This window comes from Phaseolus vulgaris, chromosome 1 (genome assembly GCF_051622355.1).
Source record: "Phaseolus vulgaris cultivar YP4 chromosome 1, ASM5162235v1, whole genome shotgun sequence".
NCBI lineage: Eukaryota > Viridiplantae > Streptophyta > Magnoliopsida > Fabales > Fabaceae > Phaseolus > Phaseolus vulgaris.
In genome coordinates this window covers 9,115,271-9,187,359 of record NC_143498.1, presented here as the reverse complement: position 1 = coordinate 9,187,359, position 72,089 = coordinate 9,115,271, and the positions used below count along the sequence as shown (strand labels likewise).

The 72,089-nt window shown below is 31.0% G+C and overlaps 2 protein-coding genes across 8 annotated transcripts; one reads left to right on the top strand and one right to left on the bottom strand.

Annotated features, from left to right (window-relative positions):
* Positions 1 to 48,295: 48,295 nt before the first annotated feature.
* Positions 48,296 to 52,319, top strand: SCL1 (SCARECROW-like 1). 4 transcript variants are annotated; one of them, XM_068615716.1, is made up of 4 exons: positions 48,404 to 48,617; positions 48,998 to 49,142; positions 50,157 to 50,219; positions 50,318 to 52,319. In XM_068615716.1, exon 4 carries the CDS (start codon positions 50,357 to 50,359, stop codon positions 52,130 to 52,132), a length of 1,776 nt encoding a protein of 591 aa, XP_068471817.1. In that variant the 5' UTR covers positions 48,404 to 48,617; positions 48,998 to 49,142; positions 50,157 to 50,219; positions 50,318 to 50,356; the 3' UTR covers positions 52,133 to 52,319. The 4 variants fall into 4 exon arrangements, with proteins under 4 accessions (XP_068471818.1, XP_068471817.1, XP_068471816.1 ...); XM_068615717.1 differs by lacking the exon at positions 48,998 to 49,142 and having other exon boundaries at positions 48,296 to 48,617; XM_068615715.1 differs by lacking the exon at positions 48,404 to 48,617 and having other exon boundaries at positions 48,676 to 49,142.
* A 5,791-nt stretch (positions 52,320 to 58,110) lies between these two features.
* LOC137813454 (Polynucleotidyl transferase, ribonuclease H-like superfamily protein) lies at positions 58,111 to 68,344 on the bottom strand. Of its 4 annotated transcripts, none has more exons than XM_068615711.1 (14): positions 68,253 to 68,344; positions 67,805 to 67,861; positions 67,669 to 67,734; positions 65,562 to 65,695; positions 65,367 to 65,479; positions 64,420 to 64,548; positions 64,261 to 64,331; positions 63,894 to 63,953; positions 62,249 to 62,304; positions 60,862 to 60,922; positions 60,454 to 60,721; positions 59,941 to 60,122; positions 59,559 to 59,854; positions 58,111 to 58,445 (listed from the first exon to the last, which is right to left on the bottom strand). In XM_068615711.1, exons 3-14 carry the CDS (start codon positions 67,690 to 67,692, stop codon positions 58,322 to 58,324), a joined length of 1,518 nt encoding a protein of 505 aa, XP_068471812.1. In that variant the 5' UTR covers positions 67,693 to 67,734; positions 67,805 to 67,861; positions 68,253 to 68,344; the 3' UTR covers positions 58,111 to 58,321. The 4 variants fall into 4 exon arrangements, with proteins under 4 accessions (XP_068471812.1, XP_068471811.1, XP_068471815.1 ...); XM_068615710.2 differs by having other exon boundaries at positions 68,219 to 68,339; XM_068615714.2 differs by having other exon boundaries at positions 67,669 to 67,724; positions 68,253 to 68,337.
* Positions 68,345 to 72,089: the final 3,745 nt, after the last annotated feature.

The following is a 72,089-nucleotide window of genomic DNA, read 5'->3' as shown; positions in this document are numbered from 1 at the left end:
TCTATTTGGAAATGAGAGTATATATGATGTCCTCTCTTCCTATTTGACCCCTCTCCATGTTTACTCTTAGATTTTCTTTGACTTTGGATGCATTGAGAAAATGTGATTCTTAACTCTTCCATGGATGTTTCTTTAGTACTCATTTTATTTTTTATTTGATTTTGAAAATCAATAGTTTACAAGAAGGTTGAAAGGTCAAAGGGTTTCCAAGTTCACTCTCAAGAAAGAGAGGTGAGTCACTAGAACTACTTAAGTACCAAGTCTTTACTATATAGAGTTACCTCAGTTAGCTTTCACCAGTCTTCCTTAATGGAAACTCCAATTAGTTTTTCTTAAAAGAAAGTTAAACTTTGAAAAGATACTAAAACTATATAAAGAAAGACATTAATCCTAAGTGCATTGGCACTAGTGGACCTTTGAGACATACTCATTGTCTACACGCATTATTAATTTAATTATTTATTAGTATCAATTAATTACATGAGAATTAATACAAAATAAAATTGAAAATTCTCAACGTGTTTGGACTGTTTACTTCACTCTAGTGTTTAACTCTTGCTTTTGAACTTCTACTTGTTGATTCTTTCAAGAGTGATCATCCTTAACTTGATTTTTTCTTCTCCAATATGCTACCTAGCAATATTTGTCAACTTTTTTCCAAAGATCACACTAAGAGATAATTTTTATCTCTGGAGGTCAATAAAATCCAAAATCAAGAAAAACCCAAAATGAATAAAGCTAAACTCAAAAGATTATTAAAGATGAGACAAGACACAAAGATTATCCAAAAATTCAAAATAATCAAAAAAATATGTTTCTTCCTGCACCTCCATATTTTCTTCTGCCACGGTTTGGCCCAAAAGGCTCCAATGCAACAAAAATAAAAAATTGAATGGCACATATGGACCCACAGAATACAAGTTCTCTTTTTCTCCTGTATCAATTCTGCTGTCACGTGCAGAACTTGTTGCAATTTGTCTCAATCCAAGTCTTACGGACTCCACAAAAATTTCGAATTTCTAAAATTTTCACCTTAATTCACGCTAGCCACACCAATTTGTCATCAAATTTACGCTGCCAATTTATTTCGCAAGTCCTAAATGCATTCATATCCAGTTGATGACCGTTCACCCAAAAAAAATGATATTTGTGTTTGTATTTCATAATTTACGAGGATGAGTAGCAAAAACAAAAGGCGCAAAATACAAAATTTGGTTCTTTGGTGGGTGAAGTAATCGCAAAGAAAGATCACAACTAAAAGGTGAGTTTGGACTTGGTTAAGAGGTCCTTGGAGGTTGGAGAGGTTGGTGGTGTGTGGTGCAAAGTTGGTCGTGGTGGTGGTGTGTGGCTCCATTTCTGGTAGTCGGTGGGTGTGGTTGGACATGGTGCGTGGTTGTTAGTCGTCGTTGGTCGGTAGTGCATGGTGGTCGTCGATGCAGTGGACTGAGCTCACCCAAGTACACAAACAAAAACACAAAATTGATGTTGCCATGTGAGAATCGATTCTCACATTCAGGATTTTTGGAGAATCGATGTTTGAATAAACGATAGTTTTACACATTTGTTCGGAGAGATCATCAATTATCACAATGCAAAAGTGATTATCCCTCCATTTTTAATACTTATTTATTTTTTTTATTTTATGTATATATTGTTGTGATTTGATTTATGTATATATGCAATTCTTTTTTGGTTTGACTGAGTAAATAATTATTTAATTTGTTTTTTATTTTCATGTATGTATATAAAATATATATAAGGGTAATTAGTTGTTTTTTTTTTTGAATAAGTGTATTATTTTTTCACAATCTGATAGCATAGTGATTCTGATAGCATAGTGATTGATAATGCTAATTAGGTTCAAAAACATAAATATTTTGAAAATAATAATATTAAGTATAGTTAATTAAGAAATTAAAGTGTGTTTATATTTAACTTGTAAAACTGATTTTGATAGACATAATAAATACCACTTAATATTTAAGAAATAATTATAAGTATAAAGAATATTTAAAGATTTAAAAATACTACTTGTATGTTTAAATATTTGGAAAAGCCTACTTTACAAATAATATTGATTTTTTTTAAAATAAAGTAAAAAAAAATTATAAATATTGTTTTGAATTTATAAAATAATTATAAGTATAAATAATATTTAAATATTTGAAAATACTACTCTACAATATTTAGTTTCTAGAAAGAGGTTGGGCTAACACTAATAAGAGGAGTCTAAAAATTTGTTTAACAAGAAGACAACTCTAGAGAGAACTTTGACAAGTGAAGTGTCTTAAAAATTGGACAACATTTCATTACTTTCATCAATAAGTGAAATTCAAAATCTTAAAACTTAAAAAAGAAATAAAAAATCTTGTAAGAATAGGAAGAAAAATTATAAAAGGAGAAAAAGAGTTTAAAGAAAAAGTGCAAACTCTTATCAGAAGAAAAGAAGAGAAAGAAAAGATAAAGAAGAGGGTAGACTTAGGATGAATGAACATTATCAACCTCCCTCTAGAACAGATACCAAGGAAGAAAAGCCTAGTCCAAATGTTTCGCATGTTAAGGCTTTTTCTCCTTATTTTAATGAAACTTTCCTTGGGGAAAAGAATTCTTGATCAAACTACTACATCCCAAAGAGAGAATAGTTTTCAAACACATTGTTCTAACCTAACTTGTTCTTTCATTGTGGATAGTGGATCATACTACAATATTTGTAGTACTAGGTTTATTTAAATGATGAACTTAACTACCATTTCTCTTCCTAAACTTTATAAATTTCATTGGATTTTTAAAGTTGAGAATATGGTAGTCAAGCAACAAGTGAAAGTAAAGGTTTCCATACGGTACTATGAGCAAAACGTTTTATGTGGTCAAGTACCAATGGAAGCTTGTGATATTTTGTTAGAACGACCTCAACAAATTAATCCTAAAACCATTCGAGAAGGCCATACTAATAAAATAATTTGCAGTCATAAAAATAAGATTGTACTTAGTTCTTTTTCATTTTCACAAGTGGTAAAGAACCAAGAAAATAAAACCAGAAAACAAAAAAAAGAAAGAGAAAATTGTCTCTTGAAGAACCTTGTTCTTGATTTTTCTGTATGTATGTCACTTGAACTATTTAGTGTTTATTTCAGATGGGGGTTTGATCATGGAAGAAAAACATGAACCTCAAAAAATAATAAGGATGATGTCCTGAAATAATAATGCAAATTTGAGGACAAATCCTTATCACGAGGGAAGGGATGATGGAATATGTCCAGTCACAACATCCACAAAATAAGGAGGACGGATAACTAGAGCTTTCTTCAGAGACTTATTACACATATGGGCCTAATTAAGCTTTTGTCTATCTTTTGTAGACCCAATAAAGAGGATAACTCTAGGGTGAGGAAATGTATAGAGTATTTCAAAGAAGACCTCTAAATCGTGAAAAAATACTAGAGTCTTGGTTGGAGGATTACAAGAAGATTGGAACTCAATTAGCTTCAGCAAGACCAAGTCAAATATCTTTTTAAGTCAGGATTTAGTTTAAATAATTGTATAAAGTGGTTTAAGATTTCATTTGGTCCATGTATTGGGTGTGGGTTTAATTTTGGGCCTTCTTTTTGGACTAATAGAAGAATGGGTGTGCATTGTAAAGTGACTCACCATTTGACATGGAAAGCATAGGTGTGGCATTGGAAGCATGAATATCCACATGGATCTTCCTCAATGGAAAGCATTCGCACCAATTAAGAGGTGACATTTGTCAACCTCTCATTTGAGAGGAATTTCTCAAATAAGAGGGAAGACACATGTCAACCTCTCATTTGAGAGGATCATGAGCATGGAACATGTGACACCACTTGTCACCTTGCCAATGGAGAGTTTTTAGGTTAAAATTCTTATTTTAGACATCCAAGCCTCTTATAAATAAAAGTGTACCTCTCTTGTATTTTTATACTTGGAATTAGTAATGAAATGCTTCCCATTTTTTGTCATTCTACTTGTTTCTGAGTTCTCTCTAGTTTAGTCTTGTTCAAGACTTAACCCAAACTCTTTCCTAGTGAGTTGGTCTCACCTCTCACTCTCACAAATTCCTAACTTCACTTCAATCCCTTGAAACTCCTTTTGTGTTTCTTGAATGCTTTATCTTATCAAATCTCCTTCCTCATCCATTCAAAGAAGAAACAAAAAAATGACTACTGGAAGAAAAGCGTTTTTCCATAATTTGGTATCAAAGCCATGGTTATATTGAGATAAGTAGTTTTTTTTTTCTAAAATAATTTCCATCACTTTCGTCTTGTCTTCACTATATTTTGACTGTCTTCAACATGTTTTGGTTTCATTCCACCTATTGATTTTTTGTTTTGTTCAATTTTTTTGGTTCAAAACACTTGTTCCTACTTGAAACATCAATATGTTGTTTTAGGTGCTCTATTTTGTGAAACCATGTGTGCTTTTGTTTTCTCTTAAGTCTTGTTTCATTTTATTTGGGTAATTCACTTTAATTTTGTGTCATTTTGATTTTCTAAATTTTTTCATGTTGTCAAAGTCATGTGAATCCATGAACGTCATAAAATTATAGTAGTACTTTTGTTCAATTTTATTTTCTTGCTTTTGTTTCCAACAACAAAAATTCAAAAAGTTGTTTGATGAAACTATAGTGATTTGGTCCTTTTGTGTGCTTTTAATTTTTTGTATGGAAGTTCTTTTACTTGTTATTACACGATTGAAAAGTTCATTAGAGTTAGTTTTTCTTTGTGTCTTGAGTTCATCATAATCTTCTTTTAATTCCGTAGGTTTCTTTCTCTTTATTGTTTGCTGATTTTTTATTTATTTATATACTTTAGTCATCTTTTTTATTTTCCTTTTCAGTCACTATAACTTCATCTTCACTAGTATCAATTCATTATGGCTTTCAATGTCCCGGTCTTTTGAAACCATAATTCTCTTGATCATAATTCTCTTGATAGAACATTCAGAAACATATTGTCCTTTTTCAAGACAATGAAAGCATTGGATGTCTCAAGTTCTAGTTTCCTTGGGGGAACTTTCTTTATTTTTTATTTTTTATTTTTTTTCTATTCCTCTTTCCTTATATTCCCCTCGTGACCCATCGTACTTGGATTTGGAGGGGGTAACCTTCCCTCTTAGACTCTCTCCTAGAATATGATGTGTTAGGATAGTCTTTCCTAAAGATAAACCTTCTTGTAATTTGTTGTTTTACCTTAACACACAATTTAACTAATTCATCCAAATCATTAAATGGAAATAGATCAGTCCTATCCTAGTTCTCAAGGTTTAGGCGACTCTGGATTCTGACTATGGTTATTCTAGGTTCTTCCCTTATTCTTGCCCTCAACATAAGTAACTCCATGTCTTCTTCAATCCATCTCCTTGGATTGCAACACAATATTTTCTAAAATATCCCACCACGAAGGAACGATTGAAACATCAAACATCGTTCGTTCCTGAACATCATTTCAAGAATTTGATTGCATGGAAAATGTTGTTATTAGGTGTGACATTGATGGTCTTTGAAATTTTTGGTTATGTTTTATGTTGTTTCTATTTTTTTAGTTTGATTTTATATTTCTGTTTCTAGTTCTGTTTTCTTTTTGCTATTTATATTTTTGTTTCTGTTTCCTATTACCGGACAAAATCAATATAGACTCTGATACCCGAAAAACACAAAGCAAAGGCAACGGTGCACAACCATGGCAGATGCACCAGAAAAGAATAATGCCAACAAAGCAGAGCACGAAGGAGGAGGTGCTAAGAAGACCTACTCGCCATATGATCTCAACGCGAGTGACAATCCCGGAAACATAATCACGCAAGTCCAATTGCGCGGAGAAAATTACGACGAATGGGTAAGAGCAGTAAAGATCTCGCTTCGTGCCCGGAGAAAATGGGGCTTCATTGATGGAACACATATCCAACCAGAGGATGAGGCACCCGACCTTGAAGATTGGTGGACCGTGCAGTCCATGATTGTCTCTTGGATTCTAAACACCATTGAACCAAGCTTACGATCCACAGTAGCATATGCTGAGACTGCACATAACTTGTGGGAAGACATTAAAGAAATATTCTCGGTCGTGAATGGACCTAGAATTCAACAACTAAGGTCGGACTTGTCAAGATGCAAGCAGGAGGGAATGGTGGTGGCAACTTACTTTGGAAAATTGAAGGTCCTTTGGGATGAGCTTGCTAACAGTGACAAAATTCCATCTTGTACGTGTGGTGGATGCAAGTGTGGGATTGGTGCTCAGTTGGAAAAACGAAGGGAGGAGGAGAAGGTTCATCAACTCCTTATGGGGTTGGATGACGCAAGCTACGGGACAGTAAGATCAAACATTCTGGCCTCAGACCCATTGCCGTCTCTGAACCGCGTATATGCTATGTTGGTACAAGAAGAAAGAGTGAGAATGATGGCCAAATCAACGGAAGAAAGGGGGTTGGTCGTGGGTCTCGCGATGCAGGCCAACTACAAAGAAAAAGGGCGTGGAGATATGGTAGAATAATTAATGACGTGCAGTCATTGCGGTAAAAATGGTCACGACATGAAGGGATGCTTCCAATTGATCGGATATACCAAATGGTGGGACAGACCAAAAAGTGAAGGCAAATGGAACAGCAGGGGACGCCAAGGGATGCGAAACAAAGGTAACCCGACACGTGCAAATGTGGCACACGCTAGTGGAAGCAACAGTCAAGCCAACAATGACGACAAGAAACTTGAGATGGCAGGTCTGACCAATGAACAATGGAAGGTACTGGTTGATATGATCAGCAAACAAAAATCAAATGAATCAGAGAAAATGACTGGTAAGAGCATTTGGGATTTGTGGATTATTGACAGTGGGGCATCAAACCATATGACCGGGTCACTGGAAAATTTGAGTGAAAAGGAAACTATACAAGGGTGCCCCGTAGGGTTACCCGATGGTGAACGTGTTCTAGCTTGCGAACAGGGAACAGTGACTCTTGAAGAAGGACTTGAATTGAAAAATGTCCTTTATGTTCCCAAATTAAAATGCAATTTACTTTCAGTACCTCAATTGACGGATGAAGAAAATTGTGTTGTAACATTCACTGATAAATTGTGTATTATACAGGACCGCACTTCGAGGACGCTGATTGGAGCAAGTGAACGGAAAGATGGGCTTTATTGGTATCGTGGGGTACGGAAGACTCAAGCATGTCATGTCAAGATGGAAAATCAACTAGCACTTTGGCACCAAAGATTAGGACATCCGTCATTTAAGATTGTGCAAATGCTTCCTGATATAAGTGGGAAATGTACTCGTGATGAGTTGAATAAAGTTTGTGAAAAATCGAAACAAACGAGAGATAAGTTTTTCTTAAGTGCGCATCAAGCTTTGAATATTTTTTATTTAATTCATTGTGATTTATGGGGTCCTTATAAAACTCCTTCATCCTGTGGTGCTTCATATTTTTTGACAATTGTGGATGATTGTTCACAGGCAGTTTGGATCTATTTGTTAAAAGAAAAAACAGAGGTATCAGTGACTTTGAAAAAAAATTTCACACTCGTTGAGAGGCAATACAACAAATGTGTTAAAATGGTTCGCTCTGACAATGGAACCGAATTCATGTGTCTAAAACAATATTTCATTCAACAAGGTATCCTTCACCAAACTTCCTGTGTCGGGACCCCGCAACAAAATGGACGCGTCGAACGCAAGCATCGGCATATTCTGAATGTTGCTCGGTCATTACGGTTTCAAGGCAATCTTCCCATTAAATTTTGGGGGGAATGCGTTTTGACTGCAGGCTACTTAATCAATCTCACACCATCCTCCATTCTAAAAGGAAAAACCCCTTATGAAGTGATCCATGGATGTGTACCCAGTTACGCGCACTTACGAGTATTTGGTTCATTATGTTATGCTCATAATCAAAATAGACAGCGGGATAAATTTGATAGTCGTAGCCGAAAATGTGTGTTTGTCGGGTATCCATATGGCCAAAAAGGATGGAAATTATTTGATTTGGAAACAGAAACTTTCTTTGTCTCTCGTGATGTACATTTTTTCGAAAATAAATTTCCATATTTTGAAGCCAAAAAGATGGACATTTTCTTCATGAAGTTGCCTCCTCAAACCTAAATGAATGCATCGTCAACCAACCCATTGCATCTCCCATCTTAGCCAAGGAGGATGCTACCCTCACAGATGACTTCGACCACACTATCAACGACTCCGATCCGTGTATAGAAGCCTCGACGCTACCCGCGGATCCACCGCCGCGTCCGACGGAGACGGCGCCGTCAGTTTCTTCACCACCGCTGACGGCCGCGGTTCCCCTTGGGCGAGGGCATCGCGCGAATCTGCCTTCCGTACAGTTACGCGATTTTGTCGCAGCCACCACGATACCGTCAAGCCCCTCTGTTCCGTCACCTCCTTCAACAGAATCCTCAGGTGTTTCGTATCCTATACATGATTTTGTGAATTGTGATTCCTTTTCTAAACATCATCAAAGTTTTCTTGCCTCTTTACACACCGAGCAGGAACCCCTGTTCTTTTCTCAAGCGGTCCGAGAACCCTGGTGGCGTGATGCTATGGCACAGGAGATTCATGCTCTCTAACTCAATGACACCTGGAAACTCACCGCTCTCCCTCCTGGAAAGAAGGCACTTGGGTGTAAATGGATCTACAAAATCAAATACAACTCGGATGGAACAATTGAAAGATTCAAGGCTCGATTGGTAATTCTTGGCAATCATCAAGTGGAGGGTTTGGATTACAACGAGACGTTTTCTCCTGTCATAAAGACGATAACCATTCGCACAACTCTAGCAGTAGCAGCCGCAAAAGATTGGGAGCTTCATCAGATGGACGTTCACAATGCGTTTCTCCATGGTGATCTTGATGATGAGGTTTATATGAAACTCCCTCCTGGCTTCCAAGAATCTCAACCAGGGGCAGTGTGCAAGCTTCAAAAGTCTCTATATGGCCTCCGACAGGCCCCCAGGTGTTGGTTTGCTAAACTATCTTCTTCTCTCACTCGTTACGGCTTCCAACAATCCCCGAAGGATCATTCCCTGTTTACTCTCAATAATAATGACATACAGTTGGTTGTGCTAGTCTACGTTGATGATCTTGTGATTGCATTGAATAATGGTACTGTCATCCAATGTTTTAAAGGCTACTTAAATCAATGCTTTCATATGAAAGATTTAGGCCGCCTCAAGTACTTCCTGGGGGTTGAAGTTGCTCGCTCCCCCAACGGAATCTTCCTTTGTCAGAGGAAATATGCCTTAGATATCATTACTGAAGTCGGATTGTTGGATGCGAAGCCCGCCACTACACCATGTGAAGAAAATCACAAATTGAGCTCCGCTACTGGTTCTTTTCTTTCTGACCCGGCTACTTATCGTAGACTTGTTGGGAGGTTAATTTATCTGTGTTTCACTCGACCTGACCTTGCCTACAGTGTCCAAGCTTTATCTCAATTTATGCAAAATCCACGCTCCTAGCATTGGCAAGCTGCTCTTCGTGTTGTTCGATATTTAAAGGGGCATCCTGGACAAGGAATACTCCTACCTCGAGAGAACAACTTACAACTCTTTGGGTGGTGTGATTCTGATTGGGCAAGTTGTCCACTGACACGGAAATCTCTCACCGGATGGTTTATTCAATTCGGCACTTCCCCAATCTCTTGGAAAACCCAGAAACAACAAACGGTTTCTGCCTCCTCTGCTGAGGCTGAATATCGATCAATGGCTAAGACCACCCGAGAATTAAAGTGGATTAAAGACATTCTCGCTTCTCTACATGTTCCTCATCCTGACCCAATTCGTCTTTATTGTGATAGTCAAACAGCACTTCACATTGCTAAAAACCCGGTCTTCCACTAACGCACCAAACACATTGAAGTTGACTGCCACCTTGTTCGAGATGAAATCATTCACAAGCGCCTTCTTCCATCCTATGTGCCCACACATACACAACTAGCTGACCTTTTCACCAAAGCTCTCGGTGCTAAAAAGTTTGGAGCCATCTTGGTCAAGTTGGGCATTCAAGACTTACATGCTCCAACTTGAGGGGATATTACCGGACAAAATCATTATTAGACTTAATTACAGGAATATAATCACTATTAATGAGTCTATAATTAGACTTAATTATAGGAATATAATCACTATTAATGGGTCTATAATTAGTCCTAATTACAGATGTTATGTTAGAAAAAGAATCTGTACGGTTCTGTACGGTTCTAATGCTATGGTTATATATATATATGTATCATTGTTATAGATGAAAGACAGATTGAATAAAACAGAAAATATTCTTTCATTTCCCGTTTGTGTTTTATGTTTTCGTTTTCTATTTCAATTTTTTGTTTTTGTTTTCTATTTTTCGTTTCGGTTCCAATTTTTTTTCTGTTTTTAGTTTTTGTTTTTTTTAATTTTTGGTTCTATTTTGTAGTTTTAGTTTCTACTTCTATTTTCAGTTTCTGTTTTCAATTCTTATTTTCAAATTATGATTTTGCTTTGTTTTCAATTTCTGGTTATGTTTTCTATTTCCACTTTTTGTTTATATTTCTATTTTCAATTTCATTTTTGTTTTAAATTTCTAGTTCTGTTTATATATAGTCAAACTAGTTTTATTGATTAAGTTCATGATATATTTGCATATTGGTTAGAACTCTTGTTTAGTAGACTGATGATTTTGTTGTCCCAAAATACAGAGCATTAGTGAAAAAAATGTAATGAATAGACAAACACAAAAGTATATGGATCGAATGGGACCAATAAACTTTGCTAGAGTTCGAGCTAAATTAGTATTGTTTTAATTGCTTCTCTCATTTATAAATCTAGTTATATCATTATTTCCTGCAACTTAAAATTACAAATACACATTATTAATTTTCAATTCTTATAGAGTGTTGGAAATAAGGATGGTGAAGAAGTCACTAGAGTTGACATGTTTATAAAAATACGTCAAGGTTGTCGTACTCGAAAAGGAAAAACAGTGGATGAAGAAACACTAGATGCCATTGTAAGTTTATTTTAATTTACAAAATGTGTCTAAGTGCTTTTTTTTTAATAATTAAGTTTGATATTTGTACATATATTTCAGTCCATGATTGAAGTTCTATGCAAAACGCATTAAGTGAAACTGTATAAAAAAACATTTGAATCAACAATATTAAAAAGGAATCAAGAAATTGTCGCTATCCAGTATGCTATTGAAGTGAATTCTCTGAATAAAAAAGTTGAAGATTTAGAAGCAATTGTGAAATTCGTGCTTAAGTAACAAAACCCAGATCTGAAGAGGGGGATATAGAATATATGATGTCTTGAGTTTTAGGGAAAGAAAACAATGTAGTTGCTTCTGGTTCATGTGTTTCCACTCATGTTATTTATTTGGACCAAATATAGACATATAATTTGCATTCAATGTTACAAAGTGGGTACTTTGTATTTATCTTATTTTATTTATAAATTTGATAATATTTTAAAAAGTTTGTACAATTTCTTTAATTGTTACATGTTGGATGTCAAGATAATATTAATATTGGACATGAGAAAGATTTATGATTGATTGAAGAAATGTAGAAATTTTGAGAGATTTTCTAACTCTAATTAGTTGTAGTGACTACAACTTCTACTATTTTGATATACAATAGAGTATGTAACTTGCACATTTCAATTATTAATATAATATACATTATTCTTAGTTAAATTATAAATGTGACCTAAATATAAAATTATAAATGTGGTCTAAATGTAAAATTACGTTTTAAATCAGTTTGAAAATGTTGCATATTGCGTAATTTTATAAATTAAGATGTATTTCATAATTTTCCATGTATTTCATAATTTTCCATGTTAAAAAAAGTCCGTCTAAAAACATAGACAACATATAAATAAATGTTATCTAAAAAGATAGACAACATGTAAATAAGCGTTGCATAAACCTTATGAAAACAATGTTACCTATGTTATCAATATGCAACACTGATTGGTTTTATATTCTAATTATTTATTTCTACATTTTTATGTTCTAATTATTTATTTCTACATTTTTATATTACGTTAATTGATTAAACAATCAATTTAGTAAATAGTGTTTGTGCTTAAAAAAAATTAATAAAATAAAATTGTTAACAGTACATATTTCAACTCTAACACTCCCTCTATGTTTAACAAAAAGAATTCAAATATAGTTGGTGAAGAAGGTACAATAATTTGTAATTTATAGTAGGACACACCTTTTAACAAGCTTTGTTGGTAGAAAATTTGAATGTTTGACATAGATAGGAATATTTATGAGATGTTCTCTATATTTCTTGAAAAAAATAAATAACAAATACAATGCATTAACTTGTTCTTAAAAAATAAATAATAAATTTATTAAATCATGTTACTTCAATTGCATAAATTATATATTGTTTTTTGTGAAAACAAATTTTAGTTTTAATTTTTTTAATATTATTTATCTATAAAATACAATTTTTCACAATATTCTTATTCTTATTCACTTCATGTAATTTTAAATAAATTTTAAATTATTATTATGTACATTTTTTTATTTTAAAAAATATTAATTATTTTAAAAAATCAGTTGAAGTTGTCAACTTTAATTGAGATAAATTATAGTGAAGTTGAAGTTGTTAATCCAGTGTCCAATTTTATTTAAACTAAAGTTGTTAATTCGGATGACAACTTTAATTAAAAAAAATGAATGAATTAATGAATTTAATTGATGTTGCCTACATCATTGATAATTTTAAGTGAGAAATGTTAATTGTTATAATTTTTTCTGCATTTGCCCATTTAGTTAAATCTAAAAAAGGTGCACCATTGATAATTAAACTGAATTTTAAATTTTATAAACAAGTATATAGTTAATTAACATATACTTCCTATATAAAAGTCATATAACTAATGTCAAAAATATTTATTGTTTAAAGTAAATGAAGACGCGCTTGTGTACATGTATTATTGAATATATATAAATATTATTAAAGGCAATTATTAATTGTAAAGCAACTGCACACATTAAAAAGGTTAAATAGTTGTAAATAAACTATCAATTTACTCCTTGAAAATAATTTGTTACATGGGTCCTTAAAATTAATAAAATGGTCACTAATATTATTGTACATCATTAATTCGTTTACTCTTTTAGATTATAATAAAAATTAAATTGATCCTTTAAATAGATAAAATACAAAAATATTCTTAAACTTATTAATTCTATTTAGTCATTTAAATGGTAATAATGAAAAAAAATAGACTCAATTCCTCCTATAACACTATTTACACTTTTATTTCCTCGTCTAATACTCTTTTGTTTTTCCTATCTAGTACCCTTTTGTTTTTATTTCTCTGTTTAACACCATTTCAAAAGTAAAAAATAAAATAAAAGAATAAAAAAATTAATAATTTTAATTTTGAATGCATTAAAAAAATAAATATTTTTAATATTTAAAATAGTTATTAATGAATAAAGAAATGAGTTTTTACAAAATTAAAAAAAAGTAATAGATTAAAAATGTTTAGTTTAATTTTTTTAAATGGAGAAAATAAAAAATTACACTCTACAAAAACATAAAAGTTGAATTTATAAACATAAATTAGTATCTACTTTTATTGATGACGTAATCAAATTAATTTCAAGTAAAAAATATAAGACATAATTATAAAAAAATCAAAGTCAATTAGTATTAATTAGTAGAGAACACACAGATAATATTAAAGTGTCTACTCATTTTTAAGTATTAAGTATAACATTAGTTTTTTTTTAGGATTTTGCATTTAGGATAAATACTTCAATATTATATGTGTGTTCAGTACTAATTAATACTAATTGACTTTATTTTTTTTTATAATTATGTCCTGTATTTTTTACTTGAAATTAACATGATACATATCAATAATAATAAATAAATACTATTTTTTGTTTATAGATTCAACTTTTATGTTGTTGTAGGATTTAATTTTTTATTTTCTTCATTCTTAAAAAAAATTAAACTAAATTTTTTTAATTTTTAATTTTTATTTTTGTAAAAATTTATTTCTTTATTCATTAATTATATTTATAACTATTTTAGACATTAAAATATTTATTTTTTTAATGTATTCAAAATTAATATTATCAATTTTTTTTAATTTTTTTTTTTTTTTTACTTTTGAAATGGTGATAGATAGGAAAATAAAAATAAAAGGGTGTTAGATAGAAAAATAAAAATAAAAAGGTGATAGATTGGGAAGTAAAAGTATAAATAGTGTTATATGAGGAATTGAGTAAAAAAAATGGACCCTAATTTATAAATGTAATAAATGTATATTGAATTTTTTTTCTTATTTTTATATTTGGTTATTAAATTAGAAAGGTTAAAGTGCAATTAAACCTTTATTATTAGAGTACAATTTGTCTTACTATTACAATTTTAATGACTAAATTATTTTATAACCTATAATTTTAAGCACCATTCCATTATTTTATTTATTTTAGATTCTCAATATAATTTTAATGACTAAATTGATTAATGATATGCAATTGAAGAATTATTTAATCATTTTCATAATTTTAAGGACTAATTTGATAAAGTATTACCATTTTCAAGTGCTAAATACTTTGTTAAACAATTATATATAATCCAAATTCAATAACAAGTTAATTTTAAAGAAAAAATAAGCATGGTTTTTATATGTAGAAAGATTTGAAATTTTGAAATCACTTGAAACCTAAATCCTAAACTAGTTTATTAAAACATTAAAGTATAATTTATTTATTTTTTATCAGTAAAAAATAAATTAAATAAATAAATGTACACTAACCCTTATACAGAAATAATCACACTTAACACACTAATAGTTTATATCTATATGGATCTACTACACTCCTAAGTTAAAAAACACACCTTACACATGTAGTGTATTGTATTTTGTTTAGAATGAGTTTTTTCTAATGTAGATAGTGAGATTTCGCCGCTACATATTATCTTTAATGTATGAACATATATAATATATTTTTTATTTTAACAAAATAATGAATTAATATGAAGCATTTTAGGAATATTCCCACCCTCTTTTAAAAAAGTATGATTCATATATAATTCCAAAAAACTTAAATACATCAATTAATGAACATATAATGTCTAATTACTACATCAATTTAATGTTTTCGGTGTGTAGTGGTATAACAACTACTTATATTACCGAAACTTGTAGTAGTTTAGTGAATATTTCAAATAGATATGAAATTTAATCATTAATTGAATTTAATGAATATTATTTTAATTTTAGCAATCAAATTAATTGTCAGTTTCTAATACATTTTTTTTTCCTTCTAGTTTAACTTATGGCATGACAAGAAATTAAAAGTTTGAAAATTATTAAGAAGTGAACTTTAAGTCTAATTCAATCCCATAAAATCGGCTCATAAGGTGAGATTTATATCCACTTATATACAATGAAATGTCGATGTGGGATCTCCAACACACCTCTCACGTCGAGAGTGACAGCTCATACGTGGGATAACATATTATGGGTGGTCCAATAACAAACTGATAGCGAGTGACCTGATAAGGTCAACAAACACTCGTTAAGATAGACTCAAAATGACTCTATACCAGATTAGAAAGTGGACTTTAAGCCTAACTCAACCCCATAAAACCAACTCATGAGGTGAGGTTTACACCCACTTATATACAATGAAATGTCCTAATCTCTAGTTTTTTTTTATTGGCAATAAAAAATAAATTAATATAAACCACTTAAGGAGTGGTTCAACCCTTATACATATTCATAACACAACAATTCCACAAAACCCTTTCAACCTACCTAAACCTTAAAGTAAAAAACACCCTAATCAAAGAGATAAACTTTGCATAATCTCACTTAATTGACAACATACAAGTCATAGGATCAATACACCACTCATAATAAGTAAAACAAGCAGAACCAGATTTAGATGTTACCCAAGACCAAACCTTTAATTGAGTCAAGGTGAACATTTCTGAATGGTCTATCACTCCACCTTGAAAAATATGTTTATTCCTGTGCTTCCAGATTTCATTAACTACTGTAATCCAGATGCTACTCCAAACAACTTTAACCTGGGCAGATGCATTTAACACATTAAACTGCAAAAAATGAGAAACCGAAAGTTTTCAACAATCTCTAGTTAATGTGTGATCTCCAACAAAAATAAAGAATAAAAAATACTCCTTAAAAATAAAATATTAGTTTCTCAATAACTTAAAACAAAATATTATCATCCTCCCACGGGTTAAAGAAATAAAAAGTTCCTGTATGATACTTAATTGCAATTTCATAGGAAATTTGAATAATAACTAAACATATTTTGCAAGTAATCTTATGTTTACATAATAATCCATTTTTCCCTCTTTTTGTTTTGTTTTTATTCATACACAAATGTAGAAAAACAAGGCTAATTAACTCTCTTTTCCCAGAAATTATAAAAGGAAAACACAGAGAAATTGAATATTTTGTTTTATGAGGTAAGAAGTTGAATATTAAATAGTGAGCAACAACTCTAGAGAAACGTCTCCCCATCTTTGTGCCCCTTTCTTCAGTTTCATCTTTAGGGCTTCTCTCTGATGTGCCTCATTCTGAAGAATTGAATCCATAGCCATGGACAATTCTACTGCAGCTTCTGAGAACTTGCCCCATCATCGTGCTAATCACTGGAAGGAAGATGAGGATCAAAAGCTAATCCAACTTGTTCAACAACATGGTCCCCAACACTGGAATGCAATTGCTCAGCATATACATGGACGAACTGGTAAAATCTATGAATTAGAGATGTAGTAATTAAGATGGTCAATTACACATATGCCCCTTTAAAAATAAAATTGGGTTAGGTTATTGGGATATGCATTTTCCAATGTCCCTTTTTTTAGCATTGCTGCATCTACACCTAAAATTCACTATCTGTTACGCAAATCTAGTGCATATTAGTTAAAACATCAGAAAATTATAATGATTTGCCTTTTGACGGTGAAAAAAAACGAGGTTTTTTTTTTTATAATGATAATCTTAACTGAACAACAATACAAGAGTGTGATAAAGATTGATTTGTGGATCATAATCAAATTAAGCACATGATCTTCCATATTCTTACAGGGTTTTCTCTATTTTTAATTGGTTGGATAAAATGGCTATATTATTTAATTAATTAATTGTATTTGATATTTCTTATGTGCGCAGAGTGATAAGAAAAAAGGAATACACGAGTTGATAAAATCTATTTGCTTCCATTAATTTAAATATAGGCTCTGTTTAATTAATTAGTAGGAATCAAAATTAAAATACTATATAATATAAGCCTTACGAAATTAATTATGTTAGTATCATACTCAATAACAAGTATAGAAAATAAATATTCAGAACATGAAAAATGAAAATATTTTGGTATTTGGCAAAAAGATTCAGAACAATCTTTTGTAAAATAAGAATAAATCATAACTAAACAATATACAGAGTACTGGTGAAGATAGATTTTATTTACATCATACATAAACATCGTATGTGTGCTGGTTGGAATCATGTTCTTATTTATTAATTGCATAAAATTCATATCAGTTTGAGCAAGTTTAATCCTATTTGATACAAAGAAATGTCACATAGCAGATAAACTTGGAGGGGACATTATACTTGTTATGCTTCTATTAACAGAAATTAAATATCATATAAAATTCTTCTTATGGAGATACAGCTATCACTCTATTATAGTATAATATATATTTATAACCTAAGGTAAGTTGTTGGTATAATAGAAAACTAATTTATAATATAGTGTATGAATATCATATGTTAGTATAATATATCATTTTTCTTTTTTTGTAATGTATTTTGAAAACGGGTTTTTATTCCTATGTTGTTTTTCAGGGAAAAGTTGCAGATTAAGGTGGCGCAATCATCTTAGTCCTGAAGTTAACAGAAACCCTTTCTCGAAAGAAGAAGAAGAGAGGCTAATTGCAGCTCGCGAGTTTTATGGGTCAAAATGGGCAACCATAGCCAAACTCTTCTTCGGGAGAACCGATAATGCCTTGAAAAACCATTGGCACGTTTTGACCGCACGAAAGCGAAAGGAAGCCAACAATGGAAGTTTGCAAGAGCTGGTCAACGCTTCAAGCTCTTCCTCCCCCTGCAACATTCCTCGTCCTCATCATAACGCATTCTTTCACATGAGGAACTTCAACGCTGCACAAACTGCACCTGCACCAGTGTGTTCCAGTGCTTCGTTCAGCCCTGCCAACTTTGGATCAGTACCATCCTTCTCAGAATCTTTTCCTGCTGCTGCTGCTGCTGCTGCTGCTGGTGGTGGTGGAATGATGAAGAAGGGCTTGTTTCATGGCTCATCATCAGCTGAGTTTGAGGGTTCTTCTTCCTCGGAGAAAAACCAAGCACATGACGCTGGATTCAAAGATGCTACTTTCTATGATTTTCTTGGTGTCGGTGCTGATGATGATGAGTGAAGTGCTTCTAATATTAAACTTCCTATGTTATTCTTCTGTCTGGCATAGAACTCTCGTTTATAAACCTTGCCCTAACTAAAGTTTTAAATAGTGATTACAGTTACCCAGATTGTAATCACAGTATATTGTTAAGTGTTCTAAAATTATGATGATAGTAATTTAAAACTCTGGACATATATATACTAAACTATTTGGAGTTCTAAATATGTCTGCCTGGTGCACTACATGTAGGGTTTCACGGTATTGAAACTCTACAGTTTCAGTATTGTTAACTTTGATGAAAAGTTACATCAGATGCATATCCATTTCTAACATCAGATATATAGCATGAATGTTCCTGATTGCAGGATTGTCACTGAAGTGGTAATAACATACCTGAGTCAATCTGTGTTGGGGATCTGATATAAATTTTCATCTTCTGGTATGCATCCACTCTAAGAAATTTTTTCTATTGCATAGTAACTAGTTAAGCAACTGCAACAGGATAAAGTTACTTAGATATATATTCTTAAGTGAATCTCTGACGATAATTCTTGTTTACTTGTTTGCATATATGCTTCTCCGTTTTACCTTTTTAATCATAAGAAGAAAGAGATGCATGGAGAATGATGTTTATTTAGAAAACAAAATTGTTGAATGTTTTGATCTTGTTTGATAAAGTATATCAGCTTCCTTTTCTGAAGAAATATATTAAAAAGTATTCCAATTTAAAACTAGAGCATGTATGTGAATAGATCCCATTTAAAAAGCTAAAATAAGTTTGATTCATTTTTTATTATAATATTTTTCAGACAATTTTTTTTTAATTCTATAACCAAGTAGGATTCCTGAAAAGTTTTGTTGTCATTGGCTTCTTTATCCTAAGCAAATGTTGGACATAAATTTATCATTTTCTTCAATCTTTGTTTATAATAAAATTAATAAGAATAAGCTCTTTCTTTCTCTGTCTATATATAAATTAGAATATTTATTTTCAATGAAAATTTTCGTAGAATTTATTTATTAACGGAAAAGCTTTTAGATTTTTTTATGAAAATATTTTATTAATCTCTTTCATATTCTTTTTATATTTATTTTTTTAATTGAGTTGAAATATTTTTAAAAGAAATTATCAATAGTTAAATAAATGTAAGATATGAGCTATTTAATGAAAAATATGATTTGTCGTTAAATTTAGTTATAATATAATTTATATATTTAAATTATTGATTTATTATAAATTTTAGATTTTATATGAAATAAACATTTATAGGGTGTATTTCACATATTAAATTATATGTTTTCTTAAAGATGTTACACTAGGTATTAGATACGCGTATTTTTAAGAATTAATTCATTTCATTCTCATTAATGGAAACAACTATATCTCTTTCAGTGATTATCTATAATTGATTTTCTCCAAATTTAAAAGAAGACTTTTTATAACCAATTTGAAGAGGGTTTATTGTTCATCAACTAATAAATAAAAAATTTAAAGAAGTTTTGTTAATTATTACTACTTATTTATTTTTTTCAAAAAAATTACAAAACATTTTGAATATGATTTTTCAGTTAATAGCTTCTCTACATAATCAATGTGCGATTGTAGCTCACATTTTGTGCTTAAATTTAATTCCTTATTATCTTTTATTTGCCTAAAATGTGCAAAGTTAAAGGATTAAATTGTTTCAAACTCCCTCAAATCGAAATCGATCAATTATAACACAGTATCTAATAGGAACATGTTAAATTTTTTTCTCTTTTTATTAAAAGTTAACTTAGTTTTTGTGTAAATTTTCCTAATTAAGTTTATCATTTTTATCATATTTTTTCTTTATAAAACTTTTCCTTTTCAAATTCATTATAAGTTTCAAACATTGAGTTTAGAAAATGGTTGCCCAGACTCAAACCATTCAACATTTCTGATTCCCCTCCAGCAAACCCTAGATGATCGTCATGTATATGCCTTATGGTATGTTTAAACATTTAGCTTCTGATCAAACTCCTATTTTCTCCTTCTCTTGTTTTATCTAGCATTTTATCTAGCTATGCTAGACCAAGGGTTTGCCAAACAAGTTGACTCTAAAATCAAGGGTTCTAGGTCTATACCCTTTTTCCCAATAAAGACCATTATCTCTATACCCCTTTTCCCAACCATTATCCACAAACCCTAACCCTCGAACCCCTCCCTTGACCTCTTTCCCTCAATGCTCACAATCCCAATTACAAGAAAGATGTGTCGTTGGTTGAGCTTTGTTATCACTGCGATAAAAAATTTCATGCTGTCTTGTTGCTTCATCTTTTGGAAGATCATTCAGAAGGACCTAGACACTAACTCCTTAGCTTCATTTCATCTTCTGTCTTTTCAACCATTTGTGTTTTAGGGTACATTTGGGTTTCTCTTGGCTCTCATGACATAATTTCATTAAGTCATTTCTTTGAACAACTATGCTTTTCTTTTTAAATCATCCAGTCTGGTATGGAATTGTTTGTTGTCAATTAGAGTTACCTGAAATAGTTAGGCTGGGTTTGAACCTAACTCAAGGGCTGAGGGAGAGCGGTACTATAGCTAGGTGTGTGGTGCAATGAGGAATGCTCAGCTGAGGACTCGGGAGTGTAGAGGTTGAACAAATAGTGTGGTCAGCGTGAATGGTCTAGGCAAGGACCCAATCTTTTGGCAAAACCTGTTTTTGTGAGCAGCTTCTGTAGTTTAGGAACAACCTTTAACGGTGCTCTACGCATTCTCCTGAAGTTTAGGTGATTGGCAGCTTTAATGAGTAAAGCTTAGCATGAGCCAAAGTAGTCTGCTATGCTGGATGTTTCTGTTGGAGGGTTACATAGCACCAGCAACCATATCAGTTGTGCGCTGCATAAGCTACTAGTAGAGGGATCACTGGTTTGGCACAAACATACAAGTACTTGGTACTTTGAAGGCAACAACAGCTAGTTCAGTTATACCATTACCAAAAGTGGAGACAAAATAGTGTTAAAGTTTTCTTATGGGAGGTTTATATATAATATTATTAAGAAGAGTTGTAATTTCCTTGTTGACCGTTTGTAGAAGAGTTTTGTGGTGTTCTGTTATATCAGAACTTTATTAAGGAGAATGGGATGGGGCTTCTTAAAGTTCTACATCCATGGCCCACAATTGTGAAGGTGTAATCTGAAGAATGGGAAGGAATGGGGAGGGAAGTTTGAAAATCGTTTGAATTTGGAGGTCGAAAACGGGAGAGAGGTTATATTTTGGTCAGACAATTGGATAGACTCAGAAGACTAGAAGAACAAATTTCTAAGGTTATTTTCTTTGTCTGTTAATAAGGAGATAAATTTACGTGATTGTGGAATATGGGAGAATGGGACGTGGGAGTGGAACTTAAGGTGGAGAAGGGGTATGTTCGCTTAGGAAGAGGAGTAAGAAAGTCAACTTTTAGTAGTTGATCTCTAATAAGAGCTAGAGATGAAAACAATGGATATAGATGGGTTTGGAAGGATAGTGATTCAACGGAGTTTTCAGTTGAACTCGCTTATGGGTTTTTAAGGGGAGAAGTAAGTGAAAAAGACTTAAGAATATATAAATTTTTCTGGAAAATGAAGGTGCTCCCCTCAGCTCAAGTCACAGTTTGGAGAGTGATTGAAAACAAGATTGCTTGTAGGGTTAATCTGGGGAGAAGAGGATTCGGGATCGAGAGTGATCTGTGTTGCTTGTGTAGGAGATCAGAGGAGACAACAAATCATTTGTTCTGCGAATGCAGAGTTGCTTGGCTAATTTGTAATCTTTGTTATGACTGGTTAGGAATAAGATCAGTCGATTGTATGGATCCTGGGTCTCATTTTGAACATTTCAAGATTCTGGATGCACCTATTTCAGTTAATCTTATTATGGGTAACTTGTGGATTGCGTTGGTTAGCGAGATATGGAGGCACAAGAATAACTATTTATTTAAAGGTGGAGTGGTTGATCATACTGAAGTTTTCTCTCTGACACAGATTAAGGTTTGGTCTTGGATCTCATCAAAGATATCGTCTGCTAATTTCTCATTCTCTGATTGGTGTGTTAAACCCTTGGTATGTATGCATTCAATTTAGTTTTTATTTATAAGGTTGATCCTTGAGACTTTTTTATTATTGGTAGAGATGAGATAGACAATAGGAGGTCTTTTTTGTTGATATGTAGATGGAAAAGTTCTTTGGAAGCATCATTTTGCTGTATAAGGGTTGGATCACCCCTGAAGTGGTCTCATTTAATTTCATTGCTATTTGCTGATAAAAAAACTCCTTAGGATGATTAATGAGGTAAAGGATGGTAATCATAGGAAGAAATGCCCTCTCGGGTAGGTTGGGAGCGGTTGTATAGCAGCTTTGCTGTAGTCTTTAAGCAGAAACCATGTTGTAAAACTGTCAAAATGTTTTCTGGTTTAATCTTCGATGTGTTGCTCTGTATGTAGTTTGTATTAGGGTTACAAAATTCCTAAAGTGTCTTTTTTTTAATTTAATTTTATTTTTTGCTGATAAAAAAAAAGTTACTTGAAATAGTATGTGGTATTCCTAATTATCATAATTAAGGAATCGAAAATTCCAAGTTAAAGGCCTGTATTAGCAAAAGCTTCATGGTTTAACCCCACCCTTTAAGCTGGCTTTTAACTGTTACTTGCTTTCTTATAAAGGACTCATCATAATGTTTAACATGACTATTCCAGAGGAATACATCATATTTGGAGCGTATCGATGGATGCTTGTTTCCATCAATTGATCTCTTTAATTATCATGGTGATCAGAATTTGATAAATTAAAAGCCAATGGTGTGGAGATATGTGTTTTTATGAAGTGGTTCCCATTATTGAAGCATGGTTTTCCAATTCAAACAAAGGTGGGTGTTATATCATGTCCGTATAGCAACAGGAGATGCCCCAAGGAATTGGATTTGTTTGTATTCTTGAAAGGTGGTGTCCCTTACACATAAGTTGTTTTTGTTGCAACAAGGGATTTCAAAGCAAATGAATTTGATAGAATTCTTAAATGTTGAAGGTGGTGAAGGATCTTTTGGTTAAGGCTGTTTCATCAGTGAGGGTGTTTAGGTCCTTTGGATGTGTGTGATGCAGAAGGAATTCATGCATTACGTTGTTATTGATATTGTTATGGAATCCATAAGCACTGATTGGTGCAGTGGACTGCTTTATGATCCTGTGTTTCAAAAAACAAAGACACCAAACTGAAAAAAAAAAATTTTAGTCTCAGCTACTGAAACCTTGTTTCTGCTATGAAACAAATCTCACACCTTAAAACATAATGAACAGAAAATCACATATTTCAAACTAGTGCTTAAAGCCCTTTGAAAGATACGGTCTGTCAATGTGTTAATGGGTTATGTTCCCGTTGTAGCCATACCAATTTCTTGCTGATAAAGGTAAAAAGATGCAGTGGACTTTGGACTTGGTCTGTATTCATCCAATGCAAATTGTGTATTTAATATATACATGGTTGCTTTTGAACCAAGCTAGTTCTAAGCAAAACCTGGTTTGGAAAGGAGTCTGGGTTAATATTATAAGAGGCATCTGGGATCAAAGAAATTTAATTGTCTTCAAGCAAGGTGTAGTTGACGCAGAAGAGATTCTACAAAGGGCTCAACTCAAATCTTGGCTTTGGATGAAGCATAAGGTGCATTCTTTCAATTACTCCTTTGTAGACTGGATTCTAAACCCTTTGATATGCATTAATAGTTATAAGTAAGGTCTGCAGACGGAAGAGATAACTTTTGTTGGGATGGAAGGTGACATTACAGTGGTAAAGTCATATCAGCAGGTATGCAAAGGCCAACATGATCGCCGGTCGATGAAGCGACGCTCTTCATGCGTGCGTAGTCGGTGCTCGCCGAAGTTATGCAAAGGCCAACATGATCGCCGGTTGATGAAGCGGCGTTCTCCATGCGTGAAGTTGCAAAAACCAACATGATCGCCAGTCGATTGAAGCGGCGTTCTCCATGCGTGCCTAGTCGATGGTCGCCGAAGTTATGCAAATGCCAACATGATCGTCGGTTGAGGAAGCGGCGTTCTCCATGCGTGTGTAGTCGGTGGTCGTCGAAGTTATGCAAAGGTCAACATGATCGCCGGTCGATGAAGCGGCGTTCTTCATGCGTGTGTAGTCGGTGGTCGCTGAAGTTGTGCATCATTGCCGTATCCGAAGAACAGAAGATCAGATAACTGGAAATCGCCGAGGTAGACACGTCGCCGGGTTCTCCAGAAAGCTTATTTGAAGCTGTTGGAGATTTAGGTGAGTAAGTCCAGATGTTTTGGTTCGATAAAGATGTCTGTTAAACCTCAACATGAGCAATGAGATGAAGGGAATAGCTCGCCCGTCGACGAGGGGATTTCCCGAGTGGATCCTCGTCGAGAGCGGGGTTTCCTTAGGTCAGAGCATACATGGCGAGTAGCATTGGCGGCAGGTGATTTTGCAGAGATTGTGCTCCTCGTGGCACTTAGTGCTCACCAGAGTAAGCTACATGGCAAGTTATTCCCTGCATGGGTAACTTGTCGCGTGGCGAGGTGAATGTAGGTGGCCTCGGTTCTGGGCGTTTCGGTAAAGTTGAATGTTGTTTTGAGGTAACTTGTTGGTTCTATTTTTGGGTATGTTTTTCTCACTTTATGGTTGTTCTGCTCCAACCATAAAGGAGAGTTTCTTTTGTGGATGATATAGGAAGTCCACTTGTGGTTACTGCATATGAGTTGGGATACCCCTGAAGTATCCTCTTTAATTTTATTTATTCATTGCTGATAAATATATATATATATATATGGTTGCTTTTATGTATATTGATAGCTTCCTTTTCACTGCATAGTTGAAGCAAGGGTCTTTCTCTCGGTGCAGGGTTTGAATATCTTATACTTTTTCAAGTTTTCAAGTGCAGTTAAAATTTTAAATATGCACAAATGTATAAGCTTATTTTTGTCTGAGTTATTTAGGAGAGAAGGGTAAGAGTAGGATTATATGTGAGATACTACTATTGAAAACATGACTGGAAAACAAGAGAGAAGAGAATAAACTATTATGAGTTTTTGCATATTTACCATATATATATATAGCAGATTTTCGAATTGAAACTGGTAATTAATTCTCTCCCAAATGAGACTTCCTTTTGAATAAAACTTTTGTGTGAGTGGTTCTTCATTTTCAACAATTGGATTATTTATTCGGGATAGAGAAGTAAAAATGGTTCACAGTAGTAGTTCAGGTTTTCACTTACTTCTTATTTGTAATGATTATTATTTAGTTTGTTTTTGGTTAATCTTAAGAATTGTTTGTGCACTTTTTAGAGTTGTACCCTTTATTCATCATGATGAATTTGTTTCTATGGTTTAGACGACTATGGTTTTTACTCTTAAATTGAAGGATTTTCATGTTAAAAAACTTATTGTCTCTTGTTCCATGTTTCCTCTTAGCAAGTTTGGAATAAATTTTATTTCGCTGCTTTTTACTTTATTATTATTGAGTTGTTATTTATGTTGAAATTACTCCCATTAAAGTAGTATTAAAAAACCACTAGACAAATTATTTGTTTTATAAAAAAAATCAAATATTTCATAAATATATCAACTCTTATACAAAAGATCAACCTAAATCGGTTTCTGTATAACTTCAAGGAAACAACTTAAAACTAACCTCTTTAACAAAACCTTCCTAATAAAGCATTAAAATTAACATCATTAAAATCCCACTATTCTTCAAATAAATCTCCTAATAATGTTTGACACACTTTATACAAACCAATGGCTCAAGACACCAATCTGAAAAGGAAAAATATATCTCGCGTGCTTTGGACCTCACCCAAGACCAAACCTTCAGTTGCACCAAAGTAAAAATCTCATTATGATCTATCCTACCACCTTTAAAAATCATTTCATTCCTGTGTTTCCATAATTCTCCTACAACTGCTATCCACACACAACCCCAAATATGATTAACACTTTCTTTGACTCCACTCAACTTGAAATTATCAAAATGCTTTTTAGGCTCCCGATGATCCGTCGATGCAAACCCCATCCACTCGTAGCACTTAGACCACATGATCTAGGCAACTCTACACGTACATAAAAGATGAGACGTATTTTCCTCTTCCTCCCCACACATACAAAAAATATTATTATTCATACATGCTCCCCTTCTCGTCAAATTCGCTTTAGACACTATTTTGTCTTCCAAAACCCTCCATGTTGTAAGATGAGATGATGGTTGTGCCTTTATCCTCCAGAAACCCTCAAACAAATCTCTCTCGTCCGCCTGAGCATCTTCTTTAAGAATATTGTATGCAAATTTGACTGCGTACACCTATCTTTCCAAACCCAAGAACCCCCCTTATCCTCACCTACCCCCTTCTCTCCCAAAATCTGCATCAACTGTTGTTCCTGAAACCTTTCTCATTCAAACAAGTTCCTTCTCCATTCAATCTTCCAAGACCATTTTGAATTTTCTGACCTCACCCCTCCTTGCCACAAGGAAGATTCCTTATTAGAAGAAATGGAGAACAACCTCGGAAAACTATCCTTAAGAGTCGTATTGCCCACCCATTTGTCCTCCCTTAACCTTATCTCCCTCCCGTTCCCAACTTCCCATGTAAAATTATCCTCAAACTTGTTTTTCCATCCCTCAAGAGACCAGACTTCCTTCAAGTCCCACCACTAGAGAGACTCCAAATTACCATTTCTTTGTGCCCAAAGATCCCTCCAACCACCATACTTAGAGTCCAACACTTCTTTCCACAAGCCATACTCTTCGTAACCTAAGCGCCAAATCCACTTTCCTAACAAAGTAGTGTTAAACCGTCTTATGTCTATCATTCCTAATTGTCCTTCTTCCTTTGGCTGGCAAACCATTTTTCACGAAGCCCACACAATTTTTATACCTTCCGAACCCCATCCCCACAAAATATTCCTCTGTAACTTCACTAAATCCTTCGCCACCTTAGCCGACATTTTATACATAGACATGTAGAATAGTGGGAGAGGGAAAGCACATATTTAATTAGACAAAGTCGTCATGCCATTGACATAAACTTGCCTTTCCATCTGCCTAACCTATTCCTCACTCTTTCCACCACCCTTTCCCAGAACTTACTTCTTAAGTGATATCCACCTACAAGCATGCCCAGATATTTGAACTGGGTCTTTATCATGTCGCAGTTCAAAATAGCCGCAAAAATACTGTAAGAAATGATAGTTGCTTCCCACCCCTCTAACACTACTCTTATGAAAATTAACCTATAAACTTAATGCTAATTTAAAGCAATTTAGGATAACCGTGATAAAAAGACAAGCTTTGTGTTTTTGCATGCAGAACAACAACATATCATCTGCATATTGATGCTATTGACTTTAATGCACCTTCCTCCGATCTCCACACTTCCTAATAAATATTTCTCTATTGTGTTCCTTACGACCCCAACTAACCCTTCTGCCACAATAAGGAAAAGGAGCTGTGCTAGAGGATTTCCTTGTCTCAACCCCTTGTTTGGCTTCAATCCTGAGTGGGGCTTCCGTTTACTAATACCGACACCGATGAGGATTCAAGACATGCTCTTAACCAACCAACCCACTTCCAACAAAAACCTAACCTTTCCATCATGTAGTAAATAAAATCCCAAATAACAAAATAATATGCTTTTTCGTAATCAACTTTGAAGAAAACACAACTACCATTCCTCCTATTTACCTCTTACAAAACTTAATTTGTTATTAAAACACCATCCATTAACCCCCTACCCTCCAAAAAAGCAGACTACCTACCATCTATTACCTTGTGTAAAACTTTCTTCAACCGCAGAGACAAGATTTTAGACACAATTTTATACAGACAATCAACCAAATAAATAAGTCTCAACTCATTCAGATGTTGTGGATTGTCAACTTTGGGAATCAAAGAAATAAAAGAAGCGTTTGTCCCCTTGGCCATCTATCGTCTTCCTCAAAATTACGAATTGCTTTTAGAATATCATCCTTCATCTCTTCCCATCAAAATTTTATGAATCAGAAATTAAAGTCATCGGGGCTCGAGCTTTTGTCACTGTCACAACTACACACTACATGTTTTACTTCTTTATCAGTTATCCTTCCTACCCGCAAGGCATTGTCTTCTTCTGTAATCCTGTTGAACTTTGCATTATCTAACCTGACTCGTTGGCAAGCTTCTCCGCTAAACCTTTCTTTGAAGAATTCTCTTACCTTTTCCTTCACCATACCCTGCTCATCAAATCACTGTCCCTTTTCTCTCAACCCTCTAAAGTCATTCCTTACTCTTCTCCATTTAATTACTGAATGGAAGTATTTCGTGTTCAGGTCGCCTTGCTTTAACCACCTAAAACAGACCTTCTACTGTAAAAGTGCTTCCTAGCTGAGATTATTTCTTTTTTGTTCTACTAGTAACCACTTTCTCTCCTCCCTTCCTACCTCAGGCAGCTCACTTTCATTATCCTTTGTGTCTAGCTCCTGTAGTCTCTTATGAATCTCCTCCCCTTGCTGGAAAACATAACCAAAAACTTCTTTGTTCCAAACTTTTAAATATGATTTCAACATCTTCAGCTTCTCTTTAAAAAGAAAAATCTCACTTCCTTGCACCTCATAGCTTCCTCATTTGTCGCGGACAAAAGCTTTGAACCTATTATCTTTCTGTCAAATGTTCAAACTCCTAAATGATTTCGGTCCCCAATCCGTGGTATCTATTTTTAGCACCAGGGCACAATGATCAGACACCGACCTATCTAAAGCATAATACAAGTTACCCGACCACTTATCCAGTCATTCCCTCGACACTAAGATTCTGTTTATTTTGCTCTTAATCAAACCATTTGGTTTATACCACGTGTATTTTCTTCCCAACATCAGAATATCAACCAGCTTTGTGTTTTCAATAAACTCATTAATTTTTCTCATCTCCCTTCTGTGATCAACATCATTCCCTGCATTCCTCCTCTCTCCAGGTCTCTTGATAGAATTATAATCCTCAACCACACACCAAGTCTTTGTATTTTTGCGCCCTTCTCCTTTCCCGCACCTCCTCCCAAACAACTATTTTCTCCGTAAGAGAACTAGAGTTATACATAATAACAATAGTAATATGTAAAACCTCCCATATCCTCCATTCCCCTTCAATTATACTATAGTTATACCCATAAGATATTTTACTAGGTAGAAAGCAGTTTCTCCTCCACATCATGATCACGCCTCCCACATTATTATCATTTCCATTCTCAGCCCAATCGACTTCTTTTGTACCCCGCATTTTAAAAATCTCTTCCTACCCCAATTTCTTACACTTTGCCTCTTGTAGACACGCCAAATTCGCCGGTTCTTTCTGAATCAACTCACCTAGATATTTCCTTTTAATGTTTCCCCCCTACTCTTCTTATATTCATACTAATTAGCTTCATCATTAGACAAACTATTCTTCACCCTGCTTATGCTCTCCCTCCTAGCCGTTGATTTATCTCTCATCTTCATAGCTTGTAGACGATCAATAACGACATCGTCTTCTCTCGAAAAAGAAAACTCCAACTCCTTACCAATGTTCCAAACTCTAAAGGCTTCAGAATGCTCATTATTAATCCAAAACAACCTATTACAATTCCTAACAGCATTATCAGATAAGCGATTATTGAGATTCTGAGTATCTAACCTTAAATCCCACTGTTTGGATGTTAAAATCTTCACAGGAATGAGTCCCAACAAGCTTATCCTCCCCGTTTCTATGCTTGATAACCCACCATTTCCCTTGTATTTACTTTTGGCATTATAAGAAGACGCACTAGTCACACTCTTTTCTTCGGCAGTCGTTCCTTTCTCTCCTTCCTCTTCCATGGCCACACCTCCCCTGCTACCTAAAATTAAAATTTCCTTCTCCTTTGGTTGCACACTTTTCTTCGTATCATCTTCGAGGAGCTTCAATGGAGAATCTAAAATCCTCTCTGAAAATGTTCACTCTTTGCCTCCCTGTTTCATATCTTCATCTTCTTCCACACACATGTGTTGCCCTCACATTGTAAACTTAATACAAACCACAACAACCAGCAGATGACTAAGGATACATCAAACACTTCACAAAAAGGTCAATCATCTCAGTATACAAAGTCAGGCCCCACCAAATCGCGAGAGAGCATCAACAAAAGAAGAACCAGATATAAACTAGAATATCATAAGTTCTTCCTTCTTGTCTTTCCACAAGAGAAGTTATGTAAATAAATTTGACTCACTTTGGGGGTCAAAATAGAAGAATAAGCTAGAGTAGGTTTACATAGCATAAATAGGAGTGTGCTTAGCAACTCGGGCTTGTGCCAAGCCCATTTTCTCTTAATGAGTACCTAGGTTGAGGAAGGGAAACCCTAGCTTCTAGAAACTAGGTCTATGGGGCGACATTGACCTTGGTCAAACCCTAAGGTCGCCTCTCTTCATTCCTTTTCTACCCTCCCCTATTCTTGTTCTCCAAGACACTTCTCCCTACATAAAGGGTGCATTTCCCCATGTAATGAGATATTGAAATTGAATGAAGTAAAAAAAACTCTACGTGAGTGTTTTGTGAGTATGAATACTCCTTTTATCTAGGTCTTATCTTGAATGCAGTGCACTTCAAGTGGCGAATCTGCACCACTTTTCTGGAGCCTCCCACCCTCTAAGTGACGTGATACCATCTCCATACTCATAAGCTTTCTTTCTCTTCATTTTTACCTTTTCTTCCTTGCGCCCTCATCCTTCCTCTTTATGTTCTTGGTTTCTTCATTTACTATTCGGTCATCACTTTGTAAACAAGTTAAAATGTTTATAAGTTATAGTTATAAAGGCATGTTAATTGTGGAAGTGTTGGTGCGTGAAAAGATTGGTGAAGGCATTGGTGGTTGTTATGTTGTTGTTAAGTTATGTTTTCAGTGGTTCGTGGTGATGCATGTGGTGTGTGGTGGTCGAAGGTGATTGCATATGTTAGATTTTTCTTTATTGTGTTGTTTACCTAAACAAGAAGTCATTATCGGATCTGAATATAGCTTTTAGTTTAAGTAATCTGGAATATATTTTCAAATTAGTATATTTTGGATTACATTAATCAAAATTTATTTCCAAATTTAGTATGGACTCCAATTTATGTAATCCAGAATATATATTTTTGAAAAACTACTTTCAGATTGTTCAAATCAAATAAACAATTTTGGATTACAAAATTACTTCTGACTTACATATTCGAAATGTTTACAAAATATGAAAAACGAAATGACGACAAACACAATAACAAACACAATGAAAAACCAATAGACAAAAATAGTAAAAAGCAACTACAAAACAAACATTTTCCACTACAAAATCACAAAATACGTAAAGAACAAAAAAAAAACATCAACAAACTCAAATGGATGTTGGGATGCCACACTAAGGAAAAATAAAAACAAGGATTCAGAGTTTTATTTTTTTACTTATCGTATTTTCATATGTATTATGGGGTGTCTAGTAGAGAAAGAAGCAACCACATATGGATTGACAAGTCCTTTCAAACTTTAACAAAAAAAAATATTTTAAAAAAATTATCTAAATAAAAAATTATTAAAAAGATCTAAAATATATTAATAATTAAGTATAAATTTCATTTTAATATTAATTTTATTTATTAGTATTACATAAATTAAATTTAGAAAATAAACGAATAATAATAACAAATATAAATTGTTGATTTTTTTAACAACATTAATGTAAGAGCCGTATAAAAAAAAAACTGCGTTTTCCGCCATCCCACATGTTCATTTTCTTCTTCTTTCTTCCAAATCACTTTCTCTCTCTACCAACTTCTCTCATCTCCCTTCTCTCTTCATTTTCTCTCCCATACCTCATCTATTTCAAAATTTAATCACGCCATGTTGCAGATGAGGAGTCAGACTACATTTCTACCCGATCAGATTTTCAAACAGAGTAAGTTCATTTTTACTCTAAAGTTCCCTTATTATCTGTTTTTCTCTATGATTTAGTCATCAATCTTAGTGAGGGCAGTTGAGAAAAGTGTTTCTCTCAACTTGATTAAGCTCATACTAAATTTTGGTAATGTTTGAATAAGTTGTTTTAGATTCCTAGATTTTAGAGTGGTTCTCCTACCTGAACCAGAATTTCCATCAGAATAAAGAATTACAGGTAAGGGAAGCTAACTTTAACTCTCAATAATACCCTAGGCTAGGATATCTGAATATGGAGGGGACGTGGTCCCAATATTCAATTTCTCTTGTAGGGATGTTGTTTGTTTATATATTGTGTGTTTCTTTATATATTATTTAAACTTTATAAATATTATATTTTGAGAGTTTGAGAGTTAAATATTGTTTTTGATATTGGAAACGTTATTGAATGATATGAATTTTTAAATGTTATGTGATTGAATTATATGTATTATATATGAATGATGTAAATTGTATGAAATTGATGTCATACATTTAGGATAATGTATGAGTTGTTGTTTGATGGTACATTAAGTATGAAAAGCATATGCTTAACGGAGTTCACTGATGATCTAAGTCATGTAGACTAAAATATCAGGTGGTGAGAAGCTGAGAGGGAGTTCATACACACCGGGTCCCGCTATAGACACTCGGTATTGGATGTTTGAACTTACCGGATCCTTTCTATTAGATTCGCTGGTAATCTTTAGATCATGTGTTAGTCTCTAGTAGGGGCATACTTAATGAGTCTTCCGGAAGACGATGAGATTGAAATGAAATCCAATAATTGTGATTGAAAATAGATTCATGTGTGGTCTATATGAATGGTGAAATTGGTATTGAAATTTTATCTTACAACATTTAAAGAAATGTTTATAAATGATTAGTTTAATCGGTTCTTTTTGCCGGAATTAAATATGTTATGAAATTTTTTTCCATTAGCTTACCCTTGTTTTTCTTGTTATGTTGTAAACTGCGATGACGTACTACGTACACGATCATACAGGTGTCAGAGAGTCTGAAGGGCTTTGGGATGTAGTTTTAAATCTTATATTTTTAATATTTGTATTTCTATAAATCATAATCTTGTAATAAAAATCAGTAAAACTTGTATTGTAATAGTTAGACATATTTTCTGGGGTGTTACAATTAAAATCTTAAAAAGTTAAAGATTATAAACTTCAAATTTAAATTTTTAATAATTTAAAGAAATGGTAGCCTGAGAGATTGGTCTAACTCAACTTACCAAAAACTCATTTGATTAGTAGATTAGATGGAAGAAAGCGAGTCACAATAAAATAATTAGTTGAATAATTTAACTTCACTCGTCATAATTTGACATAAGTCAAGTGACTTTCACTTTACCACTAATATCAATCATTTTCAATTACTAATTCACTGAACTATTTTCACCAATACATTATTTAGTTACCATTTTAAATTTTACTTTCACATTATCTCTTTGCATTAAAAGTCTTCACTGACATAATTTATATACACGAATGCACTTATCAACTTGAAAGAACATGTTTGCATAAAATAATAGCAATTTATTCTTAATCTCGTTACAATTAACAGCAAAACTATTTTATTAATTACTCGACAAATTTTGCAATTAACATAAATATATAATGTTAGAACATTTTTAAGATGGTTTATCAATGAGCTTTCAACAATCCCATTCAACCCTCCTTTTCTTTGAGTCCTTGAAAACTTCAATTATAAAATTAATAAGTATTTGGGTATCTATAATAATTTTACTTCACTTGAAAGTCGAGATTAATAATAATCAATATATATCTTTCTATTTTAATTTGTTGAAACGTTTTTAAATATAAAATAGTCAAGGTTAATAATAATCAAAATATATCTTTCCATTTTAATTTGTTGAAACATTCATAAATATAAAATTGCGATCAAGTTTTGAATTTTAAAATAAATAATACTTTAAATTTAAATATAAATTATTGATATAATGATACTTTAAAAAAAATTATTAAATGAAAATTAATTTTAAAAGTTAAAAAAATAGTTATTATATTGACTAAATTGGATATTATTTTATAGATTAAAAAATTACTGATATTTTATTATTATTAAAAAAAATTTAAATTAATTTTTAGTATTTAATTAATTATCAATTAATTTAAATTTTAAAATTGATAGTTAAAACTTTGATAATTAATTAGATATAATTTCAAAATTATTTGATATTTTCTTATTAATAATATAAACTAAAAAAAATTAATTTATAAAATAGTAGTTTATTTAATTAATATAATAACTAATTATATTATATTTTAAAAATATTTATTATTTAATGATTTTTTTTAGTGATAATGTAATAACATAAAGTCAAATGACTTATATTCTAATTTGGAGGTTTAATGTGGTTGAAAATTCAACCTAGAAGACTTCACTTAACACTATTCAACCTAACTTGCGCTTGTAAAAAGAATAATTCTTTAACATTGTTTTTAACCACAGTGTTTGATGATATAAAGAAAAAGTGAAAAAAAAAAATTCTACAAATGAATTTCCATCTTCACACACAACTAGAGATGAGACCTAGAGAACTATTAAATGTTTCATCTACTTCCTTTTTTTGCATAGATTGTTAATACTTCATTATGATTCTTCTAGTCTTCGCGCTACTCCTTCGACTCTCAGTCTCGAATAAATGTCAAATGAGGGAGGTACCTGCATAAGACACGTCCGAGTCGGCTGTGTACATCTTTTTGTGGAACTCTTATTTAAAACTCTTATTTAAAAGGCACATAACTCATGACCCAATGATTTTTGAAATAGGAAGGCACAAATGCACAATTCCATTTCAAAGTTCTAACAATAAGAAAACTCTGCTTGCTGCGACCCAAAATTTAAAAGCACCCTTTAACGTTGTAACATAATTTCCATGCGATTACTTTCTTAATCTCAACGACTTTGAATTAAAGTTAGTTTGAATGAGTAATTAAATTCTTTCGTTAGTTAATGCAAATCGTGAATGTTGAAAACTGCAGATTTGGTATGTTTTTTTGTTTATTTATTTTGCGGAAAACCGTGTCCCAAAATCTCTGTGGTCGCCTTTGTTTTGTGAAATGAAAAAAGATAAAGAAGATTTCAATGTCCCCGGGCCCAACACACTACCTAGTACTGTCTTTTTATACAAAATAAGAAGAGTCAATAACTCTTACTCACTTAGAATAAACATGTCATAAACACACACAAAATAAACTTCAAATCAAAATCAATTAGCATATTTCAATTTTATAAATAGTGGGTTAACTATAATATTACTACAATTGAAAAAAAATTACGATTTTAATAAAAAAAACTTTAATTATGTTAATTTTGTTTAAACTTTGTTAGTTGAATAAAATAATTGATTTTATGTTTTACCTTTACTAACTGTTATATTTATTTATTACAAAAATTAATGTTAATATACAATTAAACGTAACAGAATTATTGATTTTAATTACACATTAAAGTTAAACATGTGTGACAATTAATAAAGAATGCACAATTATATTAATTATCAAAGGAGTTCAAACACAGGTTATATAATTAAAGAGGTTGTATCAAGACGGTAGTATTTTTTTATTGTGTTAATACTTGTTATTTAAATCCAGTATTTACCTTTTCAATTTTTTAAAAGTTTTCTCATTTTGACTTTGTTATAAATATATTTAATTATCAATTTTTTTCTATAGATTAAAAACTTATAATATTTATGTTTAAAATTGTTTCTTTTAATCATTACCCAACGACATTTTAAACTCCTTTTAGTTCTTTGATGTTGGAATAAAAAGGATTAAAATGATATATGTATTAGAATGATAAGAGATTAAAAAGTATCTAAAAGAACAAAAAAATATCATTTTAACCATAGGCACTAAAAAAAATGTTGTGATTATAGAATAAGATGAATAATTAAACCTTAAAAAGTACCTAATTTTTTTTTAAAAATGAAATACTTATCTTAATTATCACCAATTATTTTAATTTAGATGTTAATTTTAAATTTGAGTATGGATAAACAGTTATTTTAAATACTAGGAAAAAATGCCATAATAATTGTACTATATATCCAGTAGGATTATTTTTCATAATTACTTACAAGACTAACTCATAAAAGTGAAAATATATAATGGTCATATGGGTGGAGTTTTACACACTCATTATGTAAGAGAGGGAGGTTTTAAAATATTTACACTTGTTTAATAGTTATATTTTTTTTCTCTTTGTTAAGCTTCATATATTTTGTAAAAACGAACAAAATACACAAGAAATGAAACTTTAATTGTGCATTTAAAATTTTAAAATTTTTTAAAATTTCACATGATCAACTCATAACTCCTTATGAAAAAGTAATCATACAAAGTTTTAACTTGATATATCCACTATCAAGAAGTTTTCATAAAAAGTTTTAACTTGATATATGTACTATCAAGAAGTTTTCTTAAGATCATTTATTGATAAGACAATATACAATTTTAAGTTGGCATATGTATTGTCAAAATATTTCCGTAAATTTTGTTTTAGAAAGCTCACTTTCTTTGATTTGATTGTTGTAGTTTAATAAAATGCAATTTAAAGAGTTGAGAGAGAAGAAATAACATATATAGCATATGTATGAATATAATTCATCTAAGTATTTTGTTATCATCAAAAGTCTCTGGAAGAGTGTACTGAGGTTAAACCGTCTAGGGTCTCAACAAAAGGGAAGATTTACATTTGGTGTTTTTGTATTGGTTCGTCTGCAAACTTACTCTACGTTCAGTTCTTAATCAACCATATAAAGTTTCATCGTAGAGACTACCACTAAAAAAATACAAGGCGAGTATCTTTAGGACCTCAACCACTTTTGACTAAAACTAATTATTATTTAGATCGCAATCATTCTTGCCTAAAATCGACTATTATTTGGAATGCAATCACTCCTGGCTAAAAATTGAGTATTATTTAGAACAAAGTCATTCTTCACTAAGACCAAGTATTTTTCATAATAATCAATCTTGACTAAGACTGACACTAGTACAAAATATCAATACGACGATTGTATATAAATACGGTTTTTACATAACCATTGTTAAAAAAAATGTGGTGACAAACTTGTAATTATTTTGTGTTTGCAGCCAAAATAACGACGGTTCCAGCATGAACAGTCGTTATAAAAGTGGCTGGGAGTTTTTAAGTGGTAGATTTTTAAATCCCGTCTTCTCTCCCGTTTGCGCCTTCACTATTTTCTTTACTCCTCCATTCTCCTGGGCCTTCAGTCTTCTTCACTCCTTCATTCACCCTCTCCTTTCTTCTTCCTCTCTTCACCGCCGCTCTGCCGCACCACCGCAAAGCACTCACCTGCCGCGTCGTTGCACCTCGCAACAGAGTCACTACGCCACTGCCTTTTTCGACATAGCCACCGCGTCACTGTTCCCCGTGATCGTGCCACTCCGCTTCTCCCTGTGACTGCACCACGCCGCCAGCGACCTCTTCCTCCCTTGCACCGCCAACGAACGCGCTCCTTTGCGCCACCAACTACCACACTTCGCGTCAGCACCGTCGTCGATCTCGTTCGCCCTCCGCCTGTAATGTCGTCAGCAACTGCGACTCATTCCGCCAGCTACCACAACCCACCCTGCTAGCTACCGCGACCAACCCACCCCGCCAGCTACCGTGTCATTAATGTTTTTTATAACGACGATTCTGAAAACCGCCATTATAAACAACTTATTTATAACGACGTCCGAAATAATGATGGTTCCTTAACCGTCTTTATATGGTCTTTTTAACCGTCGTTAAAGGGCTTTTTTTGTACTAGTGTGAGTATTATTGGGAATACAATCACCCCTTACTAAACAATAGGTTGCAAAGAAAATAATCTAAAAAATTATAGGTTTCTCTCTAAAATAGGGGTAGCATCCTAAGATGAATAAAAATGAAGTTCACTCTTCTAAAATAACTAAGGAACACAATGTTCTTTTTCACGACAAAATCCTTAAAAGCATTATCATCATCAACCTTCATTATTAAATAGGAAAAAAACCATTGAAAATCCTTTATAGTCTTTGAAAATGTGAAAAATAGTAAAAACACAATAAGGGAGGATTGAATTATGTTTTTAAGGATTGAATTATCGCAAATGTCTTCTGATGATGGTAACTACTCAGATGATAGTTTTGTTTGTCAAGCAATTTGTTATTGACTTATTAACATATATTGTGTCGGATGTGCCATGACATATGAAACTTTTTAAGTTCACATATTTACTTGTTTTAAAATATTTCTGAAACTAAATTTCACAAGTTATTGCATATAATAATAAAATAAAATAAACATCTATTAGAGTTTGATGTGTACTATGAAATGGTTAAAAGGTTGTGAGGCTTGTTTCTGTCAGACAAAGTATACTTATTGTTTAGTCAAGCAAAAACTTATCGGATGATGCATGTGCAAAATACTTGTGTTTGTTAGATGAAACACAATTTAAATAATATTTACATCTATCCAACCACACAACTTGAGTCCATTAGGTTAGACTCAATACTTTGCGTATGACATGATGTGATACAAAAGTTTATGTCTTACACTTAATTGTTAAAACAGGGTATTAAAAAAAATGTTTGTTGAACATGAACGTAACAATAAGTGTAACTTCCATTAGTAATTTTAAAAAACTATTTTTCTTCCATTTCTTTCATAAAACTTAACCTCTTTAATTTTAAAAAAATATTTCTCAAATATGTTAGGTTTATTTTTTCCTTTTAAAATGAAAAGTAATTAACAAAATAATGGATAAAATATTATTTATAATATTTTGATTTGTTAATTATGTATATATATATATATATATTAAAAGGGAAAATTAAGGAATTTAAAAATATCTTAAAAATTAAGCAAATTAATTTTTACGAAAGGAAAATAAACAGCCATGTTTTTCAAAAAAAAAAAATGTTGGGTGAAAGATAGTACACAAGAAAAGTAGTCATACATTAATATGTATTAATATTTTAAACTAAAATATCAATATTTGTATCACATGTTTCTCTCTCTTTTTCTCTTTCTATCTTAAGTCATCTCTTTTTTTATAAGACATAAAAAATAAATCTTATTTTCAACTTTTTCCTTTTAAAAACTATATTTAAAAATAAATTTAAACATATTTCATATTTTGTTGAAACAATTGACTATAGAAGCTTAGATGTTTATTTTGTTGAAACAATTGACTATAGAAGCTTAGATGTTTATCGCAATAGACTATACACTACAAGAAAATCATTAAATAAAAATTAATTTTAGAAATTAAAATAATTAGTTATTATATTGACTAAATTAGATATTATTTTATAAACTAAAAAAGTTATTGGTATCTAAAACATGTTATAAAATCAAGATTCTAATCGTGAATTTTTTTTAATTGTAAATCGAATCTTATTATGAATCCTAACATACATAATAAATAAAATATGATATATTTTTAAATAAGAATAAGTGATATGAAAAAAAATATTAAAAATATCATATATGAAAATAGTCAAAATATTCAATCCACAAAATCAAAACGGAATAAATTGTAATATATTATTTTCTATATTTAAATCCAACAACATCCTAATTTTATGCTTTAATTCATCATCTCCGATATCAATGTCACTTAGGTCATCTTCTTCATCTAATATAACATTCTCTTGCAACTATTTTCATCCCCTTCCTCCACAGCTTTTTTTTATATAAAAGTTTTCATGTTAGGCATCACTATGCAATTGTTCCTACCGATTGACTCGCGTTGCCGGTTGACTCGAACGGTAGTCACTGTCCCTCCTATCTCCGCCTGAGATTAGAACATTCTTGATCAAAGAATCTCTCACCTGCAAAGACAAAGGGCGCCTTGACGGCGGTTTTGCACTCCGATGCTCAAGTCAGTATTAGGGCAAAGAAACACCAAGTGTATAAAGTAGTTTCAGTCTTAGAAACCGTGTACCTTGCTAGGGCTCTTGGCACCCTTTATATAGGTTGAAACTAGAGTTTACCTTTGTGTTGTTACCCTTGTCTAGGGTTCCTTGGGGAACGTCCTTGCGCCGCTATTTACATAATCTTAGCGTATCTGGCACATAGAACTTCCCTTAACTGGAGTGCAACGACTAACAGAGTGGTCACCTGGGTACCAACTTGTGCACCAAGTCTCTGGGTCCATCTGTCGTGCGGGTGCCCTAAGTATTCACGTGCCATGCATGCATCTTCCTTTCGAAACCCTAACCCTAATGGGCCGTAGCGCTTCCAGGAGTTATTCACTTGTGTCGCGTCTTAATGCACTATACACACTACTTGCATGGATCCCTCGTGACATAGGCTTTTCTCATATCTGGTGTTTTCAACTAATAACTGTGTAATTCTGGGACCCACTTTACGTGGCCCAATATAACTGTTATGACAGTCGACGTCCGATCTCTCCCTCGACTAGCGAGGTCCGATGTCGATCTCCGACGTCGAGGTCTATGGTACCGATGTCCGAAGACTGACCAACACCCTGATATGCATACCTGGGGCCACCTTACGTGGCCCATCTTTGCTATCAAGCGTCGGTGTGTGATGTCTGAGGTTAGTCGCTGGAGTTGATGACCGAGGACTGGTCGGTACAGCAACAATAACCACTCTTGGTTACAAATGAGTACACTAATCATTTTTTATTCTCATGACTACATTAATCACTTATGATTACACCTATCTTAATCTCCCTTTGAGATTAAGACATCTCAACATAAAATAATACTCTTACAGAGAGCATAATGAAAGCTCACAAGGTAAACTTCACCAAGTGAAAAATTACAAAGACTATATAACTCACCCAAAGAACACTAAGCTCACTAAGTTAGAAAGAATTGAGACAACTTGTGTTGTTTTGCACTTTTGTGTATTCTTCATCTTTTAACTTGTTCTCTTTATAGACTCTGAAAGATTATTGTTCACTACTAGAAAATCATTAATTAGAAACCAATTTTAGAGAAAAATTATTAGTTTCTATATTAACTAAATTATATACTATTTTAGTGACTAAAAAAGTTATTGGTTTCTAAATTACTTTCTATTATTGATAAAGAGTTTCTAAATTGGTATCTAATTAGCTACCTAAGTTTTAGCTACTAATTATTTAGATTCTAAAGTTGGTATCTAAAATCTTGGTATCTAATTAGATACCAATTTATAAATCATTTATCAATAATAGAGACTAATTTAGATACCAATAATTTTTTAGTCTCTAAAATAGTATCTAATTTTGTCAATATAACAACTAATTATTTTAGGTTTTTAAGATTAATTTTTATTCAATGATTTTTTTGTAGTGACTGCAACATGAAATATTAAAACTTAATCTTTGATTGAACTTCAACGAGAATCTTTATCTTCTTTAAAAGGCTTAATAAGGAAATATTTAATATGAATTATCAAAACATTTATGTATCTGTTCTGAAATGGAAATAATTTAAACAAATTTGTAGATATAATAATTAATCACAATTGATCATTTGTTGCTATATTAGTATAATTATTTGATTGTTGGTATTAAATCATTTCAATACATAGATAATGAAATATTTTTAGTAAAAAATCATTTTTTTATTACAACTTCTCTAATTAATTAATTTCAAATTATAAGATCATATGGTGTGATATGATAGATCGTCTAAGTAAGACATGTATGAGCACTTGATGATTTCATGAATCTTCCAACACAATACATGTGTTAAAATATTTTATAAATTAAACACATTATATAAAATATTTAAAATATTTGTTATCACCAAAATTTTATAAATAATTTTTTACTTAAAACTGGAGCTTAAAATTATTTTAGGTCTTAATATATTTAAAATGGGCATATTGGATCCCATGTTTTAAAAAAATCACAATTTTGTTTCCATAATCTGTTTTTATATATTTTAGTTCGTTTATTTTGGTTCAACAAAACTCTAGAACCTAGTAATTTAAAGTACTATAAAAAGTAATTATGTAAAATAAAAAATAAATAAATATAAAATTAGGATTTGGATCAAAATTATATATTTTAAAAAATAAGAAACCAAAATCACGAATTAAAAAAGTAGAAAAAAGAATAAAAATTACATTTGAACCTTTAATGTCTAAAATAACTTTAGGAAAAAAATAAGATAAGCCAACCTAACCTTATATACTATATTTTATATTTATAAAATGTTTAAACAAAGACAAAAGCTAATTTAATTATGACTTCTTGTGTTTTAGTTTTCCACAATTATATATTTTAGAGATAATATTATTTAAAACATGGTCAAACATTAAATATACCTACAAATTTTAATAAAAATAAATAAAGTTGTGATTTACGCTAGGAGACATTAGATCATTTCACTAGCTCGAATCCAAATAGTTTTTCTTTTCTTTTTTGTTGTTCAATGTCTAATTAATTTATTATGATAATCAATTTGTGGTTTTCAAAACATTGATCATGCACTTAGGCATAATGATTGCACTTGTCTAAACATTTCCAAATGTGATAATGAAAATATGTTAGATACAATGAAAGGGTGATTATACTAATCATACAAAAGTGGAGGCTACTTAAAACTCAAACATTAGATAACTTATAAATAATAAACAATAATTCTTGTGTCAATTATTTTCCTATCTTACTTGTTTTGGTCCGTTTGGATAAGACAAAGGGGAAAATATAAAGACTAAATTACTAATAAATAGAACTTGTGTGGATGTTAATCTCTTCAATTTTTACAATTTCTATGAATAACACGTAAGATTGATGACACGTGTGATTCATTTCACACTACAAGTCTCAAAACCATTGGATAGAGTGGTTCATTTTTTCCTCCCCACTAGTAGATATAAATAATTAAATTTTTGTAATATATAAAATTTTAGTCTTATAAAATATTTTTATTAAAATATGTTAATGTAACACTAAATTTAAAAAATAAAAAATATTTTTTGTTTTCAAAATACATATTCATGTTAATAACTACATAAATATTGATTACAATATAAATCTTATAAAATTCTTGTATTAAAAGAAAAGTTGCCAACAAAATTTAAAAAGTATGTAACTAGATAAAAACCTATAAAACTTCAATTAATATTTTTATAATTTTTAGAGATTATAATTTTAGGAAGCATTTTATAAGATTAAGATAAGATGAAATTCAAAGTAAGTTTGTTGTTGAAGAAGATGTTAGTTTCATCTTTGTTGTGTGATCATTTTAGTGAAGAATAATGTGAAAGGGTGAGGGCTTTTATGTCTTTTCACTTTGAAGGTCGCACGCGGTAGCAAAAAAGGGAAAGAAAATAGTCAAAGATTGGCCACCAATATTGGTGTTGGTGGGAAGTAAGGTTTGAACTAAGAAAAAGGTACAAACGCACATCTCTGACTTGGTCCAAGCCTTCAATTATTTCTTATTTTCCACTCTTAGAATGTTTGGTATTAAAAACTTAAATTTTGACAAAAATAATATATTTAAATCATTTCTTTTCTTTGGTAGTATACTATGTTAGATATTTATGTTTAGAAAAATAATTATACTAAAAAATAATATTTTAAAAAATTAAAATAATAATTTAGTAAACTAATTATATTAACAAATAATTATTTTAAAACTCTATAATTAAAAAATATTTAAAAATTAATTATTTTAAGAACTAATTATTTGAAAAAAAAAATATTAATAGCTATTTATTTAAAAAGAAGTATAGATTAAGTATATGTAAAAAATGTAAAAACAAATCCTATAACTAAAAATATTCCAAGTCAATTTCAATATTAAATTTATAAATATTTTAATTATTATATTTTTTTATTTATAAAAAAATAATTTCAATTATATAAAACATTTTCCACTATTTTTAAAAAAATAATTTTTTCCTATCAAATTTAAACCAAAATTTCAAAAAATAAATTTTCTTAAATTTTGTAAATGTTAATTTTGTTAACAATTTTTTTACATATTTTTATACATAGTTATTGCTTAAAAGATATGTTTTTATAAATAATTATTTAATAAAATTATTATTTTTCTAAATTATTATGTTATATATGATTTTTTTTAACAAATTATTTTACTACCCAATTTTATTAAATATTTAAAAAAAACTCAAAATTATCACAAAAAAAATTCTTTACTTTTTAAATAAAAAAATCAAGTTTAGAATGAATTTGAATTTTGAACTGTTATTGTAAATTGTGCTATTTGAATAATTATTTTACACACTATGTTATTTGGCTAAATATTTAATATATGTTATTTTAGAAAATAAGTAATTTAAGTGTGTTAATTTGGTTAAAATGTTGTACCTATAGGAATCAACTTTTTAATGCTGCATTGATTAATTTATTTTATTCTCCAACATAAACTTTTGAATGAATTATTTTATATAAAAGTTAAAATGAAAATTAGTGAATATTTAATTTTATTTCCATATTGTACCAATCCAAACGTAAACATAAGAAAAATAAAGATAATGAGAAAATAAATAAAAAATTATTAATTTGAGTTAAATTTATTAAGAAAAATTATGGTTTAACAACATTTTTAGTTGTTTGATTACGATGATATTTTAAATTTTATTTAACTATTTTGAATTCTTTTAATTTAGATAAATAATATTTATTATTTGTATCACCTGTTAACAACAAGTTAATTGTAGTATAATACAACAAATTAAAGGTGGTATTTGTATTATACTGGAACATATTATATTACTAAAATTTTGAGAATTAATAGAATAAAAGTGTGATGTTATATGTCAGATTCGATTATGTTTTGACGATGAGAAAATATAACTAGACAGAGAGATACAATAAAAAAATTATCTATTCAATTTATTATGGAAATTAATTATTAATAAAATTGATAAATGATTTTTTATACGAATAATATATAAATTAAAAAAAAGGAAAGAGAGTACGAAAGACGTCACACGGTTATGTTATGATGAAAGATTGTACGTGAGAAGGCACTATTGAAATTTTACGCGACATTTTCGGATATAAACAAAAAAAAGTGGTTATAATGGTATGTTGGCTACTCCCACTCGTGTCATTTTAGCGCGTTCCTAACATTTTTATTCGAAAACACATCTTTTTTATTCATACAACGAATTAAAAACTTCAACATTTTTTGTAAATTGGTATGGGAAGCCATAATTCTTAATAAATATAACAAATAACATTTCAATACACTATATTAATTTTGACATAGTTTAATTATTAGAATGGAGAATTTACGTGTAAATGATATTGCCCTCAAATTTAATGAATATATATATATATACATATATATATATATATAACTAATAATAGATTTCGGCTTCTATATTTCACTTAATTTGTAATTTTTATTAAGTTTTTTAAAAAAAAATTGTTCTTAATTTTTAATTAAACGCAATTATGGTCTTTGAATTTTTTAACATAATTTTGATTCTTTAATTTATAAATATTTATAATTTTGTTTAATTTTTTACTTTAAAAATATATTAAATCATATAAAATTAATTTTTGTAAATAATTTTGATTCTTTAATTTATAAATATTTATAATTTTGTTTAATTTTTTACTTTACAAATATATTAAATCATATAAAATTATTTTAGTAACATCTTAAATCACTAATATAATGCATTTATCAATATTTCTCTCTAATCTGTGTCATGTCTAAAATAAAAAAATATCATGGATAATTCAACTGAAAATTAAGAAAAGTTATAAATAATTAAAAATTAAGGATTAAAACTATATAAACATAAATTCAACCAAAATTATAGATAATTAAAATTTTAAGAATTAAAATTGAAATAATTTAGAATTAAATTACTAAGTTTTTTAACATATCAGAACAAAAGTTAATTCTTAATATTATAAAATTCATCTCAGTTTTTATCAAGTGCAATTGTCTCATGGTGTTAAAGTGAGGAATAAAAAAAAACTCAGTATTTTTTGTATGGTTCGAATTTATCATGATGATATACTGAATGGATTAATTGAATATGAATAATATTCAACTTTTTAATCATCTATATATTTCCTTATTTTTATTTTTATTTTTATTTTCAATTACTAAATTATTTTTATTTTATTTATTATTTATATTATTATAATTCTTTATTGTTATTTGACATAGAAGTGAAAAAAAAAGGTGTGATTTTGACAATAAATTCATGATAATATCATCTTTTTTATTTTTTTATTTTTATCTCTGTAGAAATATTATTTAATAAATTTTGGACAAGTACATATATGTGTACAAGTGTATATGTTACCTAATAGGGACAAAAATGAAAAATAAATTTTGTATAGCTGAATATTAAAAATACGAAAGTGTTTAAATATTTTACTTAAAAAATAGGATGAGTATAATCAAACTCATACTCTTTCCATTGACATCCTAGTTAGAGAGGATTTCTTTCACCCCACTTAATTTTTTTTAATTGTTTACGAAACAAAAATTAATTGCACAACATGTTCTCTAGTTTACATATAAAATTACAAGTGTAAAAATAAGTTCAAACTCATGAGCCAACCTGACTCACCATAGATCTGAGATATGTTTAATTGGAAAAGATTGTTTTTTTTTTAATATGGACCAAATTAACTTGACGCACTTAATTTGCGGGTTAAATGTATTTGAGTGTGGTTAGAGGTGGGTTGACCCAGAACTCAAATGTTATCAACAATGTTTGAATGGTTTAGATAGTCAATTTATTTGTTTGCCCAATTATATAGATTGACACTTTGATTTTCATTTAGGATTTAGGATTTATTTTTAATATCCCTTTATGTTTCAAAGTTTAACAAATCATTTGTTTGGTTTTGATTTTATGCTTAAACAACAAAGTGTTAAAACACAATCTTTTTAAGATCATGTCTGACACAAATGTTTAGTTTCGTCCAATAGACACAGAACACAAGTTCTTTGTTTATTCTTTTCATCTTATAAGTTTTTGTTTGAACATATGTAAGCGTGTATACTTAGTCTGATAAGTTTTTGCTTGTACAAACAATAAGTATACTTCATCCAACGGATGCAAGCCTTGAGTATATTATGGTATACATCAAACTTATGAATTTTACTTTAGGCTTGCAGGGAATGCTCGTTTCTTCATTCTTTCGGGAAGATCTCACAACATTTGTTAACATGAAGATCCATTAAAGAATGTGTTGAAAGTTGTTCCATGCAAACAACTTTCTGGATAAGGCAGGATGTTAGTGTTGTAGAGTCAACCAACTATGTTAGACCCTACATTTTACTCAAAGAAGGAAAGAAATTATTTGCCCAAACCTGTTTATCTCTATTGTGTTCTAAAGGTGTTGCAAAAGCAGTTAAACACAAGTAATGTTAAAGTCAAATGCATTTAATGTGTCTCAAAGCTTTAAGCATGGTTAGAAGAAAAAAAAAACAATTATAGAGGAAGACCGTTGAATCAATTTCAAAGAATTTGCAACACGAACAAAATTGTAAATATTAAACATCTTTGTGAATAAAAAACATTTTCAATTTTCATAATCTTTTAGAATGTATAATATTTTTATCTATAATAAAACATAACTTTTCTTTATAATGAAATGTTCAAACAATACCCAATAATTTATGTATTCCAAACAATACTAATTAGTACTATTTTAAAATATTTCATTTATCTTAAACATATAGAATAAATAAGGCATAATATATATTCACCAAAAATACGCAAGTATATTCATTTAGTAACGCGTCAATTTGTAGGATTCCTTTTCTTCCAAATGTGAACTAAATACTCTATAAAATCTTAAAATGTTTTTGTGTATTTATTATAAAATGTTCTACTTTCACACGTTTTATAGATAATCTTACTCAAATTTCCAAATCCTATCATAAACAATTGCTTGTTGAAAAGATGTGGATTCTCATCCTTTCTCCAAACTGAGGTACTAGAATCATTCAATCCTTTCAATCAATAATTTAATATAAATAAGCTAGTGTGTGCCTTAATTTCGCATTAGGGTTGAAGTTAGAGAAGAGTGAAAAGACACAGTTGCCACTACATTGGTTGCCGAAATATGTGAATCCCACAAGTGGACATTCTTTGCAGTTTGGACCGTCCATGATGGGTATCTATGTCATTGTGTGATCATAGTTTCGTGTGGCCAATGTCTTCGGTCTGAGACAGACAGGTTTCAGTGAATTCCAAGAAGTTTCGTTGATTCTAGGTGGGTTTGTTTTCCACTTGCTTACCATTTTCACTCGGTTCCAGAAGCTAAGATTGTCATCATGATTATCATAAATAGATGAATAAATAAATGGGCATCTTTAGACCATACCAAATGTTCATAAATTCATATTATTTTTTATTAGGGTTACTCCATTGCTCCTAACTTACCACAATTCTTAATTCATTGGAACCTTTAAACTTAAAAGTCTTGTTATCTTTTCCTTCCTTTGTCCACATCTATATTTATTATTATTAGATTTGATTGGTTGTGCATATCAATTCTCAAGTACCTTCTTAGTATATCTTTTGTCTATCTGATTCGTTGCTATTCCACCAATCTCACCTTGCTAAGGAAGCATTTTTCTTTAATATATTAAGGACTCATCAATAGGTTCTCTTGCTTGCCCTTTGGGTTGCCTATAATCAATCTCTCTGCTTCTTGGTCAAAAGCCTTAGCCGAGTTTCCGTATCTGTCTCCAGGAGCATCATCATCATCATCCTCATCTGTTTGAAGTTTCACTAGGTACCCTTTATCTTTTGTTTGATTTCTACCTCTAGAATCTTGTTCATGTGGTTCACTTTTTGTAAATTGGGTGGCTCTTAATAAGGGGTATCGGTTACAATTCTTGTGTTTAATTGTTGGTTGAATTAAACCAAGAGTAGAGAAAAAATGTCCTTACTTTATAGTTTCTGAATTCAGTGTTTTTTCAGGGACTATTTAACTTTTCCTATCATGGGTTGGTTCTCCAAAAATATTTTTTTCACTTCATCTTTTTCTGTTTCTGCATTTGCAACAAAGGTGGATTTTGGAAGGGAGTTTTGTTGTCTTAAAATAACGTTGTTTCGTCGCAGTGGATCCTTTAACCCCTTAATTTCTCATATGAAAAACACAAAGTGATTGGTTGACTAACTGTTCTTGAAAGTCTCATGCTTTTTAAATCAAAATTTGTGTTCCAACCAAGGTACTCCTTTCTTGTGCTTTCTAGTTATTTGAAAAGGCAAATATTTTGTCAATCTCTGTATGAGTCCTCGTTTTTTAGTGCCAGATAAGATTAATGTCTGAAGAATCATCGGTCAATGCAAAAACTTTTGTTTCCTGTGTATTTCCATTTGATTTCAAGAATGCGTTTGGTTATGTTGATTGGATTTAATCCTGTTAGCATCTGCTTTCATTTCACCAGATTGTACACATTGGTTTAAACGAGACTACATCTATTTTTCTCTTCCAAATACTCTGTGTTGCTTGATAAATAGTATCTCTCAAGATTGTCTTTCAACACCTGAATAGCATCGAGTGATTCATGTAGGCGACCTCGTCTTATGATAAGGTTTTTGTTGTTGTTGTTGTCGTCGTCCCAAATATTGTGACTGAAACCACTCTATTAAGAATGAAATTCTTTGCTATGCTGGGTGAAACTTAATCTGCATATAAATTTATGTGGTCAAAGCCAATAACTAAATTTTGTTAATAAGTTGCTTCATATGTTTATAAATGTTTTCTAATGTTGTCTCTTCCCTTTTGTTTCACCAATCTCAGCAAAGATATCCTAGAAGGTTCAACAAGATTTCATCAGTGAGCATCGTTTTACTATTTCTCAAGGTAGGAAAGGGGAGAAAAACATAAAGCCCAGTAGTTTTAATTGATTGCAGATTTTATAGCATCTATCTGACTTTATCTTTGTGATGTTTTGGTTGCAGACTTAAATTTTGTATGTTCTGAGTGAATAAAAGGAGAATATGTCATTGGTTATATCCACGGAATTGGCTGATACATCGTATGGGAATGCCAAGCTCTACACACTAAAGGGAACTGATGTTACACCTGATCTGTCCTCCCACAATTTTGTTCCAGATAAGCACAGAAACATGTATATCACAGATTCTTACTCCAGTGAGAATTATGAAAAGTACTTCCGTTATTCACCATCAGAAGAACTGATAGAACCGTCTAGTTCCAGCATATCAGGAAATTCAGTTCACCCTGATGGTGCCTCTTCTTACCTGCTCAGAGCTAGTTCAGGAGCTTCTGTGATTGTTAATAACCCATTTGACACTCGTATCCTGTCTACAAGGCGTCGCAATGCCTATCAGTCCAATTTTGAATCAGATTTCGTGGAAAATAGGAGCCCTGATAGCCTTGACTTTGATGGTGAAATGAGATTAAAACTACAAGAATTGGAGAGGGTTTTGTTTTCTGATGAAGAAGAGGAGGAGGAAGATATATTTGAGACTGTCCAAAGCATGGAGATTGATCCTGACTTGGCCGAGTGGGCCAATCCGCTTCAAGATATGCTACTTCATGACTCACCAAAGGAGTCCTCATCCTCAGATTCTTCCAATATTAGCAGCATAAGTAGCACTACCAAAGAAACTTCACAAAACTCTTCCCAGACCCCCAAACAATTACTCTGTGATTGTGCTAGAGCACTTTCAGAAGGAAATGAAGAGCAAGCCACATCTATGATAAACAATCTCAGGCAAATGGTCTCAATTCAGGGGGAACCTTCTCAAAGAATTGCAGCCTACATGGTGGAAGGGCTTGTAGCTCGTGTTGCTTCATCTGGAAAATGCATCTATCAAGCATTGAGATGCAAAGAACCTCCTTCTTCAGATCGCCTGGCAGCTATGCAGATCCTATTTGAGGTCTGCCCGTGTTTTAAATTTGGATACATTGCTGCAAATGGCGCCATAGCTGAGGCTGTTAGAGATGAAAAGAAGGTTCACATAATAGACTTTGACATCAGCCAAGGAACTCAGTACATAACTCTAATACAAACACTTGCATCAATGCCAGGTAGACCACATCATGTGAGATTAACTGGGGTGGATGATCCTGAGACTGTGCAGCGCTCCATTGGTGGCATGAGCATCATAGGACAAAGGCTTGAAAAGCTGGCAGAGGAACTTGGATTGCCATTTGAGTTTCAAGCAGTGGCTTCAAAGACCTCAATTGTCTCACCATCAATGCTCAACTGTCGTCCAGGTGAAGCACTTGTGGTGAACTTTGCATTCCAGCTTCATCACATGCGTGATGAAACTGTATCCACAGTGAACGAGAGAGACCAACTTCTTCGCATGGTTAAGTGCTTGAATCCAAAACTTGTGACAATTGTGGAGCAGGACATGAACACCAACACCTCCCCTTTTCTCCAAAGATTTGTTGAAGCATACAATTACTACTCTGCTGTGTTTGACACACTTGATGCAACTCTACCAAGGGAGAGCCAGGACAGGATGAATGTTGAAAGGCAATGTTTGGCAAAGGACATTGTCAACATTGTGGCTTGTGAGGGGGAGGATCGAATAGAACGGTATGAAGTCGCCGGAAAGTGGAGGGCAAGGTTGACAATGGCTGGCTTCACTCCATCCCCAATGAGCACAAATGTGAGAGAAGCAATTAGGAAACTGATTATTAAGCAGTACTGTGACAGGTTCAAGATAAAGGAGGAAATGGGAGCACTTCATTTTGGGTGGGAAGACAAAAACTTAATTGTTGCTTCAGCATGGAAGTGACCCACATAAATTCTTTATTGCATGAGACTCATTGTAGTGTTAATGTATTATTTGTTTGCTTGTTTAGTCTGTATCTATATGTTTATGCTTGGTTCAAACTCTGATGTATACTACTAACGTGCAGCTTATGCTGATACAAACCTTGGATGAAGGTAAATGGGGATATCACACATGAAACAATTATCAATTCTCAGCCTTCTATTCACATAATTTCTAGTTAGATATCCGGTTAAAGTTAGTCTTTGTTCATGGTGATTAATTGATTTTAACAAAGTTCATACCAAATTCTGCTTCTATTCAGTTTTCCTAAAGTTTTTTCTGTCACATTCCTGTTACTCCCACGCAAAACTTTGAGTAACTAAAGATAGGAAAAATGATATTTTTATAACTTCAAATCGAAATTCACTAGTTAGTTTATTAGTGTAATTTGATGAGTTATAATTTGCTGCAGATTGTTTAAATAATTATTTAAATATTTAAAAATACTATTTTTATGATTTTTTTACTTTCATTAATCAATTACTAAACTGAATTATGTATTTTATTATTATAATAAGTTTGAATGTTCAAGTTTTTTTATAATATGGATTATTCCTTAAATTTCAAGTTTATGACATTTTTTATTCAATAAAACATTATTAATCAGGTAATTAAGTAAACTTCCTATTCAAATGTTTAATTTATTAATCACTGATAATTAAATGAATAATTTTAAGCAGAAGCAGAATTTGGGGCACTTTCATATTTTGACCTTATTTTTAAGTCATATACAGTCCTAACTTTATTTAAGTTCCCAGCCTTTCTAAGTTGTCAAAATTAATCGAAAGCGACTTGTGGGTTAGCTTCCATGTTTCAATCAAATGTTGATCAGCCAGGATCACGTTGGATTTGGATTAGTGAGTTTAGTTTCCATGGACATGTGGATAGCATATATTGAGCCCTAATAAATGCTTTGATTGTTCCCATATCATCAAGTGGTTATGGAAATTATTTTTATTTCACAAATTTTCAAATAACTTGTAACTTTTAAGAGAAAACAATAAATTAAACATGGTTAGAATGACTTAAAATATAACCTCAAAGTCAATTATGAGGTTTTAGTATTAAAGGAACAAGCTACTTAAAAAATCAACACTTATAAGTCTAAGAAATCAATATACTACATTTAATCCAAAACTTCAAGATAATATATTTGGGTGTCTTCTAACACCTTTTAACATCTTCTATTCTTCCAATTGAGTTACAAGTCAATCAATGATGTTTTTCTCTCAATCTTGCACACTGGGGTTGTGCTTCAAGCCTCCTGAATAACCTAATTTGTTTGGACTTGAGCGACTTCTTGCTTGGGTGCTAATGGGCTCATTTGACGAGTAAAACATAAAAACACCCAACGTTACTAGCGCTATCTCGCTCAAGCGAGATTCTACTTGCTTGAGCAAGATCCACTGGTGTCATCTTAGCTTTTTACGAATTTGGGCAGCTTTGTTGAGTGTTGATGCATTCCAACTTTCTCTTTTTAGCTTTGTATATTTTCCTTTTGCTCAACTGTCTCCATTCTTCCCTAAGAATCCTGAAATTAACACATAGGAATAAATCGTTCTTATTCAAATTAAAATCATAAAATTTGTAAAAATGTATAAATTCATAAATTAAGGGTATTTTATACATATTTTAGCAATTAATACTCATAAGTACCTATATTTTATGAAATATTACTAAAATTTGGCACTTATCAGCCTTACTGATATCAATAAATCTACATTTTATAAATTTTAATTAATATAAGACTTAATTGTTGCTAATATTTTTTCAACTTGTAGAAGTCACTCACAAATCTGTTAGTCATTTTTCCTTGTTGTTCTTTTGTGTTCATTACATAAGAAAAAACTATCACCTTAGCAATTAGGAATACATTAGACATATAAGTTTTCTTATTATTGCATTTCATTTGTTATATAATTCAATATTAACAAATTTAATGATTACTAACATGTAATGTTCACATCATATGAAGAGCCAAAAGTGTGGGTATTAAGTAATGAGGCACATATATATTATATACACAAATATTAGGGCCTCATTGAGGAGGTAAAATATATCAGGAAAAAATAATAACTTCATTAAACCAAAATTAGTGTTGGATTGACTTTCAAATCTTTTTCACAAAAGTCTCCTTTCTTGAAATTCTTTTAAAACTTCATTAACATAAAAAAACTAAATGCAATTATAAGTGGTAGCAAGATTGTCACAAGAATTGGTTAAGGCACAAATACAAAGAGAAAGAAAAAGAAAGATTCATTATTATCCTATATCCAGTCTTAATAATTCAACTAAAGAATTGATGGTTTCACTAACTTTCAAAGTTAATACAAAAAAAATTAACTTCTAAACAACTTCAATGGGATATACACTATAATAGGATATCATCCTCTATTAACTCTTGAACAGAAAGAATGTATGCCTATCAACTCTTGACACACCTCAAGAGGATCTCAACCTTTATCAACTCTTTATCACCCAAGAGGATATATGTCTTATCAACTCTTGTTTACAACAGAAAACATTGATACCAAGAGGATATTAGCCCTGACAACTCTTACAATCCAAGAGGATATATAACTTATCAACTCTTGATCACCAAAAATAACAACAAAAATTACAAACCACTACTGGAACACTCCAACAAAAAAGAAGAAAGAGTTTACCAATATTATTCACAACAGAAGCTCTCAAGGGAACAACAACAATAACACAACCTTTATCAAATATTTGATTGTATTTTAAATCTATATAACTGAAAATGAGCATTTGAAAACTCTCAATTTTATCACTCATAATACACTTTTCAATTCATAATACTATTGTTAAAGAATGAGAAAAAATGTTATATTTATAGTGATTCGAAGGCATTAATTAAAAAGTAAGACTAATGCTTTTAATCGATTATTATTAGTGTTAATAGATTATTCTTTGAAAATAAGTTATAACAACTTTTATTTTAATCAATTAAAACCAATGTTAATCAATTAAATAACTAAAACAAGTTTTCACAACTCTTTAGTTTAATTGATTAAAAGAAATATAATCAATTATTTTATTCTTGACCTCTTCAAGAACAGTTTAATCGACTAAACAAGAATGTAATCAATTATAAGCTTTATAAAACCTTTTTAAAAAAATCATATTTCAAAAACATTTTAACTCATTTTGGAAGTGGTTGTGTGCTTTTAATATACACCTTATGTGAAATACTCAAACAACTTTACAACAAAAGTTAAGACACTCTGAGCATCTTCAACTTCTTAATCTTCAATCTTCATCTTCAAAACAGCATCACATGAGACTTGAGCATCTTTAAGTCCTCAAATCTAACAATATACAATTAACTTGAATACCTTAGATATATAAATGTTTATTTCATCTTTTATTGATCAAATAAATATTTGATTTGTATAAATTTAATGACATATCGCATTGAAGGATGAAGTGCTACAATAGATTCAAGAACAATAAACATAATTTTTCTAAGTGTTTGTTGTAAATAATCATGTTAGAATTAATAACTTTGTATAGTTATTAATTGTTATATAGTTGAATACACTAACTTTTACTTTTAATAAAATTTATAATTTTATCTACTACATCATTAAGCTTATATTTCCAAATATTTGTGTGAGATTTTTTTTTTTTTTGCTATATATGTTGAGAAGTGATTAAGTTAAATATATATATTTTTCAAAATCACATTTTTCTATATTGGTTGAAACTATAACGGTGATAGAAATGTTGCTTTTAACGTGGGTTAGAGTCTTAACCAATGTAAAAAAATAACACAAAATGGTGTACATAACATTTTTTTAAAGTTGTTCTATTACGAATATTTAAAAATGACATAGAAAATGAACTTTTTTATAACAATTATTTAATTAACAGATTTTTTTTTTATATTAATTGTCTGTGTCAATGTGGGTTATAGAATTCACATAGAAAATCTAGACTTTTTTTTTATATTATGTGTATATATGTCGATAAAAGAATTACATAAAAAAAATCATTTTTATCATTACAAAAAAAAATCTTATATTATATTTTATCTATTGATATATTTATACTTTGCTTATATAATACTTGTTGAAACAAATTAACGTATCAACTAATCCATGTTAAGGGCTCTACCAAATTATATAATACTTGTTTAAGATAAATCTAAACCTACCTCTAACAAAGATTAATAACATGAAAGAGGAAGAAAAAAAAAAGGCTCTGCATAATTGAAAAGGTTAACCATGCAAAAGGTTACTCTAATCTATTAAAAAAACATCTAAAAAATCTCAAAGTTTTATCTTATTAAAAATGGCAAATTTACCTATAGAGTTGTCTCTACAATTTCCGGTGTAATATATAAAGGAAACCTTCGAGGGATTAGAAGGTAAGAAGTAAACACAAAAAAACATCAATGGTGAAAAGACAAAGTTAAAACCACTTTGATATTTGTTACTGAATCTTTCTAATTTGAAAAGAAAAACATGTAAGTAAAGATGAATGAACCTCTATAAAAACAAATTGTTCCTTATTCACACATTCCTTCGAATATTTTTATAAAAAACTTCAAGATACAAGTCCTAGAGTTACTTTGTAACTTCTATGATCATTTCAAAAAGTTTTCAAAAGTTGAATTAAGTTTTCATTTCAACACTAACACACATTTATGCTTATTAAAGTGTATTCTTTGCATTTCATTTGAAGAAGTTGTATTTTCTACAGTAACACATTATTTATGCCTTTTAAAGTGTATTCTTTGCATTTCATACAGTAGCTACCTTATTTTCTTGCACACAAAAGACCAAGATAAAGTTCAAATTTATCTGTTGCTGCATTTTAAATCTTTGGTATAATTTATTTAAATTTATAAAAATACTATTTTATGATTCCTTTTAACTTACATTAATAAATTATTTTTATTTTATAATATATTTTAATGTACAATTTTATAAATTAATTAATACGTAATTTTATAACAAGCTAAAATATTTTTTTTTTAAAATAAACAACCATACACCACTGGGTAAATAAACTATTTATCTATAACAATAATATAAGAAATTATTCTAGTCAGTGAATATGTTGACAAGTTCATTCTGGGCCATATCAATTTCAACCTCAACCTGTATCTTATCATCTTTTAAATTTTCTAAAACTACCTTTTGAAAATCCAAAATCCAAAATATAATTCAAAGGTAAAAAAAATTCTTTATGGAAAAGGAAATACAAAATAAATAAAAAAAATTCTAAAAAAAGGAAAATCCAAAAATACAAAATTTGAAAATGCACTTTGAAAAAATAAAATCAGAATTCGTAAATGTGTTTCAAAAAAATCAGAACACAATTTGAAAATACATTCCAGAATAAAATTTTCAGAATTGAAGAATGTGTTTCGAGAAATTCAAATCCAAAATACTTTTAAGAAAAGTTCTGAAAAATATATTTTTATCCACACTCTTCTTTCATTTAACTTCTTTTTCTTTATTTCACAAGAGTATTTTCGTTATTTTAAATAGCATATTGAATGTAGGTTGATGTTATGGTGCAGGACAAATTTGCCAAACATATTTCTTCCCAAATTTTATTACTTTCTTTTTCTATTTGGATGACTCGTGCATACAATCTTTAATTGTTATTCTTCAATTTTTATTTAAAAAATTATTCTTTATTTACTTTTTTAACCATTAAATGAAAAAAAAATCCTGTATTTTCCCAAAATTCTATGGATGTTGAGAGTAAAGGAAAGAAATATTTCCAAAAAATAGTTATTAAAGCAAAAATTAATATTAAACTATACCTTATTTAAACAAAATATAGAAATGTTAACACTATATGTTTAAAAATTCAATTTTATGACATTCTTTAAGAAATTTTTATAAATGAAGTAATTAACTGAAGTTCAAAACTAAGCAGGAAATACTGTATCTAAGAATGTATGATGACAAAGTAACTTTAATAGAAGCAGAACTACTTAGTTCAATACATTTGGGCACTTTCATATTTGCCCCCTCTAAGGCCTATACACGTATAACTACTCTAAGGCCTCTGCCACTATATTTACAAAGTTCACAATCAAATTGTGGATACTCGCCACATGTTAACAAAACTTAATTTCAGTTCATTTTGAATTAACTATACTCAATATACTCAATGCTTTATGCCTACAAAACACAATGCTACTTCAGCTTGAGCCTGAAATTCTGCCAAAATGTCCACAATCTTTTCACGACAAAAATTAGGCTCAGTCTGCTCTGCAAGCATTCTCCTCAACCTTCAAAAGGGGGGTGTGGGGGGTCAAACATGTTAAAAAACAAAACATAACATGCAGAATAAACAAACAAAAATGTTAATTCACCAAAAGTCTAACTAAAAATAAGGCAATCATAGGTTTGTTTATGCTCCCATATTAATTGAAAGTTCATGCATAATGGAGTTGTGGACTAGGTTTCATGTTTCAATCAGTAATGTTCATCAGCCAGATCACATTGACAATGGCTAAAGGGTTAATAAATGGTGAGTGGTTTTATGAAAAATTAGGGTGGCCAAGGGCAAAGGACACCATTATGAGTGTCGCCTAGGGTACGATCCTACCAGTGTTAAATGTGAATAATTCCCAAGTAAATTAAGGGGCTTCCACTAAAAAGATGTTTTTTTCTAGCTTAATTCAAGGGTGAACAAGAGGCAAGTTGGGACAAGTTTTCCTATGTCCCTACCCGACTTGAAATTTCCACCGAGGCATTTATTTAAACCCGAACTTTAAAAAAGTATAAAGCTTGAATTAAATTATATAATATTATATGTTTTTTAAAATAAACAAATTGATTATTACCTTAAACAAAATATTATGTTAAACAAAAAAATTTATTACACAATTGTTCAAGAAATTTATATTTTGTAAGAGAAAACAAACATTAAACTGGGTTAAATGACCCCAAACAGGCCAGCAGATTGGTGGAATGAGTTGGTTCATGCTCATCTCTAGCCCAATTATCACAAACAGTTTTCTAACCAACATTTGATAAAATAGAACCCCAGCCATTCAATTTGTTGGCGACTCACCAACTATACAGCACCATTGAATTCAAATGCAAATCAGTTAGTTCAATGTGATCTAAGGCCCATCAAGACATGAGGAATCAACAAGTTACATGAGTAAATCTGGCTCTCAAATTTAACTAGGGTAGGTGGAGAATTTCTAGATTTGGACAAATGAAACTTTTATGGAAATTATGTATGAAATGAGGATTGAGGACTCATGGAAAAATGCATCATTCTAGGGTCATATTAATTTATTCCGACATTATTGTAAGATGGAAAGTGCATAGCAATTAAAACAAATAGAAAGATAGAATACTTGGAATGTAAAAAAGGTAAGCATTTCTACCTGCGGACAATGGCAGTGTCTCCGTGTCCAGTAAAAATTATCATCATAGCATTTGTGGGTAATGACAAATAGAGATTATGAACTCTAGCATCCATGCGAACCAGAATTTCCTTCAGTTCAGCAGGTGCTTTCAACTTGAAGCCTTTCTGTTGATCAGAATTTTTCTGACATGTTTGCAATGCCATCATCTCTGCAAGTCTTTCATTCAAGCTATCAGAATCTTCAGCTTTCTTCTTCAGGTATGAGTGTAGCTCCGAAAACTGTGTCCAGATAAAATGTACCTTGTCATTCTTCACCTAAAACAAAAAACACAAGGCATGAAACGAGACCATAAAGTAGTCATAAATGTTAAACGGAAAGGAAGCCAGCTTATGACATGTACCTCCTTCTTGGTCTTTGCAAGTGCTTCATCATCAGAGATCACTGGAATTGCATTAGAGGACTCGGAGGCATACCGTTTTACTATGGATATATCATCAATCAATGATGAAGTTTTGCCAGACTCACTCAGAATAGAAAGGAACTTTTTCTTTGTAAAGGACGGAGGGGAACCAAAGTCAGGCCCTGTTTCAAGAGGATCACAGCAGTAACGTTAACAACAATATGGCAAACCAAAAGCTTGTTGATAGAAAATTTCTTTATTTTACACTACAGTATAGTCTTCTGTTTCCGATCCCCATTTGTGCTTTGCCAAATTCCTAAATACATCCTATATTTATTATTACCTTGCCGCTATGATGGCTGTACCCTTCACACTAACATAAAAGGGTAACAGCTCTACACGTGATTAAGCAAATCATCTGCTTTTACAGAGTATATACAGAAACTATAATGCATCCAAAACTTCCAACATAAAGATTTCAGCAGCCGCAATAATGCGTGAAGAAGTACTTGCCATTTCTGATCTTCAATAGTGCCAATTCCAGGGTAGCTCTAGCATCTTCAATGCTGTCATGTCCATTCTCTGATTGTTGTATCTCCCTTGCAAGAAATTTCTTAGTAAGAAACCTTAGAGCTTTTTTATGAGATGCTCCTCGGGGGTGTCTGTACAACACTGCTGTGTCTATGATCACGTCATGGGATATCTTCAATGCTAATAAATCATTTTCCAGAGAATGCCCTACAAGGATAGTCTCCTTGTAAACAAACTCTAGGAACAGTTCCTGAAAATGCAAAGCAAAAGAAATTAAATCAGCAAAACAAATAGTTTCAACTTAAATGGTTCAGCAAAGAACCAGAGGTCTGAGCCTATTAGCCGAAATAAGACAAAAGACCCAAATCAAGATAACCCAAGTAATTGAACCTGAATGTCTCTAAGACTTGTTGTCACCCCATCTAACATCTCAGGCGTTATTCCACTAAATCTGCACAACATAATTATTACTTGATGCACACAATTTAGTTCCAAATCCAGTGAAAAGAAATATATCATACAGAACAATTTCAACCTTTTTTTTAGATTAAACTTATTTTCTGGTTTTCTACTGCTTTGCTTTAATTGCAAATAGATAAGAGTATCCCACCAAGACCAAACAACAACATATAATACTCAATCTATTTAGGGGTTTCTAGCTCTAGAAAGTTGACAACATTCTGATATGTTCCTCTCAGTATTTTCTAAGGATCATTAGGGTACCTAACAATATCAATTTAATCTATTCATTTTCATAAAAAAGGAGTCAATCCCGTATAAGATGGAAACCAAACCCCCAAGCCTCATCTTATGCAATAACACAATGTTTGGTTGGAGAGTACTGAAAGTAAGAGGAGGGAGGGATTTTGTAGAAGGGACGTTTAATATTTTCTCCCTTGAATATTGGGGGATTTGGAGGAGATTTAAAACATTTTAATTATAATGACTAAAATATCCTAAGAATGTTTTGAAATTTAAATTTATAAGGGTACAAAGGAAAACTAACTTTTAAAAACCCTCCCCTACCATTGTTAACCAAACAAGAAAAGGACTACCTTCTCTCCCCTCCTATAAACTAAACAGTCCCCTATGCAAATAACAACCTTACGAGAAGATTTTACAAAGAGAAAAGACAGTGAAGGTCTCAGAACAGAATTACTCCCATCAGAAGGGAAAAATAAAAAAAGACAAATGTTACACATAATAGATAATTCACCCACTCCCCGGATTACCGATAGCTTTCCTTCGCATTAGAACTTTGAACCAGTGAATGGCTGTATGGGTGACTTCTAATTTTTGTAGAACTTACAGATGTGAAAAAAAAAATCATTTTAACTAATAAGAAATATATATAATTCATGTAAAAAAAGTAAAAAAAACAAAAAGTACCTTCAGATTAGAAATCATTTGAGATTAGAAGTATCTCAGATTTAAGATGAAAATAAAAATTTTAATTTAAAAAGATAAATTTAAATGCAATTAAAGCTGAGAATTGAGAGGAAACGTCTTAATGCAAAAATGAAAATTTGAAAAAAATTAATAATTCAAGAATTTTTTTGACTATATAAAAGCAAGTGCTAAATAAGGGTGAAAACATGTGTCATGTGGAAAAATACATTAAAGAGATATCCTCAAATTGAAAAATAGGTACTCAAATTTATAATATGGGTGTTGATTAGATCAACTTATGAATCTATTAAGCAATAGCATTTTTAATTTCCAATATTAAATAGTGAGCTTATACAGGTACACTACTGATACTCAAACAACAACTTACCTTGTGTTGTAGTCAGTGATAGCATTTGACGGTTTAACCAATTTATCTATCAAAACCTGAAAAGATAAATCTTAGAAATTAAGCCATCACTGTACAAGAAAAAGATCCCAATTTTAAAGAATTGACCGAGTCTCAATATGTAACTTGGTTATTTCAATTTCTTAAAGATTGTAGATAAAACAGAAAAAAAGACAATCAAAACAGAATCTCTAAACAACAGCATTTAGTCTTTTCCAGACAAATATGGGTAGCTTCACTAACAATTAAAAAGTTATGTTTTTTTCTAATGGCCAAAACAAAAGAACAGAGTTGTTAAAAATGCAATGACAAGCAACATAACATAGAGTTTTGTTAAGAAGCGTTCTCAGGTAACAACTTCCTATTTATCTACTGCACACTATAATGCCACTGCTGCAGAGGAGCATTGGGAGCAGCCTTGTGAAACTATTTATTTTGCTGTCAAAAACTGTTTTGAAGGAGTAGAATCACTACCACATATTATGGCTGCTAACATAGACAACCACATATTATGGCTGCTAACATAGACAACCACAAATTTTTTAGCTGCTATTCTTTCACAAATAAAAATGTACAGTTTATTCATTCAAATTTGCTCACCATTCGAGCCTTTTTTGGGTATTTTTCTCATACTCCCCATACTCCCGTGTTTGACATCTGATTTGGGATAACACCTTTTTCTCACCCTTCACTAGTATTTGAGTGTGAAAAGAATAGACACTTGGCTACAGCCGACCTCCATATCTGCCACTGAACCTGCACTCCCAGCATCATTTCAGGCAAATCCCAAATTTTACTCGGCGTCTTTGTTTTTCCATGTCAAGTTAAGAGTGGCAGGGCCTCATCTGTTCTATTATTTTTATTTTCAGACAGTTCTTGATGTGGTTCTAAGAGGTCCCTATTTGATTCATCATATGTTCCTCGACCATTTGTCACGTATGTACTAAGCTCAAGCCTGAGTTTTGAATATTAATTATAAAATGATGATTGTTCATCCGATGAAGAGCAGATTGTGGAAGATGAGCATGAGCTGAATGAAGCATTGGATTTGGATGAAAACTTGGTTCCAGTCCAAGTTGAGGAGGATTAGTCTTTACAAAAGAATGATTTAGACATGACTGATTTGAATGGTGAAGCAGATGAAAATGATGGAGTTGAAAGTTTCTAAGCAGATTGTGAATTTAACTTACAAGATTATTTGGTATAGCTGGAGTATTATTTTGTTATTGTTTTGTAACTATGAAGGAGTTACTCTGATTTAACTAGGATGTGGTGTTTAATGATGTATCGTTTTATATTATGAAGTTAAATTGTGAATTTTAAGTGAGATATAATGATTTTTTGGGTATATATATAAATTTCATAAAATTTGTAAGATCTTACAATCCGTGTTACAATCTTCTAATTTATGATTCATATTTCCCTTTCCGATCTTGAGTAAGATCTCAATTTTGACTACCATGATCTCAATGGAAATAGATACATAGAAACAAACACAAGAAATAGAAATTAGAATATTCATAAATATTTATTAAAATTTTAAAAATAATGACCATTCCTCTTAAAATCAGTGATAGATGCATTACTTCACAAAAAGCTAGTTCAGAAAAAAAAAATCAGTGAATACCTGTCCTTTGACATCCACTAGACTAATTCTTGTGAGCTCAAAACCTTCACTTGTTATGCACTAAGCAAATGGTAAAAGTAGATTGATCAGAATAGCATATTTCCAGGATATACATAAAAAATGTCATAACTACTTTAATTTGTCTCAATATAAAATGAAGTTCTTGGCCATGTATGCCAATAAAACGACAGTCAGTCAGTATAATTTTAAACTATGCTGGAATAACTTGCAGTCCATGCATCACATGTTAAATGCATTTAGTTCTCAGAGGAATTGTAAAAATATGGACAAGTAATCATCCACAACTTCATTTCTCAGTGATAAAAACAGCATTAGCTTTAAACCAAACTGGTATTGATTAACTTACCATCTCACAATCAAGTGCCAACATCTCATAAAAAGGAGATCCTGAAGGTGCAGGCAAAGTAGAAAGAAAACCTGTAAACAATTGGGCATAAAAAAAACTTGTCCAGTAAGAAAAAATTCATAAAGATACACATATAATCAGTAGCCGAGTAAAAATCACCTGGTTGATTAAAAGAATATCCATTCTCTTCCAGCTCTTTCTCAGTTAGTGTATAGTATGTAACAGGGAAAGGTATGTCTTTAGTAAGCTCAGTAAATGATAGACTGTCTGTATCACGACAACCTTCTTCTGCATCAAGATGGAATTTAAGTTTGAATGATAGCAATGCATTCAAGTTTGTGGCCATAAAGAACAGCTCAAATAAAGTTGCTCCAAGTGGAAAAACAACACACAATAGGATTTAGTTTGAATTGTCATATTCAAAAACTTTTTTGTTTAGTTTATAGGATAGTAATCTTAAAATGAATTCAAAATTAAGAGAAATGAAATCTCACGTACTTACATCACAATTGAGAGTGAAACATGAGAAAAGTTACAAAACATATATCAGTGGTATGAGTGCATATATCATAAGTCAGAAAAAATCCTAACGCCAAGAAGCCTACTTTCCTTGCTAACTTAACAGGGATTCCATTCTTATAAACAATCATGTGAATATATATTCATAAACATTGTAAAGTATTTATAAGAAAATACCATAAACCATCACCGTCAATTTTATGTCAAGTATAACGAAGAAGTTTATTGGTTCCCCACCCCCCAAATATTACAGATATACAATCCAAAAGACAAGCCATCCTAGGAAATTTGAATTTGATATCTTACTTTTTCAACTCATCGGTCAATATGCATCAATTGTACACAATAATTAAGCAGAAAGGATTCCAGATTAAAGCTATTTCCTTTTGCTGTGTTACCAAACTCTTTAAGAATTAAGTAGTTGGCAAAATACAGGGACTGATATAAACAACTTGAGGACTTCAGGTTCCAGACAAGATAACATTTTAGGAAATTGCCACTCCAGGAATTTTTGTATCAATAACTAGAACCTCAAATTCAACACATATTAAGAGACATTTGCATATATTGGTTTGAATAATGAAAACCTTGATGAGATGTAAGAGCAGGTTTCCTCATAAGTGAACTGTTCTCATCCCTTTTTCTTTTCATCTTGCATGTTAGGAGTGCATCTATCGTCTGCATACTATCTGACACACAGCTAGCCAGGGAGAGAAAAAAGAAAAGTTTAAGTAAGAGGAACAACATTTTGAAGGAAACAAGTAAATACATTTTCTACACACCTAAGAGCCAGGACAGGCCTTGGTTTGCCACAGATTTTTTTTATATTACGAAGCATTTTGGACAGCGACAAGAACAAAGCTGCATCTAGGCCTGGCATATAGACCATAACCACTTTGGGAATAAGAGGTTTATTCTGCAAATAATGAGTGATATATTAGTGATACTGGCAAAATAAAATGTGATATGCCATATGGATACAAATCGAAGGTCTAAAAATCAAAAGGTCTGTAGCTATTTTTAAACTGACAAGAGTGATCAACTATTTTTTTTATGTATAGGATCAGCCAATATATATTTAATATTAACTTAAAGCTTTTTAGGGTAGTCTAACAACCTTTTCCAAATTGAATGACATGCTTGCTTAAACAAGCATAAAGATTGATAAAATTAATCCTTTTGTTAAACTAACATAAAACTAGTCCTATGAAACATTCAAAGCCAGTTAGAGGCCCCAGAAAATCAATGTTAAAGCAGAACCACAAAACTGCAAAGACCATAACTCACTCAACATAGAGAAACAAATGAAGATGTAGAACATTTTACTGCAAAATGTAGCCAAATACCAAAGAAAATTCAGACCACTACCAGTGAAACAGAGAAAGAATGCTGTTACGAATGTTCACTGTCTATGTCCCTCATTACTAATATCATCTAGTAGGAAGGGAGAGACCCCCATTATATGATTAGGTCCTGCCACCAGATTTAGTAGTTGCTTATTATAAGTGGCATTTACAGGTCATATATACCAAAGGATGTTGTTGGCAACAGGTTACAGGAATCAAAACTAAGACTTTCAAGCAAATGCTTTGATCCTAACCAAATTTTTATTAGTCCCTATTTTTTATTTCTAAAATCAAGCTCGTCTTCTAGTAATGCATCCATAGAAGCAATAATTGGATGATGTGCAACCTCCGGGTACTTTCTTTCTCTCCAGAATAACAATAATGTATCAAAGAGCTAAAAGAATATTTGCCAACATTCCTCCAATAAAAAGAATATCCTATGTTGCAAAGCATATTATACTGAATGAGTAAATTAAGATACATCATTAACAAGTGCAGAAATAGAATAAATTTATACTTGGTTTGTTATCACATTAATACTTGAAATTTTTCAACGAAAATCTCCCATAAATGATACTTAAAACAAAGAAAAACACTTTTTTTTGTTTACATTCATCTTTGCTTTCCCTCTCCTTTGTCACTGTTTTAAATGGTGACCCGTAGTGACTGCTATAAGTGAGATAGCTCATAGCGGGATAGCCACTATTCTGAAAAAATTTACATAGTTTATGTATATACATATATATCCTCAAATTCTGAAAAAGCTACATGAAATTCACAACATTCCTAAATAACAATAAAAAGCAGCAGGTGCCTTAAATAAGCACACAAGTGTATCCGAACAAATGTCAAATATAAGTTTCCTAGATAAGAATCATCAATCCACATCTTCTAAATCATGTCTTCTTTATCATTCTCACTATTATTACAGATGGAGATTTCATTCTTTGAAATCAAAATCTAAAATAGCCCTCCCGAAAAGCCCAATGCCTCTGTTCAGAGGGTTTTCTTTGTAGAATCACATAGTGCTGCTATCCCATCTGCTGCATCTGCTATTTACCGCTAAACTAAACCGCTCAATTACGATGCCATAGTGGCACTATAGTACACTATTTAAAACCCTGTCTCTGCCATTGTCTATCTCATATATCTACAAATGTTTCTTTCATTGTTGCATTTTCCCTCCCACAACTCTTTACACCAAGGCAAAACTGCCCAACTAGCTGAGCTTGCCACTGCTGATGTGACCAGGTGCCCCCATGTGCTGATCAGTGGTTCATTTTGTCTGTGTCCATCTGAACAGTGAGTGCTAGCGTGTCCAATGACAATATTTTTGCAACACCCGGCCATAAAAGAGACTTGGTTTGTCACTTCACAGTGGCTGTTTACCTTGCTATCCCAGTATTAACATGATACAACTCACACAGTTCCCACAACCACGGAAGCCGTTTGGAATACAAGAGCTAAAAAGCTAGAAATAAACCTTTTTTTTATCATATTTCCTTTTGAACGGGTATTTGTTGAAATAAAAGATAATTAGTACCTTAATAAAAACCCATGACGGCATAAATCCTTCACCAAGCACCCAAGTTACAAGTCCTTGAATATCCTGCTTCACCATCTCAGTCATGACTACTTTTGATTCAAATTTCAATTCACCAATGCTTGCAAAAACTTACCTTTAGATCAAGAATTGAATTATCTTCTGGAGAATTGAAAACAACATCTGCCTTGCCCTGCAAAAGCACAACGATTAATCAACTCCTTTTAATTATACACCAAGAAACAAACAGCACAAACATAACAAGGAAAACTTATTGGCAGTTTAGAACAACATTTCAAGCGACAATATAACTGTACCTGTTCACAGCAAAACACACAACTACTTAACAACAACAGAAAATGAAAAAGAAGACAAAAAAACAGCACGTCCTCCTTATTGAAACCACATTTTGATTATTATTTTTCTTTATAAAAGCTCAGACATAAGATACATGAGAGGAACACGAAAACAAAAGCTTCTCCTGAAGAAGTTAAGAAATATAGAAAGAAGAAATTGATTGAAAAGGAAAAAAAAAGATATGAAAATGTACTTCGGGTCCATAAACATCGTAGAACAAGCCGCACTTTTTGTTAGCAGTAGAATCATCTTCTTCAACGCTGAGGAAGGCTTCAGAGGAACTCATTCTCTCTGCGGCTTCTACTTCTACTTGGGGTATGAATCGTGTGAGGAAGAAACATTTAATTTATACTAATGTTATGATCTCTGTTTTTCTCTTTCTAAACACATGGGCCACCCATTCCAGTGTTATAGATTAGCCCAAAAGTAATTTCTTCCTGCACCACCAAACATTTTTTCTGCACTCTCATAAATGTGAAAATCCCATTTTGCCCTTTTTAAATTATACCATCCGGATGTCATAAAAGTGTTTTATAAAACGTGAAATCAAGAAAATCTTCAACATGTACAAGTCATTTTCAATCTGAAAAATATTTTTTTCTTAAAAGTACGCATAATTCAAAAATTATTTTTTATTATGGATTTCACAATTCAAATTGTTTCCATTATTTTAGTTGTCTTCTTTAACCGTACTTACCGCTAGAAAGAAAATCGTTACTAAAATCAAGTTCCTTAATTATATCGTCTCTTTTTCATCATTATGACTTTTAACGAAGATGTCACACGCACTTAATGTAGTCTCAATCTATTAGTTGTTCCATTTTTTTTAAAGAGAATGACATATACCCTTTTGGATTACACAATTTATAAGTTTTTTTTCTTCTATATTGCACAATTATTATAATTTAAAAGCAAAAATCGAATCAGAAAAACTTTTAAGAAAAAATTGATTTATAAGATGGAAAATAACTTTTATAGATGGTATAATTTGAAAATGATAAAATAAGAATTTTCATAACCCAAAACATAAGCTTCCTACTAATGTTGCCAATGTTAGGGTTAGCCGAAAAAAGCTACATATGTGATTTCTTTAAATAAAAAGCATATTCAATATTAAATGAATATGAATATCTTTATAGATATATGTAGATAATGGATTGCTGATAAAAAAAGAAATTAGATAATGGATACGTGTGTTTTAACTATCTCTGTTTATTAATAAAGTAGATGCAGATATAGATATAATGATATTCAATACGTGGATACTTATCTCCTACTTGTTAATAAATTTAATATTTAAAAACAATAAGAATAAAATTAGTAGTGAGAGAAATATTAATGATTGAAGAATTATTTATAATTTTATTATATATTTATATTCTTTATTTATATTTATGAAATTAAAATTGTTTTAAAAATGTTACTTTTTTAAAATGTATATTTTATAATAAAACCTATTTAAATTTGTCATTTAAAAAAAAAAACAACTCCATTTGTAGTATTCATAATGGATATTATTTTTTTATAAGTATCCAACAAGTAATGGGACAATTATTTTAAACAAAGCCAATAAAGATCCATAACATCCATTGTTATCCAGAACAGTGTTGTTATCCCTAAATATAATTTTAAAATATTAATAAAATTATTATATTTATCGTCATTTTATTTTTCAAATTCCACTTGGAATGTATATTTATATCTAGAGTGTAAAAAAATAAAAACTACGATGATAAATTCAGTTGCTAAATAATTTTATTTTAACTAGCGGGAACACAGACATTCTGACGTGCTTGTGTATCCGCATTTTTTATTTCTGTTTTTTTAGTATTTTTTTTATTTTTTAAAAATAATTTCTCTTAATAACATTAAAATGATAAGTTAAAGAGTATACAGTTAAAATAGTAGTGTGTATCCGCATTTTTTATTTCTCTTTCTTTAGTATTTTTTTTATTATTCAAAAACAATTTCTCTTAATAACATTAAAATGAGAAGTTAAAGAGTATAGAGTTAAATGGTAGGTTAATAAAATAGTGGAGAACGATAATTAAAAGTTACATATGGTAAAGAGAATGAATGAATTTTTAAAATTTAAAATTTAAAATTACTATTTGAATTTAAAACCGTCTCTCAAGATAGAAAATAATTAAATAGAATTTGAGTTTCATATTTTTTTATAATTTTTAATATTTTATTAATTATGGGTAAAAATATATGTATTTGGTAATAGTTAAAATTTATTTAAAACTACAAACTCAACCGAAAAAATAATTAAATAGAATTTGAGTTTCATATTTTTTTTAATAATTTTTAATATTTGATCAATTATAGGAACTAAACCAATGTTTTTTATTAGGTCTATAAACAACCAATAATAAGAAGAAAATGCAATGAAATCTGCTTCTCTTTTCTTCACCTTGGACCCTTGGACCTGTATAGAGACTTGTTTAAATTGTTCTCATCTTTCGCACCCAAATCTAATGTTCCTTCGTGTTAGAACCTTACGACGATTGGGGGGAGTGAGCGCGACAACGAAACTCAGTTTCTCTTTCTCTGATTACTCTATTTTGCTATGAATATTAACTCTCTACAATTAACAAATAAAAAACAAATAAAATATTAATATAACATGTAAAACATAGATTTCAAAAATCAAAACCTAAAAGAAGAAAATATAGAGGAAGAACAAAGATAAAGAAATAGTGATGACAGAAAGTGGGAAGTAGGATAAGTGGGTTATGTGGAGTGGAGAATCATAAAATCTGTTTCTTAAATCAATTTTAAAAAATTTACAATTTTAATAAAAAAAGATTATCAGTTTAAATCAGAAAAGTAACGTACCAAATCTCCACTAAGTGGTCCACAAAATATTACAAATATCTTTAATTTTTTATTTAATAGAGAAGAAGATCTTTAAAACAAAAAAGTAATTAATCAATCCCTCCACTCTCTCCACTCTCCAGTTAAATAATAACAAATAAAATAAATTTTTAAATTAAAAAATTATTTTATTAATTTTTGAAATTATAAAATGTCGAAATAACCAAAATAAATTAATACAATAAATTATTAAGTAAAGATATAAAATGGAAAAAAAAATTAAGAGCAGTTAATAGGAGAATAAGAAATGACACAATGAACATAATACAATAATAAAATTAAATATTAATATAAGAATAAAATAGAAAAAAAAATTAAGAGCAGTTAAGAGGGGATCCCCTTTATATATAGGTATAGATATAGGTATAAATTATATTACATAAATTTATAAACTATAAAAAATTATTTGATCATATAAAACTATTAATCAGTTAAAATAAGAAGATGATTTAATTATATAAATATATTATTATTTAATATATCATTTTAATTTTAAACCAGATGAAATTTTATCAATAACAAATATTTAACACTGTATAATTTAACTAATAAATAATAATACAAAATATTTAATGAATACTTTTGTAGAGTCAAGTTGTGGCAACCAAATTATAATCCAAATTATTGTATAATAACGTTTTGGGTCTAAGTTTTTAAAGTGAAGAACGTCAAAATGTATTATTGATAAAGGATTTTTTTTTTTCTACTTTTGTAAGAGATAAACAAAAATTGACATCTTGTATTAAGAAATTAAATTAGACTATTTATAATTCTCATTTTTTTTTCTTCCACTTTTTTCATTTTCTATGTTCATCACCAAAAAGTAAAAATTGTGAAAAATACCCATAATTTTCAAAATGATATACTCTTGTTAATTCTTTCGTATATGGTTTAAATTTGTCATCTGTAATATCATATTAGGATTAGAATTGGATATGTAAGTGGTTAATATTGAGTTTTTTTTCTTTAGCAATCTAGTCCCATTATAATTGAGATGTGTTCAATAATTGAGTTAATAATTTTTTTTAAAAACACCTTTTTTAACTTAAAAAACCTCAATCAATGTTTTAAATAATATGGTTAACAATATTATATTAGGATTAAATAAGTGGTTTGGATTGAGTTTTCATAAAGCAACCAACTCCAATTATAATGGAATAGTGCTGAATAATTAAGTTTAGTAA

Coding starts and splice junctions, on each gene's coding strand:
- SCL1 (XM_068615717.1), top strand. CDS start 50,357: ATGTCATTGGTTATATCCACGGAATTGGCTGATACATCGTATGGGAAT.
- LOC137813454 (XM_068615710.2), bottom strand. CDS start 68,311: ATGAGTTCCTCTGAAGCCTTCCTCAGCGTTGAAGAAGATGATTCTACT. Junction 59,855..59,940: donor TTGCAAAGACCAAGAAGGAG/GTACATGTCATA, acceptor TTTTTGTTTTAG/GTGAAGAATGACAAGGTACA. Junction 58,446..59,558: donor GACACTGCCATTGTCCGCAG/GTAGAAATGCTT, acceptor CCCCTTTTGAAG/GTTGAGGAGAATGCTTGCAG.